The sequence below is a fragment of the Physcomitrium patens genome, chromosome 5 (genome assembly GCF_059467195.1).
Source record: "Physcomitrium patens ecotype Gransden chromosome 5, ASM5946719v1, whole genome shotgun sequence".
Lineage (NCBI taxonomy): Eukaryota > Viridiplantae > Streptophyta > Bryopsida > Funariales > Funariaceae > Physcomitrium > Physcomitrium patens.
In genome coordinates, this window is record NC_143414.1 from 14,129,639 (window position 1) to 14,188,055 (window position 58,417).

Here is a 58,417-nt window from a genome sequence, read left to right on the forward strand (position 1 = left end):
CCTTTAGAAGACATCCATACAATGTGTAATTTAAGAAACAGGATGACAATGAATCTTTTGAGGAAAAAGAATATATTTGAATAACCTTGATCGGTGAGGACAATAATATAAAATAATACCCAAATCACTTGTCACTGAATCCTGCATTGGATTGTGAAGTACCTTGCAGAAGGATTCAATCCAACTGAAGTAATTCTTATCACACCTGGTGTCATCTAAGAAAACAATTCGTAATTCACTCATCCAGTCTATGTGATAAGCAAAATTCAAGACCCGAAACTAATGTGGATAAATATTTGTCTCTATGTAAATGTTGTTTTGTTGTTTTAGCTCATCCTATCTAGCCTCTAAATGGTCAGACTGGAAGCCAAACTCCGCCTGAACTTTGACTGATTCCAGATGAACAGTTTGTCTAACTCTCCAACTGTCAATCTGTGAACAGATTGTGGATGCTACACAAGTTGAGATGGGTAACACCCAACCGGGTGGAATTTATATTAATGAAAATAGATTACAGTGAGGCAGCTAGGTGAGAATATCACCAGAGCAAAACTCCCGAGAGACTACTCCTGGTAACTACCTGCTAGGAGTGAAGAAATCACTATCATATCTAAGCAGCAGAAGCTAACTTATAATGACTTAACTGACTGGACACAATTAAGATCGAAGTATAACTACCAACAGACCCGAATGAGACAGGACTTTGGAACAAGTACGACCTGCAGAACTGCGGTCAGTGCCTGAGGATCTTCAATCCTGCAGAAGAGGTGAAGCTAATCTAAGAATTTCACTCGAAAAGACGCCTCATGATTCGGGGACAGGGAAGTTCAGCCGCTAATAAGATTTCTAAAACACATGACTTACCGCTTCCTGAACACCAACACTCGTGCCTCCCATGCACCGTCTAGATTCCCAGTTATGATTCTTCACCAGTAATGATTCTCCCATGATCGTCTAGTTGAATTTTTCCGTACACCAGGTTGACATGCAGCTATTCTACCTTGAATGGCGGAAGACAGCTGTTTCGTCTAGTATTCCAATTTCCTCAAAACTGAGTACCATATCTCCTAGTAAGATCCTCTCAGAACCTTCTTCTATATTCCCACCACTCTCCATGAATTGCGTCCCTCCGGGTTTCCTTATCTTTACAAAAAGGAGCCACGCTCCAACTGAGCGGGGACCAATGACGGTAGAGAAGACCACCAAGAACTACATTCCACGGTTGGGCTCTAATCCTGAAACTAATAAAACCTCCATCAAGCTGAGTACAGCGACAGGCCACATGCCTAATAAACAAAAAATAGCACCGTCCACAATTTCACTAACTTGCTGTAAAGTTGAGCCCCCTCCCGCAGTTCCTGAAAAACTGCAAAACAGTAACAATCAGATCACTACAAACAAAACACGCACGACCATTTCAGCCGAGGATTAGGACCAAGTTGAATATTGGTGATTCTACAAAAAGTGCGGAAATTCCTTAAGGCTAGTCAGCCACGTCATATACTCTCATCTTGACCATGCTTTTCGGATGAAAGGGAACAATAAATCAATAATACATGTTCTCGGCTTCTACAACGCCTCGTTCAACAACAATCACCAAATCGGACATATGATTATTCATTAGAATATCGCTGGTTGATTGGACCAAGTTACCTCTTTATTGATCGCAAAATGTTGAACCTCGTGAGAATGTTGACATCAATATGGAACACAACCTTCTCAAGGGTGATGTAAACTCTGCTTTGAAAGACCATCGTTTCTCTTCCACTACATATCGATCGTCAAAATATCCACCTGCGCTTAGGCTGTGGCATGGTGACTTTACATTTCTTGAAGTTACGCGCTGGCGTTTGATTCCGCTGTTTAAACAAATGCACTGGTGCCGGTCAGAAAACCTTACCATTATTTTTACATGCATACCGTTTAATCACAATCGCATACAGATATTGCCACGTTAGAATGAACTTCTTCAGTGATAACGAAATGCTTCTTGCATGGGATGAGCCATAATTAAAGTAAAAAATGTGCAAGTACCGCTTGCACACATACCGAAGTACTCTCTATTTGGTATCATCTAAAAAGACCCAGAACATGGCAGAATATTCGGAAGTAAGAAATTAATATCCAAATTGAGATTGAACAGGTCAGACAAAGCAATGAGCAGTGGTACTAGCCAGTCCCAGAAACTCATCCTTAACACAGACCTGAGAGAGTGCAGGAAGTGTGCCATTTTCTTTCTTTTCTTTCTTCTCCTGTTCAAGAGCCTTGATATCTCTTCGCACTTTGAGGTCCCTCCCATAGTTCATAACACAATTTCCATCCGCTGAAAAGCAAGCCAATCCCTGTCGATCACCGCCATCTGAAGCATTGTAAAACTTTGTTAGTAAAAATCAATAACCTAGTATGCGCCATTTAAAATAGTCCAACGGAACTCCACATGCTCATAAGTACAGAGGAGGGTGATCAAATACAACTTACAAGAACTGCACATCCACAATTAGAATTCAAAAACAAAAAAAAGGAAAATTTCCCAGGCAAGTGATACACTTGCCTACTCTGGACGTGAGCAAATAAGGATTGCCTACAGAACTCTTGACGACCAACGCCTTCAATTGACCTTGAGAATCCCCTAAACATGAAGACAAGTTAGCAACATGTGCTTCCAGCTCTGTTTTGCCCTCCTGACATAACAGCAGTTTTTGACAGGAGGCTTCCACTTCATACATTGTCTCTCTGTTCGCAACTTCCACACCTAACGGGAGCTGCTGAAAATTGTAGATATTGTCACCACCATCGTTCTCAAGAGGATCCCTCTCATTGCTTGACTTCACCAATTTATGCTTCAGAGAACTTAGCTCTTCTGCAAATCTCTCTGTTTTCTCTCTTACACTCAATATCAGTTCATCCAATTCCTGACAAAGACTTGTCAAGATATCTGCTTTCTGATTGCTCATTCCCTGTTTCCGAGACAATTTTTCTTTCTCTTCACCAACACTTCGCAACAGTTTAGCAAGCTCCTGACAAACAGCCGTGATAATCTCCACCCAACCCAAAATGGCCTGTTGAAGTTCCTCCATTGGGTCAATACTTGCAAAAGTCAAGTGCGAAATCTCCACATTCCCAAAGGGCAACACTTGACGATCGAGACCAGGCTCGAGATTTTTCACAAGGTCATCATTACGCTTAGGTAACCCAAAGGATAAACTTTGTCGATCAAGACCAGGTTCCAGGTCTTTGACAAGGTCATCATTACGCTTGGATAAGCATGCCAACTGGGTAGACATCTCCAGCTGCCTGGCCTGTTTTGTATTTGCCTCGACCAACTTAACTACCTGCAACGTTCAAGATCACAAACAAAAAATGATTACTTAAAATAAACGTCACCCTGAAATAAACCTGACCTTCACCTTGAGTACAAACGTGCACAATAAGAAGCTTCATGTCTAAGTCATTTCTTAAAATAGAACAGTATAAAGGTTTAAGTATTCCACAAACCGACTAAACATGAATTAGCAAATCATTAAAGAAATTTATTCATTTGACTCACTTTTTTTCGATAGAGCACAGCCATCTATGCAATAATCGCGCGAACTGACACTAATTGCGCTTTAAAAAGGGTGAAAGGTGTAAATGCAATGATATTGTTACTTCGCAACCACTGGCCACACATCAGGATAGGTAATCATGAATCAGCAATTATTTTTTCAAGCTTCCAAAACTTAAAAGAGTGGTATTGATTAAGATTTCACTAGCTTTGATACGATAGTAACCGCCAGATCTAGGAACTGTTCAGCGGGTAGACCAAGCGATCAACACATTAGCAAGCATCTCTGGTAAATGTAATAATGCTCATCTTAAAAAGTTTCTTAAGGCCGACAAATCCAAAATAACAGACTGGACAACTTCATTACAAAATAAGTGTCCTCGATTGCGTCAAAAATAGTATCAGCATTCAATATTATGAGGACGTAATTCAAGTATGCAATCGTGAAATAGGTCTATAATCGACGAAAGCTAACCACTAATACACTTAAGATAGTAGCGAAGACCAGTACACACATCAGTGGCAATAAGATTAGAATTCCCATAAGTCTCTTGTCATCGACCAACGAAACAACCATTCAAAGGTAACGACAAATGACCAACATTGCCACTGATGACAATCACCAAGATTGATACCGAAAACATGCTCCAACTCATGGGCATAAAAATTAAGGAAGTATCTTCATACAATAAGCCATATGCTGGATGCTTGTTTGCAATGATATGTTGAAAAAGCGCACCTGTTCTTTAAAAGCCTCTAACTGCATAGCAAGCTCCAGTGCTTCCATTTTGTACTTTTTGGCATCATTATCCGATTCCTGAAGTCTTTTCACGTACTCATGTAGTTGCTCCCTCAAATCCTGCATTTCACTCAGAAGGCGATCTCTCTCCGAAAAAATATCACCATTCTCCTCTTGCAGACGACTTAACTGATTCACCAACTCGTCCTTATCTCTTCCCATGTCATATACACAATCCTTATAAGAGTCAATTTCTGCGTGAAGATCCCCAACAACGAAGTTTGATTGTGCAAGGGCTTTGAGCAATTGAGATTTTTCGGCTTCCAAAGAGCTGAACTTAACCACAGACTCCTTTTCAAAGTTTTCTCTCTCAACCTCCAACCTCTGAACTTGCTCTCTCAAACTCTGATTCTCATGTATGATTAACTCGAGCTTGCTGAGTTTCAAATTCTCAGCTTCCAAATATTTGAAGCTAAATGCCGATTCAGCCTTCTCATCTTCCAATGACTTCACTTGGGAGAGTTTGCCATGATCCTCAAACGCTCCCCCAAAGTCCCTGTCGTCAAGATTGTGAATTGGCAAATCCCGAGATTCAATCTTGTCCCGCCGTCTATCAAGCTCTTCCTCAAGATTTCTAGCGGCACTCGCCAACTGCGAATTCTCATTATGCAACCTCTGGATTAGATCCTGGCATTCTTTGAGTTGGTTGCTCATGGTTAAATTCTGTAATTCGAACCTCTCCGCCTGAGAAAGAGACTCTTCATGGCCAATCGACACATTCCTTATCTGTACTTTGAGTTCCTGCACCTCCTCCTCCAGCTTCTTTACTGTGTCAGCATATTTTGCACTCTTAGCTTGAAACTCTTGGATACGCAAACTTGATAAATCGACAGAATTAACCAATTCAGCTTTTTCCCCCTCCAAAGTCTGGACACGACGGAGTGATTCCTGATGCCCGATTGACAAGCTCGCCATCTTCTCCTCAACTCCCTGAGCCTCTGCTTGCAATCTCTGCACTTCCCCTTCGAGTGAGGTAGCTTTGGTGATATGCTCTAGATTGTCATCTTGTAGATTTCGAAGAAGTCGATCGAAGGCATTGATAGATTCATCCCTCTTCTCAGCAAGATTTTGTAGCTGAAGGAGCGAGCCCTCATGTGCAGTACACAAACTTTCCATTTTCTCTTCAAGCTTCCGTAACTCAGCTTCCCCACAAGCCACCTCCTCTTCAAGTAACTTCACTCTATCCGACCGCTCAACGTTTTTCTCTTGAAACTCTTGAACGGACGAATTGGAGGCATCAAGAGATTCTACTAATTCAACCTTCTCGTCTTCAATGACCTGCAGCTGGTGGAGTATGTCCAGATGTACAGAGGACAGGCTTGCCAACTTATCTTCAAGTCCCTGAACCTTGGCTTGCAGTATCTTCACCTCCTCCTCTAGTGAGAGGATTTTACAAGCGTACTCTGCATTCTCTACTTCAAGCTTTTGAACTTGCATCTGGAGCAATGTTTCCCGTTGTGCGACAGAAAGAGACGGTGTCTTGTGTTCAAGTCTTTCCACCTCTGCTTGCCCTCGAGCCACCTCCTCCTGCAGGGCCTTGACTGTGTCTGCGTGCTGCGCATTCTTTGTATGCAGCTCTTGAAAAGACAAATTAAACGCATCCACGCAGGTCACCAATTCATCCTTCTTGCTTTCTACAGCCTTCAGCTGACGGAGTGTTTCCTGATTTGCAGTAAACAGGCTCTCATTCTCCTCTGAAAGTCTATGTACCTCTGCTTGCTGCCGCTCCATCTCCTCTTCCTGTAAGGCAGCTTTACTGCTATGCTCTTGATTTTCTGCTTGTAGTTTCTGCATAAGTAAGTTAAATGAATCAAGAGAATTCACCAACTCATCCTTTTCCTCTTTCAAAGCCTGCAGCTGAAGGAGCGAATCCTGCCATGCAATAGAATGGTTTTCCTGCAATGCTTCAAGTCCGTGCACCACTGCTTGCCATCGCTGGACCTCATTTTCCAGTATCTTGCCTGCATCTACATGCTCTGTATTCTTAGTTTGCAGCTCCTGAACCAAAGAATTCAAAGAATCCAGAGAATTTGTCAATTCAAACTTCTCGCCTTCCAAGTCCTGCAGTTGACGGAACGAATCTTGAAGAGCAGAAGACAGAGATCTGGCTTGCTCTTCGAGCTTCCGTAACTCAGCTTGCTCACAAGCCACCTCCTCTTCAAGTAACCTCACTCTATCCGACTGCTCGACGTTTTTCTCTTGTAGCTCTTGAACGGACGAATTAGAGGCATCAAGAGATTCCACTAATTCAACCTTCTCGTCTTCAATGACCTGCAGCTGATGGAGTACATCCCTATGTGCAGAGGACAGGCTTTCCAACTTATCTTCAACTCCCTGAAACTTGGCTTGCAGTCTATCCAGTTCCTCTTCTAATGAGACGATTTTACCGATGTGCACTGCGTTCTCTGCTTGGAGCTTCAGAACAAGTGAGTTTGAGTCGGCAAGGGCCTTGAATAGTTCGTCCCTCTTTTCTACCGAAGCATGCAGCTGAAGAAGTGCATCCTGATATACTGTGGACAGACCCTGCCTCTGCTCTTCAAGCCTCTCTACTTCCACTTGCTTAACAAGCATTTCGGCTTCCAGCGAGTTAGCTCTGTTGAGCTGCTCTAAGTTCTCTGCTTGCAACTTTTCGAGAGAAGAATTCGAAACATCAAGAGACTTCAAGACATCAATCTTCTCTTGTTCCAGCAATTTAAACCGATCGAGTAGATCTTTCCGCTCAAAGAGAAAACTGTCTTTTTCTTTTTCCAAGTCAGATAAACGGCAACTCATGATCTCAATTTTTTCATGCCGTTTCAACAACTCCTCTTCTAGTGTACGAATAGTGTCCCTCAGCTCGGAATCCTTGATCTGCAACACCTGCAACTGAGAAAGTAACAGTTCCTGCGATACTTTCATGTTGAAACTATCTCCCTCTAGGCCAAAGACACGGCTTTCCAAAAGCTCAACCTTCATCTGGCTTTGCTCCAACCCTTTTTCAAGCTTGTGAATATCATCCACATGCTCTAGATTCTTCAAACTTAACTCAGCATTCTGAACTTCAAACATTCTCTCCAAGTCAACCTTTTCATTCTCCAGGGATTGAATCCGTAGGAGTAAGTCATCGTGAACAGATTTCATCCTTAGATTTTCCTCCCGCAGAACTTCGATTTCCCCGTTCAAACTCTGGATCAATACATTGGACTTCTTCTGAGTGCTCTCAGACTGTCGTTTCTCTTCCTCAAGAGACTCCAACTGCTGGGTTAACTCATCATGCAATAACAACGACTTTGCTCTCTCTTCCTCCAGATCATTGATCACATCACGTAATTTTCGTGCATCTTCTTGCACCTCATCCTTTTCTTCTTGCAGCTGAGTTTTTTCCAATTCCAAACCCTTAAGCAACTGAGTCATCTCATCCAAATTTTTTGCTAGCTGCTTCTTCTCAGCTGCTGGCCCTTGAAGCCACTGGTTCAGCTCTTCTATCTCGGAAGCCATTTTACTCTTATCAAACTCCAGATTATTAACACGATGGACCAGAGTCTGTTTTTCCTCCAACAGAACTGTCTTCTCGGTCAATATCTTATCCTTCTCCTGCTCCAGCATTGCTATTTCGGCTGTCAAGCGCTCATTCTCATCTTGTAGTTCCTGAGTCAAATAATGAAACAGAGGACACGGAGCGGCAATTAGATGGAAAAACTGAATTCAAAATGCCCTCGTATCTAACAACACTGTGATTGGACCTGTAAATTTGTTCACAACCAAGGGAAAAAATAAAATATAAAATAAAATAAAATAAAATAAAACTACATAGCCAATGTCTGCGCGAAAAGGAATACTGCACCAACTAAATCAACCAGAAGCTAGAAACAAAATACCTGTTCCTTTCGTAACTCTTTCAGTTGTTTAGACAACTCCTCAACTTTAGTTGCTGCTTCGGACTTCTTCTCTTCAAGTTCTAGTAGTTGCCGACGAAGCTCCTGAACCAACCCATCCGTTATCAACCTCTCTTCATTCCTCTGGTCCTTCAGGTCTCTGAGCTCTGTGGTTAGAGTAGCTTCGCTATCTCGTACTGCTTGAATCTGGTCCCATGCAGCCTGCAACTCTGCTGCAAGTTCCAAACGTTCACCTTCTTGCCTTTCTTTCACTTCTTCAAGCTTGTCAATCTCACTACGCAACCGAAGTATTTCCTTCCGTAACTCTTGAATGAGTTGATTAGATTTTTCTTCCTTCTCCATCAAATTCTTGATCTCCTCCCGGAATACTTGCAAACGTTGTTCAAGGTCTTCAGACTTACTGACAGCTTCAGACTTCTCAGATTCTAACACTCCAACTTGCGCTTCCCAGGCGGATTGCTTCATAGATATCTCCTGTTCTGTTTCCTCGTTCAGTTTCTCAAGTTCGGCAACATCTTGCATAAGCTTGGCCTTTTCCTCTTGCAAATCATTGACCTTCTGTGATGTTTCTTGTCTAAACGCTTCAAGAATTTGAAAGGTTTCTACAGACTTCGAGCACAGATCAGCTTTCTCTTTCTCCAACACCTCCAACTGTTGTTCAAGGCTCCTTACCGTTTGATCGAAGATAGCTGCCTCCGCATCTCTTCTTTCACCAAGTCCCCGCAGGTCAGAGGTCAAGAGTGCTTCACGCTCATGAGCTGCATGCAGCTGCTCCCAAACTGTCTGAATACCGGCTACCAACTCCATTCTCTCAGATTCGATGGCCAGTTTATCCTGCTCCAGCTTATTATAACCCTCTATCAGCCGCGTGTGTTGTTCCCAAAGATCCCGCACGGATTGGCTAGCTTCATTGGACATGCCCATTAAATGTTTGTTGTCCTCTTCTAGCTCTAGCACTCGGGAATTTAGACCATCAACTAATGTCGTTGATGTCGATTTATCCACCTCCAAAATCTGGAGCTGTTCCTGACATGCTCTGAGCTCAGCCTTAAACTCCTCGTCTCCTCTCTCCTTCTCTCGAGAAAGTCGTTCAAGTTCACTGCTAAGCCTCAGCTTATCAGATTTTAACTCCTCCACAAGTTGATCCAGCTTGCTCGCTTTCATCACAACGTACGTGTTTTCTTCACGGAGGCCTTGTAACTGCATCTGCAGCTCGAGCAGCTGAACCTGTGTTACCTGAAGTTCAGAAGCCAAGTCCGAGATGTTGTTCTCTGCAATCTTCTTTTGCTGCTCAAGTACATTTGGTAACGCAGAATTCTGGTCTTCTAATTGACGAACCGCAGCATTTGACATATCAGCAGTGGACAACAAGTTGTGTTGTTCGACCTCCAAGTCGCGGACGTGCTCTTGACAATCTTCCAGCATATCGACAAGATCTTTCTCTCCTTTCTGTCTACCTTCTAAAACAGAATCTACTTGGCTCTTCAGTTGGATTTTTTCATCATAAACGGTTTTTGAGATCGATTCCATATTTTTAGACTTTTCCGGAACATTGGTGTGTTCTCCCTCAAGCTTATTGAGATGTTCCTCGAGATCTACTATTTGATTTAATAACCTACTCACCTCATCTTCTTTCTCCTTCCTAAGAGCTGCTGTCTCAGATTGTAACTGAGCGTAACTATCAATAGCTGTACGCAATTGCGCCTTAATCACCTCATGATCCACTGATCCGTCATCCTCATGTTCCTGGTTAGCTGACTCTAACTTGCTACCTTCACTCTCCAGGCACGTTTTATTCAGCGGCAAATTACCCACTAGTTGACTGGATTCATTGGATGCAATTCTCAGAAGATGGTTCTCCTCCTCCAGTCTTCGAAGCTCCAGCTTCAAGTTCTCAATTACAAAATTGAAATCCATGCCGGATTCCTTATTGAAGGTATCATCACAATTATGCGATTTTCCTGAACCGCCGATCATTTCATCATTCGGTCTCTTCCCGCGTATTGTCCCCTCTTGTACCTGAATTAATCGTTTAATATATACTCAGAGCTATGTAAAATGATCACTCCATCACCAATGTTTCGAGTTACAAACCTGACTACCAAAGGGCTGCAGCAGTAAAGTCATCAGGTCAGACTTCATGAAGTCCAGCCTACCATTGGTTACCGTAATTGTATAAGTGAGCTAAACATCCCCAAAGGCAGGGAAACTCAATTAACTAATCACTTAATGCGGGCACAAACTTAAAGAGATCTGCAACCTAAGTCAAAACCGAAGTTGACCGTGAGACCCATGACTTACATTCTCGCCACCAGTAATATAATTGCATAGCTGATCTGGACTACAAGACAAAGCGAGTCCCCAGACAAAGAGAATTCAGGAATACAAAGGGATATTTGCAACCTTACACGATCCAGTTCTCGTAGGAACGTTATGCCATGCACTGATATGACACCTAATTCCAACCATCTGCCATTATTGTAGAGCCTCAAAGGGCTCCTGGGGCCGCTGGTTCATACGCAGCGATCCAGAATTTCGTTAAACCCTAAACCTTAATGAGATGCGCAGCGCTTGCTACAAACTCAGACGGCAGGCTTGCATCAACTTGCGACACCATGATGCGGAGAAATTGAAGTGACACATCGTGATCCACATATCGATTCCACTTCCATCATGGTTGGCAACCCCGCAACAACGAACCGTTACACATCATCCCCACTGACAATCGAGCGAGAAGTGGATCTCACCTCAAATGACTTCATATGCAATCATAAAACGTGCCTCCCATACCCGTGCCACCATAAAATCAAACTTCCGCACTTGAAGGTTCCCGCTACTCCAACAAAATTCAAACGCCCAGTCTACACGCACCGCATCCCCAAACCTACACACAGCAGTCGTAACCTCGGGCTTTTGATTTCTCCCAAACCGCCCCACGCACCTGCTACAGTAATTTAAACTTCTTCCACGACCCTCAAGAACCTTTCAAACCTCACAAACAGGGCGGGGGTGCCTTACCGTCACATCGTTATCACCTTGCCAAAGGCCGGCGATCCGTGAAACAACAAACTCAAAAACTCAACACAAACTCCAACTCCAGCGCTGCTGTCTCACACACGAACCTCACGGCCTCCGGTGTTCAAACCAGCCCGGCTATCGAGACAACAATTTCCTCGAAATTTCTTCGCTTCTAGACCCAGAAACTGGCAAGGGGGTCAAGCATTCATCGAAGAAAAAAAGGGGCAGGCAGCCACCCGTGGCCTTGAAAAACGCCGGACAACACCACTCACCACTGCTTAAACACACGCAGTCACAACAACTACCATCTCGAAATTCAAGATTTACTCCAACACCATCTCCCCTTCTTCATCATCTCCGCGGCACATTCATCGCGTCAATGATCGTGCGCAAGGCTGGCGGGGTGGAGCCCGATTAATGACCGCCGGCTGCCTCTCCCACCCGACGAAACCCCGCTCGGCCGGGTCGTCTCCGCCCGCGAGTGAGTCCATTGTTGACGAAGCCTTCCATTCTGGGGCGGGTCTGTGGACCCGCGCGACCCCGTCAATCGGCTTCCCCGTCCGAATTGGGCCCCACAGAGCGAGCGGCCATGCAGCCCACCCTAATTACAGGATCCCGGAAAAATTAGTGTGAACCCGGGGCTGGTCCACCCATTGTTTTTTCTGAGGCTGCCCGTTCCAGCTCCGTAATAGCTTGCTCACGCATACAGCCTGTCCCACATGGCATGTATGGCTGTTCAGTTGGGCTCGAAGCCCCCCCCCCTCCTTTGAACACTTCCCCCTTTTCCTTCCTCTGTTTTTGTACTGCCACGGTGGCACCCACTATGCTCTGAGTTGGACAGATTCTTTCTTCCAAGAGGGGTCAAATATCGTGAACTTTGTGACGCGTTTTCACCTCATGTGAAAAGGGGTAATAGAGGATACTAAGTTATCTCTGAGCTTTGCAAAAATTACTGACGTGATTCATTGATGCTTCTGAACACGAAACAGTGAACCAAAGTGAAGAGCAGTGGTGCAGTGGCAGTAGTCTTGGGAAGGGGAGATTTTTGAGCCTGGACTATCTTACTGGGGACCAGTACTTGCAGCATGGAACAGAAGCCCTTGTTTGGCACTTCTGGACTGACCCAGAGAAAGAGTAAAGTAAAAATAAATTAATAAATACTAATTAGAGAAAACTATAATAATACATAATAACAATGGTTAATAGAGTCAACGAAAAAGAATACAGTCTGATTATTCATGGGTGCAGGGGAGTATTTAGATGAGGCAGCAACACATTAACACCTTTACAACCTGTTCCCAAAACTTTGTGAATTGCTCTGCTGCGTATTCATGAAACAGGTAAACATTAAAAAGGGAAAATCAATTTGCACTAAGATCCCAGTTTCAATTAAGATGGATTCTGTACCAACAATAATTGGTCCACCAATCAGCCAATGGTTGGCAAAACACCACACAGCCATTTCTCTAGTTTGAAGTCATTTCTAGATCTTTATTTGGTACTGGATTAGGAGGAACAATCTCTTTTGTAATAAAACCCCTCTTATCAAGGAATTTGAGCTGATCTGATGGGATCATACCATGAACTTGTGAAGCACCCATATGCTTTAGCTTGGACCACATTTGTCACAACTGTTATGTGCTATAATCTTTGCATTGGACAAGAACAAAGCCCACCAATTGTGATTGTCTGCTTTCATACACTGATGGATTTTAGGTTGTAGACACCAATGGTTGGGCCATTCTTCATTGGAATATACTATAGGTTATATGATTTATTTGTATATATATATATATGCACAAATGTCTATGCAGCAGGATAGGGGGGCTGGACTGAGCCTTGCTAGACAGGGAGAAGCTTATGGTGCAAGACTTGACTTGTGGCAGGGGATAGCTTTGAACCCCTATGGAGTCCCAATAATAAGGGGATGCTTCCCCATCATGAATGAATGGACTTATCATCTCATGTCTTCTATCCCCCAAAACATGCTTGTATGATTGGAACCTCACAGTTTCTATTTTGCTTTGGATTGTGACGAGTCCTTAAATCTTCATCTAGCAATCTTACTGTTGCTGCAAGTTTGACATAGTCTCAATGACTTCTCAGGGTCATGTTTGATCTTGTGTTCATGGTCCACATGACAACCAATTTGAGAGAAGATTTCCATTAGTCAAGAATATTGGAATAGTTTCTTATCTTGTAGTGGCAATTTTGGAAAATCTTTCGAAAGAAGATAAGATACAAGAAACCTTTATGGATTGGGCTAAAGCTGTGACATTCTTTGCATTTGATTATTGGGTACGTTACAGTGAGCTCAAGGTAAATTGCCACTTAGGATGTATGCAGAATAGTTTCATCCCAACGGAATTAGAACCGCATTAGGTCTTCATCCAGGGGATCTGCTAGTGTGTGCTCAAAGCTCTGAGAAAAGTCGCTTATTGCTTCTCAGACTTTGAATCCAAAGATGCACGAGAAGGGAAAACATTAAAAAGTCAGTTTGCAGGATCAAAAGCCCTTCTCGTGTTCAGCGAGTTTGTTGAGATGGTGCGCCGTGATTCACAGTGATTTGTCACGGGAGATCTGCATCAAATTAGATTCGATGAAAGTTCACGCGGGTTTGCCGTCACATTGAAGACATGACACAGATGATCACAGCACACAACGTGGAGGACCTCATCGACCAACCTGTCGGGCACTTGACAATGTCTAGGTGGGCTATCCAGTGTGGCTATCGGACTTTGTGTGGTTGATCTGCACAATAATTGGAGTGAAGGAAACACAACGATAATAATGGATAGTGCAAAAGGAGGTATCAGCATTGTGTGTTCAAGAGCAATTGGGGAAAAGCCAGAGGAAATGAATTGCTAAGATAAGAGTAATGAGCTTCCACCTGAATGAAGGTATCTTACCATGAACATGAACACACAGGTACGTATCCGCTGCTTTGGCGTTCAGGTGCTCCCTGCAACATCCAGATCGATTATAATGCAGCTACTTTAAACTCAACATATCAAGTTCTGCCCGCTTGTGATGTACAAAGGTAGGCCACGAGTAACTGCTGAAGAAAAATGTCACGACCGAGCCAAATTCACAAATTCTAGGCTATGATCCCAATCCCAAATACATTGAGATAAAATTTGTAGAAGCGATGCAGGCATTTCACCTCAGAGCGGTTCCATGAAAAGCTCCGCCGGCACCTCCAATTCACAAAAAGTCAACCAACTTGTGCGTACATAGATCTTTCAGTTAAGATGCCCCGTCGAAAGGTGGCAAGACGACGGTAGAGCCGAAATTGCAGCAGCTGACGAAACACTCTGTCTAATGGCCGACCAGAATTCAAAATCAACCGGTATTTCAGTGTCAACTAGCGATTTTTTCAAAATCATGCAGCTTGGTCGAAGAAACAATGATCGAGAAATTTGCTGCATCTTTGTCTGAGGTCATTGAAAAAACCAACACAATCAACCGTCCACCACAGCTAAGAACAAGCTCCCAAATGTCCAAACATCTCCGGCAGCTCACGGCGCAGATGCAGGTTCTCGCATCCGACGGCACGCACATTCTCCCGCCTCCGTGTTCTGCACTTAAACTCCCAGAAACACACTTCTACCAGGCTGTGTCCGCCTCCTTCGCACACGCTCTCTCCAACGACACTTCTTCACACCCAAACCCTGACGAATCTGCTCCTCCACACCGCCATGCCACCGGCATCATTAAAAATCACTCTACTCTTTTACCCTACAAGACCCAAATCTCCTCCTCACCACAATAACTTCAAACCCCCAACAAAACCTTACACCACCTCAGGAAATTGCACACAAATCGGCACGAAAAAAAAACAGGGATCCACAACACCGATCTCCATTGCCAGTAGCCACCTCCGAGGCAGACGTCGTTTTCTTCGCTAAATTCAAATGGCAGGCAAATGGTGGAGCAGGAGGAGGAGGCGCTAGAACCCTGTTCACACCTGATTATGTTGGTTCTGTGCTCGTTGATGAAGTAAGTGTGGGAGTGCTTGCATGAAATTTCACAATAATTCTCTGTTTCTATGATGAACATTCAGGTCAGACTTAAGTAAATCCTCTTGCAAGTTGACCTTGACACACTTTAAGTTGCACCACATTTTGATTCAAGTTTCACGAAGTTTTTCGTATTCTTGTGTACATGTTGCATCACTGTTGGAAGAGAGGTCCTTTAGTAAAGTATGCAACGATGAGGTTTTTTTCCAATGTCTCTTGGTGATTACAATGTTTACAATGTGTTTACCAATTATGGTGTCTCTATCATTGCAACTCAAGCCTTACTTGCAATGTGAACTCTTTGTGGCTTTGTGACATGCACTTTGTTGATTTCTAGGCAACAACCATCTCTATACAAAAACATTTAATTGAATGACTTAGTACAATTTTTGATTTCTTATGGTTAAACTTTAGGAGTAGTTCCTTGAACAAAATTAACTAATTTTTTGCATATTTTTAGTGAAAACAACATGAATTCAACTAGTATGTAGTGTTGATTATTTCATTAAATAAGAATGTATGTGTGTGTTTTATGTGGGTATTAGTTGATAATAAACAATGAAAGTAAATGAATGATCAATTATGTCAATCTTCACTCAAATCTCAAATGAGATATCACATAATATTTTAATAAACTTATATGTTATTTATTGTAGTAGAAATATTTTTATTTGTTTTCCATGGACAAAAGCATAATGATAATAATAATAATCATAATAATAAATTAACAAATGAGCTAATTATCTTTTACAAAACATGTTATTAGAGTTTTAATTGCTGACTATTAATTTCTTTTATCACTTAAACATATGTCATTGGTGTTGTTTTGCAGCCACAACTTGTGGCTCGTATTAGATGTGGATCTATTATTCACAGAATAAAAACCTTCCTTTTAAGACCAAATATCTCATTTCTTCATCAACACATTTCTATACCCTAAATACTTAACTTGTGTTTGTGCAACTTCCATCTTCTTCAAATGAGAGAACCTAAAATAAAATTGTAAGAATAAGTCAAAAACTTATAATGTTTTAATTTTTTAACAAATTATTATACACAAATGAAGAGAAATTTTATAAAGATGATAGAATTTGTAATAAGGTTAAAGATATTTTTTTTAAAAAATATACTACATGATGAATAATACATAATGTATTTTTAATTATTATAATTAGTATACAACTTAATATTAACTTAATCAATAATATACATTTTATGTAAAGAAAATGACTTTAACATGATTGACTTATTAAGAATGTTAAAAAAATATATATTTTACTAGATTCTATTGAATTATTAATTCAAACAAGAAATATTTAATTTCAAATGGATTTGTAAAAATAATGTACAAAACACCAATTTTAAGCAACTCCTCTCTAGAAATGTTAGAAAGTCTCTAGAAATTATACTACCATCCTCAATACTCTTTGCAACACTCTTTGAAATCCTCTGTGGCATCCAATAAGAGTATACAAGGAGTAGATTATATATATATATATATATATATATATTTATAAATTTTTGTAGGTCTCTACATCCCACAATACTGGAATGGTTTGTCAACATATTTTGAATGTCTAAAATTTTAAGACCTGGCATCTACACATGGGACATAATGTTTCCATGCACGTGACTTTCTTTCAATATAGTGCATACTTTGTGTACACTTACATGCTGTATAAAGATTACATAACTTCTTGCTTACCTCATTACAGTATATTTTAATATAAAAAATACTTCATTTTAAATAATGAATGGATTAAAAGGATTCATTGCTTTTTTAATTATAGTCTATTGCAGATGATCTATAATTTTTGTTCATGTTTCCAAATTAGGCGTCATTATTATTTTTGATTGTTAACAGTTTGGTTGAACAAGACTCACATAGTACTTTTTTCATAATATGTTTTGGCCATTTTGTGAAACACAATGTCTCAAAATTCAAATGAAAAAAATCACAATTAATAATAGAATACTTGACAAAGGTACTTGTGCAAAAACATAACTAAAAAGAAAATTCAAAAGAAAAACGGATAAACTTAAATAAAAATTGTACAAATAAATTAGTATTTGTAATTATATGCTGGTATTTAGAAAAGCTATGTTAACAGAGATAAATATTGATGATGTTTTAAAAATATGCCATCACAAATTAATATTGAACTCTGAAATCTGTAATGCAATTAAGTATGTTCTCTCTGAAATTGATTGAATTTCTTATCAAAAAACATTAGTGGATTATTATTCTATTCTTTTCAAGTAAAATTAAACATTCAATTTTTTAAAAAATTCAAAAACCATTTATTTTTTAGAAGTCATATTTTACTTCACACACAAAAGACTGTCTTTTACCATATTGTAGAATATCTTTGAAACCAATGATTGAATTATATTCATGAAATTAGAAACTCAAAACACCTTCAATATCTATTTTAGAAAAAATAATTAGTAGTAGAAATGGATTTTTCTAAAAATAAACTAGGTATAATTTAATGGTGGTATTAAGAGACAATATTCTTTGACTTGTATATGTTGTTAAATAATATAGAGGAATATTAAAGTGATCCAAATTTTTACTATAGTAATTCACATATTATCTCAATTATGAAAAAATAATTATCTCTAGATTCATCTCTCTATTACTATAACCAATGAAAACCAAGCACATTCATCTACAATCATGATTATCTAATCTACATTGTCACTACAATGGTAGTTGACTCCATGTGCCATATTCCTTATTGATAGAATCTTAATTATTTGTTTAAAAGAATAAAAGAGACTAATATTGAAATAAATTCTCTGTCATGTTCTAATTTTGCAGCTTAGATCTGCTTAAGTTTGTTGCTTCTTACTAGACTTATTATCTGTTACTTGTTACGATGAGTAATGTTGTCACTTTGATGGTATCATTGTTATTGGTGGAATGCTTCACATCTATAGTAACAAAGTTCAATGCTTTTGAAATAATTGATTACTTCAGCTTTGTTCTTTTGTTAAAATTTTGTTGGTATATATTAGAGGTTAATCAATTACTTATAAAAGTTATGAGTACTTAATATATTATCTTAAATTTCTATATTTAGAAAGAACTTGACATGCTCTTATATGCACTTAATAAGTATATTTTGGATTTACTTTATATTCTTTATATTTGAATCTAGTTGATCCTTAACGGATTAAGTTCTCTTATTTTAAAAGATATGTGATTCAAATGGTATCATATTTACCAAACAAACATTCTTTTTGAGATGCATTTTGTAAGAATTATGGCAAACTATTTTTTGAATGCTCTTAGACAAATTTAAGTAGCTATTTATTTCAACTTAAAGTGTTAACTATTACATGGTCAAAATTGTAGTTAAAGACATGAAAACAGAGGAAGCAACCTTAGTTAAAGACTTCTTTGCAATTGATTAGAAGTTATTAGAATACTTTAATGTAAGTAAATGATTTGAATTTTTTTAAAACTTGTTCAAGTTTTATCTTTTGACATCCATTATGGATGTTGTGTAGTAGATTCAATGTAAAAATGTCCATTATGATTAGGATCTTTTTTCAAGTAGTAGAACTAATTATCTAAAACTTACAAATATATGTGTATATACGTGTATATATATTCAAGGTGCTAGAATACATACTTTTATGGTTGGTTAAAGAATTCAAGTTTTAATATCAATATAATTATATAAATATATCTCTTTATATATATATATCTTTATTATTATCACTTTGTGAATATGAAGCATGCCTTAAAACTATATTGGAATTGATATCAAATATTATTATTATACTTACTTCAATTATTATACATAATTGGTAGAATAAAATGTAAAAGCAATAGTTGTATAAATAATGCCAAACAATGAATGCAAAACTTAGACAAATAGATGTCTTTTAATTTTATTTTTGGATTTGTCATTTTGAATATCTATGATGCATCTTAGCACATTTATAATTATATGTAGGTTTTGTAGCTATTTTGAATTATATACTATTTATTTGGAAGTTCATTATTATTTTATGTAATTTTGAAGCAAGTTATTTCTTTTGATTATTATCTTATTTTAAAATGAAAATATTTTTTGTTTTTTTGTAAAATATCAGAGCATATTTTTTTTGATTTTTTTTAAAATCCAAGAATCTATTCTTGTTTTGCATAAAATCATGTATGATATAATTTTATATAACAACATTACAACTTAAGGATAGAATAGATGTTTCAACATTTCTTCAATTTAGGTGCATGTATCACAAATATACATATTTATTTTAATAGTTATCTAAATAATAAGAAAAAAAATTCATAATATCATCTATAGAAGCTTTATAGATATAGTTTCATGTTTATATACATATATATATATATATATATATATATATATATATATATATTTGTTAGATTACAAACTTAGCCAACAATTTAGGCACGTGTTGTATGTATTGGTGGCTTCTGGTACAAGTTAATGATGTGGTGCATACATGGAAAACTTGCCTTACAAGTTAAGACATATGTCTTACAAATTAGACATGTGTTAGAGGTCCTTTAGAACATCACCACATAGTTTTTAGGTAGATAATATATATAGAAGCAAGAGTGAAGCCTTCTTCACTCTTGTCAATTCTTTTCTTACTCATAGCCTAATTTCAAGGATCTCTAATTTTTTTATATTTTAAAAATAGCTATTTTAGTTTTTTTTAATATATATATATATATATATTTCTATTATTAAGTAAGTAAAAAGTCATAAGCCTAATGTAACCAAATTTATATTTGTAAGTACAAGAGTTTTTTTGCATGGTGGTAAAAAAGGTCCATCTTATATTATTTATGCCACATCTATTTCTATTGGTAGAAAGACTTCAAGAAGCATTTCAAGTCAATATTAAGATTTTCAGAATATTTTTGAGAAGAAGAATGCAGTTATGCTTTCAAAACATCATTCCTATGATTATTCAATTGACTTTTATGATGGAGCTCAATCACTTTTTGGACCAATTTATAGTTTGTTATAAAATAAATTAACTAAATTTAAGAAATATATTGAAAAAAATTGGCTAAATTTCTAATAAGAGCTCCAATCTTATTTATGAAGAAAAAAGATGGATCATTGTAGATGTGTGTTGATTATTAAGCACTCAAGAAGATTATTATAAAAAATAAGCACTTCTTATCTTTGATATCTAGACTTCTTGATTAATTGAATTGAGCCAAGATCTATATAAAAATAGATCTATAAAGAGCATACAATCTAGTATGCATCAAACAAAAAAATAAATAGAAGATTGCATTTCAAATCAAATATGGACATTTTGAATACAATATCATGCATTTTGGACTTACAAATGCACCAATAGCTTTTTAATATCTAATTAATGATGTATTTTAAGATTTTTTTGGATGATTTTCTTATTTTTTATTTAGAAAATATCTTAATCTACACTAAAAATATAAAAGAATATAAATTTTATATTTTTTGTGTGTTACAAAAAATAAGAAATACAAGACTCTATTCCAAGATAAAAAAACATGTACTTTAGACTATTCAAGTCAACTTTTTAGAATACATCATTTCAAATGATAGACTCATGATGGATTCTAAAAAAATTCAAACTATTATAGATTGGAAGATTTTAAAAATAATAAAAAATATCTAATGATTTTTGAAATTTACTAATCAATATTGGATCTTTATTAAAAACTTCTTTTAAGTTACAATTTTTTTTATATGTTTGACTTGTAAAGACAAATTTCAATGGAATCCAAAAGTAGAGGCAATATATAAAGCTTTAAAGACAACCTTTTTTTTTCTGCACCTATATTATAGCATATCAACTTTTCAAAGCCATTATTTATGAAAAAAAATGTATTGGACTTTGTTTTTAGTACCATATTGTTATAAATGAGAATGGATGATAAACTTCATTTAGTAGCTTTTTATTCAGAAAAATTTCAGCAATTGAGATCAACTACAAGATTCACAACAACGAATTTCTTGCAATTGTGGATTTATTTCAAAAATGGCGCCATTATTTAGAAAGTACTTCTAATCTAATCACTATAAATATAGATTATAAGAATCTTAAGTATTTTATGTTAGTACATATTTTGAATCATTGTCAAATCCATTGTAGTATGTTTTTATTAAGATTCAAATTCAAGATCACTTATTGGCCAAAAAAACAACAAAATTTGTTAGATATTCTTTTTAAACAAACTTATTTTATACCAAAAGAAGAAGATGCGACTTTTAATAAATAATAGTGTTGTATTATGTGAATTCTTGCTTAAAAATGTATCAGGTACCTAGTTGTGAAAGGTAAGTAGAAATGCAACAACAATTCTACCAAGTCCAATAAAATCTTAAATAAATTTCAAGTAATCTTTAATAATTTCAATTAGACTTTAATTAATAAAAATAAATTTGAAAAGAATTACAAATATAATAAAAAGAAGTCATAATTTAACCTCAAAGAAATATAATAAAAAAATACTAAAATAATATGAAAATAAAACCTTAAAAAATAACAATAACCTTAAAGATATTTTACAAATATTTTTTTGTGAAGAAAGAATAAAAAATCCTTTAAAATACTAAAAATAGAAATTCTTAATAAATCCTATATAAATTCTAATAAATTCTAATTTAATCTTAATTTAATCCTAATCAAAATTCTAATAAAACTTAATCAAAATTAAGGTCAAATCTTAATTAAAAATTTAATTAAAATCCTAATGAATCTTAATTAAATCCTAGATCAAATCTTAATAAAATCTTAATATAATCCTAAATCCTATATCAAATTTTAAATCCTAATCAAATCCTAAATCTTAATCCTAGACCAAATTCTAATAAAATTTAAAACCCTAAACAAGTCCAAGAAAATCTCAATTAAATTTTAATCAATTATTATAGATATTTAAAACTTCGATAAATATTAATTAAATTGTAGGTCTTGAATAAAATTTCATCCAAACTTCAACCAATAAGCACTTAACAAGCACACAAAGTTTGAGAAAAATTGGACTTATCAATTGCAAAAAAAGCTCCCAAATTCTTTGAGTTGTTGGCTGCTCTCTTTTTCCAACTTGAATGCTGATTTTTCAACACCAATTTCTCCTCACTAAACCATTTAATTGCTCCAAAAATTGGATTGTGTAAATATTCAAGTCTTAAGTTAGTTCTCTAAATTTTGATTCAATCTAATTAGTAGATATTGCTAGATCTTAGAATCATTCATTGAACCTTAATCTCAAATTTTTGAGTCCATAATTTATAAAAATCCTTATATACTTTCATCTAACTACTTAATTGATCTCAAATTTTACACATATTTTCACAAAAAATACATCAATAAATTTCCAAAGTTTTATTTATATAAATACTACAAAATTCAAAAAATCCTCAAATTTATAAACATATTTTTATTTTTCAAAATCTAAATCTATTGAGAACATTATTAACTTTGAAAATTCCTCAAAATCTTAGTATTGATTCAAATAACATAAGACAAATGCCCAAATTTTTTTCTTCAAGTCTGCTCTCAAATCTCATTTTTTAATTTGTAAAAGAACTCTAGAATCGCTCTAGGTGTGTAATTTTGTGTCTTAAGGTCTGATTTTGACCTTGATTAGCAACCAATCCTTTTTTAGTATCAATCCAACCTATTTTAGAAATTTTTAAGTATAATCCTATCATCACTTTTATTTTAATATTAATCATATTTATTATTTATTTTATCTATCTTATTTTTATTAGTTTATGATATTTCTAAGATAGTACAAGAATTTCTACAATATAGGAAAAAAGTTTGTTAGGTAGCTTTTATTTATTAGCTATTAAGACAAGTATATAATCTAAGAGACTTTTATGAAGATTTTTTTTTTTATTTTTATTTTCTTGAGTTCTTATTGAATCTAGATAGTTGAATATCAATTAAAAATTAATTTTGTTTATATTTTCACCATATAATTGTGTTACAACATGACAATAGATGATTTTCTTAAAACTAGAGTAATTTCATCTTTACGCAATGAAATCAATATTAGATGTTGATTTTACTTTTTTGAAACAAATTCATTCAAATATGTTCTTAGATCCTCTCATTTGTGATATTAAAAAAAATTCTTCAAAATTTCATGACTCTTCGAAGTTTAAATTCAAAAAAAATCTATTGTATTTTAAAAGTTACTTATATATTCTAGAAGATAAAGTATAATTACATATTTTTTAAGTTCATTACGACTTTTTTATAGTAAGATATTTTAGTAATATATTTTAAAGGCTGACTTTGGAATTAATATCTAAAGATTTTTGGTGGCCTCAAATGTAGAAAGCAATCAAAAACTTTGTACAATCATGTAACTTTTGTTCAAGATCAAAAACTCCTTGTCATCAATCTTATCAATTTTTTCAGCCATTACGTATTCCAAAAAAACCATGGTCTTTTATTTTTATGGAATTTATCACAAATCTTTTAATCTCAAATTATTATGATTCTATATTTGTGATAGTAGATCATTTTATCAAGATTTTGTATAATATACAAAATCTATCACCTGTTAAGGAATAATTAAGCTTTTCATTGATAACATCTAACACTATTATAAATTATCAAAGGATATTATATTAAATAGGAGGATTTAATTTATATGAAGATTTTGGAGAATTCTTTTCAAGATTAAAAAGATGAAAATAAAGCAATCTATGGCTTTTCATCTACAAATTGGTGAATAAATATGGGCTAAAATAAACCTCCACCAATTGGAAATTTATTCTAGTTTATAACAAGTAAATTGACTATATAGAATTTTAGAAGTTGTAGTTATTAATTAAATCTCAATCAATTTATTCTTTAATTATCTTTAAACATCTAAATTATTAAAGAAAAATCTCTACAATTAATTCACACTTACAATAATAATCTATTCACAATATATATGCCTAATGAATCTATTTTTTTAATTTTTAATTAAATTTTTTAATTTATTTATTTTATTTTATATTTATTTATTATTATTTTTGAATTAATATTCATCCATCAACAAAAATTAATCTTTAAATAAAAATTCATTCTAATATAATAATATATCTAAATATAAAAATTTATCTATATAATTTTTATCTAATTTATTTTTTTATTTAATTTTAATTATTCATTCAACTAATCTAATTCAATTCTAATCCTAATCCATTTATAAAATAGGATTGGTCTATCTTGAGAATCTAAGATCCTTCTAATCCCTAGCAATATAAAATCTCATCGCAAAATAGAAAAAAATGGACCAAAATAAAATAAAATAGAACTAAATAGAATAGGATACAAAAGATAAAACTAAGAAAATAGAAACAAAATATAACAAAATTGAATAAAAAGATACAAAACCAAATTTTACTAAGAAAAAAGATCTGAAGCTATACCTGACAAGATGTCCCAAAAGGCCTTGGCAAGTCCTATTTATCCTTTGTTTTACCACCTTGGACTTTCTAGAATGCTCCTAGATGATGGACCTCACCTAGATAACCATCTTAAACTTTTTTTAGAAGGTTGTATGGTAGATCCATCTTGATAACCACCCTAAATTCTTTCTAGAATGTTCTACGATGGATCCTATATAGTCCACTAATTTAGTCCTAATTTTGAAAACTTCCATAACTTTTCAAACATGGTTTCAACTATCTATTCCTCTGTATCAACAATATAAATATCTTATCTATACCATGTTGTAGTTAATCTCTTTCTACTAATTTAAAACATCCTCATTTTACTCTTGATGGCATTTCCAAATTATCTCTTGGCAATGGATGAAGTTCTCTGTAGATTCTCATGTTGTATTGTAGATGGGATAACCTTTCTAAAGAACTTTATACTGAAGTTGTAGATATCCACTGCTACAACAAAAGTAGCAATGCTCCAAAATGTTGTCTACTTCATACTCTTGTTGATCATCAATTACAACTAGTGGTGGTGGTGGTGGTTAATGTTGATCTGAAAAGTGCTTTGGCTCAATATAAAATTCTTTCAATTGCAAAACATGGAAGATTAGATGGACCCAAATATGTGGCGGAAGCTTGAAGCGATATATAACATCAAAAATCAGTGCAAAAATGTGGAAAGGTCCAAGCTATCAATGTGTGAGTTTATGGATTTGGTTGATATAACAAGTGGCAAGTTGACATTAGAAAGTAATACCTGATGACCATCTTAGAAGGTTTTGTATTGTCAATGGTTATTCACATACTACTTTTATCAATTTTATGTGATAATGAGGCGGTGCCATGCTTCTTGTAAGGTTGTTGTAAGCCATTATATAAACTCTATTATTAAATTATTAGTATTGATGGATTGATAGAGAGTTGCTTGCATAATTAGATGTTGATCAATATTAAAGAAAAATGGTAAATGATCAATATTTACTTGAATACTATCATTGTAAACAAACTCTAGGGACATCAAATATTCATTTTAATTATTATGATGAACTATCACAAATACCTATAGCATATCTTCTAAGGCCTAATTAACATGTAGTATTTGTCTATCTATTTGGAGATAGAAGGTTGTAAAGATGGTAAGTCGTGTGTCTAATAGCTTAAATAAGGCTTACAAAAAACTTTTCGTGAAGCATGGATCTCAATCTGAAATGATGACACGAGGTAATCCATGATGACAAAAGATAGTATCAAAGAAGATTCATGTAAGTACTAGAGCATCAATATTCAAGTGTTGTCATAATACATGAAGTCTTGCTTGAAAATGCTCCGGGCACCTAGCTGTGGAAGGTAGAATGGAAATTACAACAACAAAATCCTAACTTTAATAGAAAATTAATTAAACTCTAATTAGACCATAAAAATACTAAGTAATTTTTAATCAGTTCAAAGGAACCTCAAAAGAATTACAAAGAAATAATAAAAAATCTTAAAAAAATATAAGAATGATCACAAATATATTTCAAATAAATCTCAATCCAATCTTAATTTAATCTTAGTTAAAATCCTATTGGACTTCAATCAAACTTTAGGCCAAAAACTAACTAAATCTTAAATCCTAAATAAATTTTAATTCCTAAATCAACTTCTAATCAAATCCTAATCCTAAATCAAATCCTAACCAAATCCTAAATAAATCCTTAATTCTAAATTCTAAACCAAATCCTAATCAAATCCTAACCCTAAATCAAATCCTAATCAAATCCTAAATCCTAAATCAAATCCTAATCAAATCCTAAATAAATCATAAATACTAAATCAAATCCTAAATCAAATCCTAACCAAATCCTAAATCTTAAATCAAATCTTAATCAAATCCTAAACCTAAATCAAATCTTAACCAAATCCTAAATCTTAAATCAAACCCTAATAAAATCCTAACCAATTCCAAGTAATTCCTATAATAGATTTAAACCGTAATAAATAATGAATGAATCATTGATTTTAATTCAAAATTTGCACTTTATTTAACAATTAAGTTGAAAACAAGTATAAAAAAATTTAAAAAGGATCAAAATTACGAAATAGATGATAATCTCAAAAACATGCTTGGGTATTGGCTAGCTTCCTTCTCTGACTTTGATGCCAATTTTCCAGAGCCAATATATCTCTTTTTCACCATTCGATTGATTTCAAAATTTTCATATATGTAATAAAACAAGTCTACTATCCTCACATATAAAATTTACTCTAATCTAATTAGTAAATTGTAAGAAATCTTAAAAACTCTCATTAGACTTAAAATTTTACTTTTTGAAACCTTGACCCACTTAACCTCAATAATCCTCAATTTAATCATTAGATCAACTTAAAATTCATAAAACATGTTAAATACAACTATAAATATTAACCTAAAAAATTTCACTCATAGATCTATTATAAAACTTTCAAAATCATCCAGAATGTCAATCCTATTTTATTTTACAAAAATCCAAGTCATCCAAAATAAACTTGACTTTATAAAGTTCTTATGAAGTCATTACAAATCCAAATCATACAAAAAAAATGCTTATAAAAATCTTTTTTTAGTTTGCTATCAAATTCTACTTTTTAATTTGCAAAAGAATCCTTGTATCATCCTCTGGACTTAGTTTTGTGCATTAGAGTTTTTTTTCAATCTAGGTTTATAACTGGCCCTCTTCAAGTATTAATATCTAGTTTTTTTAGGTAATTTTTGCTAAAATTTACTTTTAACTTCTTCATAAAGATGTCTATATTATTTATTTTTCTAATATATCTTATTTTGCTTTATTTTTGGCACTACAAAGTAAGTAGAAGCTATTTTTCTAAAAGGGCAGCATCACTACTAAAAGTTTTACTACCTTCCTATCTTTTATCCATATTTTTCTACTTTATCTTTTAACTTGGCTCTTCTATAATAAGATCCATATTATTATCTTTTACCATATAGTCATGTTACAACACGATAGCGTACTATGGCTAAGTGAAGTTGCTTCAAGAATCAATCTATAAAGACAACAACTATAGTATTATTATGAGGCATTTATAGCAAATATATAATGAAATCCATAGTCACCTACTCTGAATATATTGTAGGTAGTGGAATTAGTTACAATAGTCCAAAAGATGCTATGTTGCATACTTTATTACATTGACATAATTTATAGGAGCGTACAAAAGATCAAACATCATAATTCAAACTTATCTAAAATCATATCCTTAAGATCCATTCTAGAGTCTTTTTTTTGCCGTAGATATCTAGATATTGGGATGTCATGTCACTCTTCAAGTATGCTCATCCAAACTATAGTATTTTTAAATACATAATTTTTTTTCTTAAAATAAAGTAAGCTATCACTAAATTTATAATCTATATATTATATATTATCCACCTTCACTCAATTACTTATCATATTAAAATAAACATCTCGATGCATAGCTTCTTTTTATTCTACCTCTTTCATTAGATTTGAAATGATATCATTAATGGTAGTGATTTCTGTCTTGTCTCTTAATTTGGCCTTCAAGTCTGGTCTTCGTGATAAGCTATCTAGTACAATATATTGTCATCCTTACTTATACTCAAGCTGCATATCAAAGAGCTGCAATTGTTCTTCTCAACAATGATGTTGTGATTTTATATTTTCAAGATGTAAATCATATAGCAAGGATCAATAGTCAGTTTGAACAACGATTAGTTTCTCCAATAGATTGTATTACTACACCTTTGTGGTGTGTATAGTCACTATTTATTCTTGATCACATGTAGAGTAATTACACTTTGTCCTTCTAAGATTCTGTAATTCATACGCCATAGATTGAAATCTCCTACTAAAATCTTGTTTAAAGACCCATTCAATAATAAAGTTAGAAATATCAATGTCAAGTGTACATGGAAGGTTGGAATCATATGGTTGTAATATTGGAGTAGTAATGAGTGCCTCTCTCAACATGTCAAAGGTACTTTATTGTTCTAGTTTCTATTTAAGTGGGGCACCTTTCTCTAATAGACTTATTAATGAGGTAGTAATATATGCAAATTACAAAACAAAACAATAATAATATCTAATAATACCTAAAAAGATCAAACTTCAGAAGCATTCTTAAAGGTTGGCCAATCCTCTACTGCTTTCACCTTATCCTACTCCATGCGCACATCTTCAAAAGACACCACATATCTCAAATAAGTGACTTTTGACTTCCAAAGTTCACATTTTCATTGATTACATTAGAAGTGACTATTTTGTAATCAACATAATACTTCACATAGATGTTGCTTATACTCTTTTGAAATTTTACTATATACAAGGATATTATCAATGAAGACAACTACATACTTGTTTAAAAGGTTTGAAAATAATATGTTCATGTGATTCATAAAAGAAGTTAAAGCATTGGTGAGGCCAAAACGTAAAACAAGCCATTCAAAATATCCATAGTATGTAGAAAATATCATCTTTTTAATATCATCTTTTTAATATCTTCTTTTGCAATAGGTATTTGCCAATATTCACTTCAAAGATCTAATTTGCTAAAGATAATCTCATTTCAAAGTTGATCAAGAAGATCATCCACATATTTATCTTGATAATTATTTAGATAATAAGAATAGGTAGAAGTAAGTCAAAGTAGATAAATATGATAATATCTTGTAGAAAGCTTCTTAGAAGCTTCATAGACTCTACTTTGCCTTTATACATGTCTATAGGTGATTGATAGGTTGAAAACTTGGCTAACAAAGAGGCCACATGTTGACATGTTGATTACTTGTAGTACAAGTTGGAGATATGGTGCACACCTAGGAAACTTGCCTTACAAATTAGAAATGTATCCTACAAGTTGGATGCATATTAGAGATCCTATAGCATGTGGCCACATATTCTTGAATTAAGTAGTATATATAAATACAAAAATGTGGCCTTCCTCACTCTTGTCAACTCTTTTCTTACTCTTTAGTCTAGTTTCAAGAGTCTTATGTTTTCTAGTTTTTGGCAATAGCCATTCTAGTTCTTCCTTGAATATATATACTTTTTTCTATTTTGTCACTTTTTTTTTGACACAGATTCTATAACTTTATGCATCTTTTTTCTAGTTTGTGTCCTTGAAAAATTGAAAAGAGTGTACATACAATATCAAAGCTTTATCTTTTCTTGATTAAAAGTGGATTATTCCTTTCTCTTGATAAGACATAAGCAAATTAGAAGTTGCGGATTACCTTCTTCTAAACTGATATTGTTTTTCTTTTATTTTTTCTTAATTCTTGACTATTGTATTTTGTGAGATTAGACACCTTTCTTTTTATTGTGCTTGCATGGCAGAGCTTGTTGAAATGAAAAGTGCAATGGCTCAAATGCAAGAGCAAATGAGAGAATTAATGCTTGCAATGCATCAAATCACTCTACCACCACAAGAAATAATAAGATTATCAAGCAATGAAGATATAGTGATGATTGGAGTTGCTTTTTATTATTTTTTGAATGACATGATCTAAAATTGGATAATTTAGAAGCATTCTTAGTGGAGTTTTGATCTATGTATAGAAAACATGATGCAATTCGTGTTACAACCAACAAGATTTGTGACTTGCGACAAGGCAATTGATCAGTGACATTATATGTTTCACAATTTTGACAATTAGTGATAGATATCAAGTGGAATGATGCAACATTCATAAACCAATTTTTCTACGGATTACAATATGAAGTAAAGAAATTAATGTTCAATTTACTTGATCTTTAGATATTGAGTCAAGTAATTGATTTTGTTGTAAAATGTGATGGTTGGCTTTTTGAGTTTCAATTTGAGAATTGTATAAGAGAACCTCAATGTTATTATAATTCAATGATGAGACTAACTACTTCTCAATCTAAGCATTTGGAAGTAGAAGACATGCAAATTAATGCAGTACGTTTAAAATCTCTTACCAAACAAGAAAAGACTCGTCGTCATCAACGAAGACTATGTTTATATTATAGAGAAGCTAAGCACATTGCTCAATATTTTTCAAAGAAACAAAACAACTACAAAATGAGGAGTATTATTGTTAAAGATGAAAATATGTCGAAAAATAAATATGTCTAGGTAGAATAGAGACAATGCAGCTAGAATCTTGTACAATCCTAATGAAGGTCCTATTCTTTCTTTAAAATCTTCTCTTTATTTTATAATAGATATGTATTTAGGATCTAATAATCATAAAGCTTCTATCTTAATAGATTCAAGAGCCTCTTCTTGTTTTTTACATGAAAAATTTGTTAAAAATTATAATATACAGTTAGTACAAAAAAACTAAATTTATACATGTAGAAGTCATAGATGGTTGTTCGTTATCTTCTAGAGATGTTATTTATGAAATACTTCTTATAGATATAATAATAAATGGTCATAATAGTTGCATAATTTTTAATATAATTAGATCTCCCTCTAATCTAGTCATTTTAGGTTTATCGTGGCTAGAAAAGTATAAACTTGTGATAAATTGGATTTCTTGTAAACTTGACTTTTCTTTGAATATTATTAATAGTTTTTTTAATCCAATAGAAAGCCATGAGTCTAGTATAGTAAAACTTGTACTTGTAAGATTTTTTGCATGCTGCAAAAGAAGGATCGTCTTTTGTTATTTATGCCACACCTATTTTAAATGATGGAAAGATTTATAGTAAAATTCCAAGTCAATATCAAGTTTTTCAAGATATTTTTGAAAAGAAAAATACAAATATTCTCCCAGAGCATCATCTGTATGATTGCTCAATTGATCTTAGAAAAGGAACTCAATCGCCATTTGGTCCAATCTATAGTTTATCACAAAATGAGTTGGGTGAACTCAAGAAGTACATTAATGAGAACTTGGCTAAGAATTTCATATGCCATTCAAAATCTCCTATGGAAGCTCTCATCTTATTTGTGAAGAAAAATGCTGGATCATTGCAAATGTGTGTGACTTAATGAAGACTCAAGAAGATTACCATCAAGAATAGATATCCTTTGCTTTTGATATCTGGACTTGTTGATCAATTAAATCAAGCTAAGATCTATACAAAAATAGATCTATAAAGAGCATATAATCTAGTCCACATTAAAAAAAGAGATAAATAGAAGACTACATTTTGAACAAGGTATGGACACTTTGAATATAACGTCATACCTTTTGGACTCACACATGCACCAACTGCTTTTCAACATCTTATCAATGATGTTTTTTTTGAGTTTTTAGATGATTTTATTGTCTATTATTTAGATGACATTTTAATCTACTTTAAAGATGCAGAAGAACATGAAGTTCATATTTGTAGTTTGTTACAAAAACTTAGAGATGCAAGATTGTATGCCAAGATGGAAAAGTGTGTATTCTACACTACTCAAGTTGACTTCTTAAGAAACATCATTTCAAACAATGGTCTAATGATGGATCTTAAAAAAATTCACACAATCATAGACTAGAAGTCTCTAAAAATAGTAAGAGATGTATAATACTTTTTAGAATTTGCCAATTACTATCAGATCTTCATCAAAAACTTTTTTTAAGTTGCAGTGCTACTTACATGCTTAACATATAAAGACAAGCTTGAGTAGAATGAAGAAGCAAAAGCATCATTTGAAGTTTTGAAGAAAGCTTTTACTTTTGCACCAATTCTATATCGCGTGGACTTTTTTAAAGCATTTTTTATGGAAACAAATACATCTAACTTTGCTTTAGGTGCAGTCTTATCACAAATAGGAACAAAAGGTAAACTTCATCAACTAGCTTTTCATTCAAGAAAATTTTCAACAGCGGAGATTAATTATGAGATCCATGATGAGGAACTTCTTACAATCATGGATTCTTTTCAAGAATAGCATCATTATTTAGAAGGCACTTTAAGTCTAGTTATTGTGTATATAAATCATGAGAACCTCGAGTATTTCATGTCAATACATGTTTTGAATCATTGCCAAGTTTATTGAAATATGTCTTTGTGAAGATTTGAATTTAATATCATTTATTGGATAGAAAAATAACAAGGTTTGTCTAATTCACTTTTTAGACGTTCTTATCTTATACCAAAAGAAAGAAAAATAACTTTTGATAAACAAAAGATAATTTTATTGAAGCCAAAATAATTTCATCTCTAAGCAATGAAATCAACATTGATTGTTGATTTGACTTCTCTTAAGCAGATCCAAACAAGTATGTCCTTACACCTTCTTGTTCATGATATTAAAAATGATTCCTCGAAGTCTCAAGTTACTTCCAAATTTGAGTTTAAAGAGAATCTATTCTATTTTGAACGATGCTTATATGTTGCAGAAGGAGAAGTACGATTATATGCTCTTAAAGCTCATCATTATTTCCTTGCAGCAAGATATTTTAGATATAATAAGACTTTGGAGCTTATATCTAGAGATTTTTAGTGGCTTCATATGTGGAAGGCTGTTAAGGAATTTGTACAGACATGTGATGTTTGTTCAAGATTAAAAACTATTCATCATTGATCTTATAGACTCCTCCAACTATTATCTAAATCAGAACAACTATGGTCTTCTATCTCTATGGATTTTATTATGGATCTTCTAATTTCAAGTTCATATGATTCTATATTCGTGATTGTAGATTATTTCACCAAGATGGCACATTTTGTACTATGTATAAAATTTATCACAGCTGAAAGAACAGCTAAACTCATTCTTAACAACATCTATTGCTATCATAGATTACTAAGGGATATTATATTAGATAGAAGAAGACAGTTTTTATTGAGATTTTGGAGAACTCTTTTTAAGATATTGAAGGTGGATATAAGACTATACTTGAATTTCCACCCTCAAATTGATAGACAAACAAAATGAGTAAATCAAGTTTTACAGTAGTATTTGAGGTTTACCATCAACTATCAACAAGATGATTGGATAACTCTTTTGCCATTGGCAGAGTTTGTTTATAATAATTTGATACATGCTTCTACTCAATAAACACATTTCTTTACTAATTACGATTATCATCCATGATTTGACACTTTTGACTTTTCAAAAGTTGATAATCCTATGACAAAAGATGTGATTGTCAGAGCTATATGTAATAATAAAGGTACTATTAAAAGAAGCTGAAGAATGACAAAAAGTCAATGCAGATGTCTATCGTAAGGAATAACCTCAATTCTACATGGAGGATAAGATATAGTTACTTTGTCATAATATTAAAACTATTTGTTCTTATAACAAGTTGGATTATTGTAGGCTTGGTCTCACGGATATATACATTTACCTCAATAGTTACTTATATGATTAACTAGAAGTATGTAAATATAGAATAATTTCATAAAGTCTTCTAGAGAAGCTTCTTAGAAGCTTTATAGACGCCGTTTTGACTTTAGATGTCTTTGTAGGTTAGAAACTTGGCCAAAAAGCTAACCATGTATTGGTAGCTTGTGAAACAAGTTATCTTTGTGTAATAGCTTGTAGAATAAGTCAACTACGTAGCACATACATAGATAACTTGCCTTGTAAGTTAAGACATGTGGCTAGCAAAGTTAATACATATTGGAAGTCCTATAGGACATTGCCACATAGCTCTTAGTTAGATAGTATATATAGAGACAAGAGTGAAGCCTTCTTCACTCTTGTCAACGTCTTTCTAGTCTTAATCTTATTTTAAGACTTTCTAATCTTCTTGTTTTGGCAATAGCTATTCTAGTTAATATTACATCACCTTTTGAGTGACTTTCTAGTTTTCTTCAGTGATAGAAGAGTGTATTGAGGATTTTCTTTCTTCGAGATTCATATCCTTAACAGTTTGACAAGAGTGCTAACATATTGTTTCTATCTTGTTTTAGAAGTGAGTGGATTATCTCACTTCTATTGTTGTATTTTGAAGGTTGTAGACTACCCAACTTTAAACAAAAAATCTTATTTTTTAATATTGATCTTTTCTTTAAAGAGCATGGATTACCTTTTTTTGTGGGATTTGGTTTTAGAGGTTGCGGATTACCCTCCTTTAATTTAACTTTTGAATTTATTTGAATTGTCTATGGAAGGAAAGATTATGGATGCTACTTTCAACGAAAGTGAGAATACATTTGCAACTATGGCAAATCTTCATGAGCTTGTAAACACTCTAAGAGTAGAAATCTATTGTATTTCCAATGTGAATCATGGAAGTACTATGCCTACTCCCATGGAAGAATTTCAGAGTCTGTGCTAAGAAGTTGTGCACTTGAAAGAAGCAAGTAGATCAAGGTCACAATCAAATCCAGGGAGTTTTTCTTCTACAAATATGACAAGGATAAGGATTAGTATGCTTGACAAGTTTGATGGAATAAGATCAAAATTTTGAGGAGTTTTGTAATAAATCAAGCTCTATCTAAGGTTGCACTCTTTCAAATATCCTGATGGATTTATCCAAGTCGGATTCGTAAGTGCACTACTATCAATAAGTGCTCTTTCTTAGTTTGCACCTTTAATGGAAAAAGATTCATGACTCTTTTATAATTTGAATTCATTCCTAGAAGTGTTTATGGCCACATTCAAAAAAAGTGATCGAGAATAAGTAACAAAGACGAAGCTTTTAACTTTACGACAAGGATCACGATCAACTACTATATACGCTGTCAAATTCCAAAACCTCACTTGCAATGTGGACTGAAAGAATAAAACACTTATCAACCAATTTTGATATGAGTTGAAGGATAGCATCAAAGATTTTTTATTAACAATGCTGAGAGTAGAATCTTTGGAATAATTTATTACTCGAGCCATTGCATGCGACAATTGTTTATTTGAAAGGTGTCAAGAACAAAGATTTGGTTAAAGAGGATCAAATCAAGTAATGGTAGCAGCTCCCAAGTTTTTTGAAACATATTTGTCAAAGCTAGAACCAATCCAAATTGATATGATATATTTTAAACCTTTCACGAAGCAAGAAAAGACTTGACGTCACCAAGTGGGATTGTATTTATATTGTGGAGAAGCTAAGTATACTACTCAATATTGTCCAAAGAAGCAACGTAATTACAAAATGAGAAGTACAATTATCAAAGAAGATAATGTGTTGGAAAATGAGTTTTTCCAACTACAATAGGGACCATGTGGTTGGAATCATGTGCAACTCCTAGTAAAGGTCCTATCCTCTCCTTAGAATCCTCACCTTGTTTTATAATAGAAGTATATTTAAGACCTAATAATCACAAAGTCTTTGCTTTGTTAGATTCAGGAGCCTCAATATGTTTTATAGACAAAGATTTTGCTAAAAATAAAAAAATACCTTTAGTAAAGAAAGTTAAATCCATACATGTAGAAGTCATAGATGGTCGTTTGTTGTCATCTAGAAATGTTATCCATGAAACTATTTGTTTAGATGTAGCAATTAAAGATCATAACAACGTAGTAGTATTTAATTTAATAAAATCTCTCTTTAATTTGGTTATTTTAGGATTATCATGGCTAAAAAAATATAATCATGAAAAAGATTGGATTTCTCATAATCTTAATTTTTCTGATAGTATAATCCAAGATCGCGTTACTAAAGTAGAAGTACGTAATTTTAATACATCCAAACCTTTACTAATAGGTACAAAAGCTTTCATGCATGCTGGAAAAGAAAGCTCATCTTTTGCTATATATGTTACATCCATTTCTAATGGTGAAACAAAGTCGAGTGGTATTCCTAAGCAATATCAAGAATTCCTAGACATTCTTGAAAAGAAGAATACATATATTTTCTCGAGCATCGATCTTATGATTGTTCAATTAATGTGTAAGAACGAGCTCAACCACCATTTGGACCAATCTATAGCTTATCGCAGAATGAATAGGTTGCATTAAAGGGGTACATTGATGAGAATTTGGCAAAGAACTTCATACACCATTTTAACTCTCCAGTTGGGGCTCCTATCTTATTTGTGAAGAAGAAAGATGGATCTCTGTGAATATATGTGGATTATCAAGGACTCAACAAGATCACTATCAAAACTAGGTATCATTTGCCTTTGATTTCAAGACTTTTTGATCAACTCAATTAAGTAAATATCTATTCCAAAATAGATCTATAAGGAGCATACAACTTAGTTTGTATCAAAGAATGAAACGAATAGAAGACTACTTTTCAAACTAGATATGGACATTTTGAATATAATGTCATGCTTTTTGGACTCACAAATGCATCGGCTACTTTTCAACATCTTATGAATGATGTTTTTTGTGAGTTTTTAAATGATTTTGTTGTTTGCTATTTAGATGACATTCTAATCTACTTTAAGAACATAGATGAATATGAGCTTTATGATCATTGCATATTACAGAAACTTAGAGATGCATGATTATATGCAGAGTTGGAAGAGTGTATATTCCACACTACTTAAGTTGATTTTTTAGGATACATCATTTCCAACGAAGGCCTTAAGATAGATCCAAAGAAAGTTCAAACTATCATAGATTGGAAGATTCCAAGAACAGTACAAGATGTGCAATGCTTTTTGGGCTTTGCTATATATTATCAAATCTTGCTCAAGAATTTTTCTCAAGTTATAGCTGCACTTACACGTTTGACTTGTAAAGACAAACTTGAGTGGAATAAAGAAGCAAAAACATCCTTTGATGCTTTAAAAAAGGAGTTTATTTCTGCACCAATCTTATATTGTGTTGACTTTTCCAAGGCATTTTTTATGGAAACAGATGCATCAGATTTTGCTATAGGTACGATATTGTCACAAATAGGAACAGATGACAAATTCCACCTAATAGTTTTCTATTCGAGGAAATTTTTAGCAGTCAAGATTAATTATGAGATCCATGACAAAGAGCTCTTGGAAATCGTGGATTCATTTTAAGAATGGCATCATTATCTAGAAGATACTTTAAGTCCAGTTATCATGTATATAGACCATAAGAACCTTGAGTACTTTATATCAGCATGTATCTTGAATCATCGTCAAGCCCGTTTGAGCATGTTTTTATCTAGATTCAATTTCAAGTTTACTTATCTATCCAAAATATAAGAAGGTCTACTGGACGCTCTTTTTAGACGTTCTTATCTTGCACTAAAAGAAGGAGATGCATCTTTTGATCAACAAAGATCAATTCTCTTGAAGCCTGAGCATTTTCATCTTCGAGCTATAAAATCAATATTGAGTGTTGATTCAACATTTGTGAAGTAAATTCAATCAAGCATGTCCTCTAATCCTCTTATTCAGGATATCAAGGATACTTCCTCTAAGTCCCATGATACTTCTAAGTTTGAATTTAAGAATAATCTATTATATTTTGAAGGACGCCTATGTGTTCCAAAAGGTGAAGCTCGATTATGTGTTCTTCAAGCTTGTCATGTCTTTCCAACAGCAAGACATTTTGGATACAATAAAACTTTGGAACTAATATCTTGGGATTTTTGGTGGCTGTAAATATAGAAAGCAGACAAAGATTTTGTACAATCTTATGATATTTGCTCAAGATCAAAAACTCCTCGTCATCAATCTTACGGACTTCTTCAACCGTTATCCATTCCAGAACAACCATGGTCTTCTGTTTCTATGGATTTCATCACGGATCTTCTAATCTCAGGTTCTTATAACTTTATATTCATGATAGTAGATCGTTTTATCAAGATAGCACATTATGTACCACGTACAAAATCTATCACAGGTGCAAAAATAGCTAAGCTTTTCATTGACAATATCTATCGCTATCATGGATTACCAAAGGATATTATATCGGATAGGAAGATTCAATTTGTATCAACATTTTGGAGAACCCTATTGTGATTGCTCGTTTTACTTATTCCGGAAGAAATCTCCCAGAATAAACCCATATAGGGGGATTCGAACACGGAGAATGACTAGTTGCTTAAGCGTTCACGTTAGGGTCACACAATCAATTATCTCTTGAATGTATCGTCCCTATTTCTAATATCTGAACACACAAGGAAACTACAATCTCCTCCTTCACCTTATCGGTCTCTTCCTTACAGCAATTCAATCATACTAATAACTGCTATTTCCACCAATATATTCACCCTCATAATCTCCAATTGTAATACTGCACCCTCATAGCTTTCAGCACACAATTATCCTCGTTCCAACCTCTGAAATTCTTCACACAGAACTACCATTCATATTACAGTGTTTCACACAAATACAGATTCATTCTCTTTGCTGAACTACAATCAGATTTCAGTATTCAATCTTTCTTCTTCTCAAATAATATCAATCATATTTCCATTCCATAATTCACTTTACAATATTCAGAAACTTTCAATCCTCTTATTCAAAAAAAATAACAAACAAAAGAAAAGAGATAGCACCAAGCTTACCCCGGCTCACAACTCTCACAGTCTGGCATTTTCTTCTCCTCTCCCATCTTCCTTATACTATTCCGAGATACCAACTCCTATACTACAGATGATAACTACTTTTTTTGACTATTCATCCATTCTACCTACTGAACCACCTTTTCAGCAGTTATCTATCCCTGTTTACACTATACACTAGGTATCTACATTCTGAAAATAACTACTTATTCTACATAGCCCCACTCCTAACTATGCAGCGTCTTCACAAACACTCAATTGATACCTATCTAAAAATTATCTAACAAAACTCTACAAAAATTGCAATCCCTCTGGCCTATTTAATTAATCAATTGCCACAGTATCTGTTATTGGTTCTACCGATTCCGGTTCCAACTGCAAAACTTCGTCTTCCTCCAATCCTTCCATCGGTTTCTGCCTCAACTAAGCTGAAAGGTCTTCATTGTACTCACCCAGTTCACGGACTTGAGCTTCCAATTTCAGGATCTGGGCATCTCTCAATTCCAACTGGCACTGAAAGTAACTCCTCTCTTTTGGAACTTCGGGAATTGGCAACGTCGATACTTGTGCTTGACCAATATTGACTAAATCCTTTGCCAATCTTGACACCTCGGTGTTCAAGGCCTCAATTTTAGCCCTTAACCGCTCCGTTTCACATCTGTATTGGTCACTCAATACCAATTTCTCTTGCACCAATAACTCGGTCTTTTTTCGTTCCATTACCAATTGACCCTTCGCTTTTTCCAATTCCAAAATTAAATGACTGCAAGCCCGAAATAGTTCTTGCATAAGGGTCTCCACCATGCATTCTCTTTCTTGTGACTGGCTCATCACTGTTAACTCTTAACTAGAACTACTACTCTCAAAAACACAAGAAATACGATAAAATGGCACTCCAACCAATCCAAAACAACACTACAGAATGACTTTAACTGGTGCCCCACTCCTATTCTTTTATCTAGTGGTGATAATGACAACATGTTACCCATACTGTCCGTGAAAGATAATGAGAAGTAATCTTTCTTAGTGGCTGCATTAAGTTTCTGGAAATCTTGACAACTTTGGATTTTCCCATTCTTTTTCAGCACCATTACGATTGGAGAAATCCACTTACTATTTGGTACCAGGTAAATAAAACCAACCGCAAGAAGCTTGTCCAATTTCTCCTTCACTATGAGGGAATATTTAGGATTAAGGCGATGTTGCCTCTGCTGTATCGGTTTAGCGTTCTAGTCTAAAATGATACGATACTCACAGACTTCAATGGAGATACTTTTTAAATCATCATAAGTCCAAGCAAAAGCGGATTTATGATGCAAGAAAAATTCGGTCCAGCAGGTCAATTGTTGTTCCTTAATATCTTCGTAGACCTTAATTATTCGAGGTTCTCCTATGGTTGCCAAGTTGATAGTTTGACATAAAGGTGCAACGGTGATGTTCTATTTCAACCCCCGCACTGGTTTAAAGTCAGTCGGTACGTTCGACATGTACGAAGTACTAAATCTTGTGTCCAGGGTACTAACATGGTGCACATCATACTTGGTCATCCAATCAGTACTAACATAATCCAAGTTTTTCGAGTCCGTCGGGTATATCAATTATTCCCCCGGATCTCCACATTGGTACACCACTCCAGGGTGTAGTACTGCCTCCACAGGCGCCTCCGTAATTGGTGCTACTCCGTCGTCATCGGAGCTAAGCTAATCGTCCGACGTTAATTCAGATGCTGGCAATTGAGACTCTCCATGATATTGTACCGGATACATCTGTAGAACAATTTGATCCCGACCTTTTCCAATTGTCAATGTGCCTCGGTCCCAATCGTTCTTAGCTTTGGTTTCATAAAGCCAAGGTCTGCCCAATAAAATGGGATACGATAATGTAGAACTCTGTAATCGGAATACAATATAATCAATTTTGTATGTCAATCCTACGATTACAGTGGCAATATTGCATAAGATTCCCAATGGCTTTACCCGACTATGATCTGCCATTTGCAAGACCAATGTCATACGTAGCAATTGCTTTAGATCCAAGTCTTCCATTGTATCCATGTTCATTAAATTCACACTGGAGCCACCATCGACTTGTATCCCTGGAATTAAAATGCCATCGATTGATACATCAATTATTAGTGATCTCGGATCTGGGTTTAAGCTAACTTCATGAATTTCTTTAGTGCGGGATTTTTATCGTATTAACGCTGAATTCAATGTAGATTGACATTCCGGTGCTACAGCTAAAAGTTGCTTCATTGTAATTGAAGGCTGAATAACATCCAAATCCCTCAGAATGTCGTAGGGTTCCATATAGAGAGTAATTCTCAATGCTCTTTTGCGTTTCATTGGTTTCGATTTTACTCCGTTCGACAACAATTTCTTCTTGGCGATTGGGATTGCCATTGGTAACTTCGCCAACTTGTCTACCACTAAAGGTTCCTTTAATGCATAAGATCTTTTATTGGGCTGTACAGGTATTGGTACTTGGTCAGTTGGGATCGATCTTGATGGTCCCGATAAATTGGCACGTGGGGCTGAATTGGGTTCCTCAGTTTGTTGTGGTTTCAATATTGGGATACGTCCCAATACTGATATTGGTTCATTTAGTCCCATGGACGGCACTACTTGCTCTTCTGTGATTGGTTCATCCATGCTCTGAATTGGATTCTTATCTTTTTGTTGGCCTCTGGTAAGCACTGCATTCACTTCCTCGACACGATGTACTGGTTAGTCTCGTTGAACATGGCCTTTGTCTTCCACCAGTTGGCTTGTTTGTATTTGCTGGTCCCGGTTATTATAATTAAAGGGCGCATTGCACTGTTGATAAGTGTGACCAGACTGCTTACAATTTCCTCATATTAGAGCATAGTCATCACTGGCCCTTGAATTAGGACATTCACTTGCATAATGTCCGATTTGTCTGCAACGATAGCAACAAAGTGGTCTTCTACCACTTCCTTCAGGGATAATGGGTGTCTCTACTGGTATATAACGGCTAGGACTGTTCCATGTCGGATGAGTAAAGGATCCTTGTTGACCCATTGTTACTATAGAGTCTGGCATTGGCTTCGCCATGGGTAGATATTGATGGTATCCTGGTTGGTTCATTGCCAATCCGTGAGTATTGGATACACCTTCTTGGTAAAATTCAAAGTTGAAGAAATTAAAATAATTCCTGTTTTGTTTATTCGCTCGATTTCTATTCCAGCCAAACCTATTATTCGTCTGTACTTGATTGACATCCCACGAAGTTGGTTGAGTCATTATCTGGTTACTGAGTTATTGTTGCTTCCGTAAATTCCAATAGTTGGTGGTAATATACTTGCCCCCGCTAAAGGTACATTGTACTGTCATTTGGGGTAGTGAAGGACATTCTGTTACTAAATGACCTTGTCTCTTACAATTGCTGCGCCAGACATTGGGACGCATATTGGTTGGTTTATGCCTTTTTTTTTTATCCTTGGCCAGATTCACAGCCAATTCATCCATTTTTTTTATCAATATTAATAGTAATGACTCATTAGGATCCCTTGATACTAATACATTTGGCAATTTCTTTGTAGGTATTGGTTTCTGATATGCAAAATAAGGCACATACGGGTGTGATGATGATGGTGGTACAGCTTGCAATGGAACGACATCCACTATTCCCTGTGGAATTGTACCATAATCATTCCTTCCCAAATAACTTCCTGATGCGTCATTCCAATTTGTCATTTGATAACCTCCTTGAGATGGAATCATCGTGGCTCCAACTGTTAAGTTTTGGTCATAGTGACATTCTTTCCATACTTTTGCTCGCTCAAGAGATGATGCAATGGTGGCTAATTGGGCCTCCTTTACAAACATTTTCAATTCTGGTGGGTGTAGTCCATTAACCAATATGGACAACACAGATGATTCCGGCATTTGGTTATTTGGCCATTTTCAAAGTATATCCACTACACGACCATAATATGACTGTACCGCTTTTCTTGGTACCATTCTGCTGTTTATTAATTTTTCTCTAAGACGTTCTTCAAAACCAATTGGTCGAAAATGGGCTAAAAATATATTTTTCAATGCCTCCCAATTGATAAATTGTCCCACAAGTTGGTGGTTATACCACTCAAACGCTGTGTCTTTCAATGTCAGTGGCAGCCATCTCAGCCAAATGTCTTCTGTTCTTCCATTATTGGCTACACACGCCGTCAAGAATTGAGACAAATGTTGATCTAGATCTGCACCTGGCAAACCTCGAAAAGTAAGTAATGGCGTGACGCTAGTCGTTCGATCGCCCACTGCACCCATTTGAACTACAATCGGAACTCCTGGTCCTCCGGACGTCATTAAAGATGCTGATGTTCTGCTCAATTGCTTATTAAAATAAAAATTGTCTCTCGCAAATGTCTTTTTCAGACTTCCACGCCTTCCCGATTGACTATTATTATCTCCAAATAATTTTACCGGTTGAATATGAGGTGAAAATGATAGGTTTTGATATACTCTGAATTGATCTTTATTGACAAGTAATTTATGCCGATCTTCAGAACCAGTCTTGTTAGGATCGAACATATTTCCAATTAAGAAGATACCTAGTGGGATATCTAATTCCTCTATGCCTTCCTCATTTTTTGTTAACGGCTTCGAGAGGTTTGCTAGACTATTAGCAGCGCTCCCCGTGAGTGCTCTTAGTAATTTCTTTAACGGTATGTACTTCTGAAATATTAGAGGTCGATCATCTTCTGAATATGATCGAATATGCCAATAGGCATGCAACCACGGCTTAATCCAACTTTGTCAATGCTTCTTTTTTAATTTGTTATCTCGCTCATTACGCAACAAATTTCTTATTTGCGATCGCTCTGTTCTTTTCTTTGATTGCTTTATTCTCTTTGCTGTTAAATTCTCATTCTTAATAACCATACTCTTTCTTCAAATACTACTGAAATCGTCTTCCATTGCCAATTTTCTCACACGTTTGATAATTAATTCCTAACACTCAAAGCTATTATCACTCCCCAGCAGCGTCGCCAAAATGTGATTGCTTGTTTTACTTATTCTAGAAGAAACCTCCCAAAATAAACCCGTATAGGGGGATTCGAACACGGGAAATAACTAGTTGCTTAAGCGTTCACGTTAGGGTCACACAATCAATTACCTCCTGAATGTATCGTCTCTATTTCCAATATTTGAACACACAAGGAAACTACAATCTCCTCCTTCACCTTATCGGTCTCTTCTTTACAGCAATTCAGTCATACCAATAACTACTATTTCCACCAATATTTTTACCCTCATAATCTCCAATTGTAATACTGCGCCCTCATAGCTTTCAGCAGACAATTATCCTCATTCCAATCTCTAGAATTCTTCACACAGAACTGCCATTCATATTACAATGTTTCACACAAATACAGACTCATTCTCTCTGCTGAACTACAATCAGATTTCAGCATTCAATCTTTCTTCTTCTCAAATAATACCAATCATATTTCCATTCCATAATTCACTTCACAATATTCAGAAACTTTCAATCCTCTTATTCAAAGAAAATAACAAACAAAAGAAAAGAGGTAGCACGAAGCTTATCCCGGCTCACAACTCTCATAGTCTGGCATTTTCTTCCCCTCTCCCATCCTCCTTATACTACTCCGAGATACCAACGCCTATACTACAGATGATAACTACTTTTCTTGACTATTCATCCATTCTACCTACTAAACCACCTTTTCAGCAGTTATCTATCCATGTTTACACTATACACTAGGTATCTACATTCTGAAAATAACTACTTATTCTACACCTATTTAAGATTCTAAAGGTGGATATAAAGCTTTTTTCAGCTTTTCATCCTCAAACTAATGGACAAACTGAATGGGTAAATCAAATTCTACAGCAGTATTTGAGATATACCATCAACTATCATCAAGATGATTGGACAACTCTTTTACCATTGGCAGAGTTTGCATATAATAATTTGATACATTCTTCTACTCAAAAAACATCTTTTTTTTCCTATTATGGTTATCATCCATGTCTTGATACTTTTGACTTTTCAAAAGTTGATAATCCCGCGACAAAAGTTTTAGCAAATCGCTTGTCAGAGCTACATACAATAATAAAGATACAAGGAAAGGAAGCTTAAGAATAACAAAAGATCAGCACAGATGCTTATCGCAAGTAGCAACCAAAATATAATATAGGTGATAAGGTATAGTTACTTCGTTGTAATATCAAGACTACTCATTTTTGTGATAAATTAGATTTTCCTAGACTGAGACCTTTTTTTATTTGTGAACAAATCAATCTTTTTGCCTAACAATTACATCTACCGGAGTCTATGAAGATCCACCTTGTATTTCACGTGTCTCTTCTGGAGCCGTATAAGATAGTGAATATCTTGGAAAGAAGACAAATACCACCTCCTCCTATAAAAGTGGATAATAACTAAGAGTTTGAAGTGGAAGAAGTCTTAGACTCAAAGTGGCACCGAAATAGGTTGGAATATCTTATTCATTGGTACGAATATGATATTAGTGAATGCACATGAGAGCCATCAAAGAATCTTACAAATGTAGCAAAGAAAGTTGAAGTCTTTCATCAACGACATCTATCAAAACCAAGATGAAAAATAGTAAATCTTTGCTATAAAAGAAACAAAATCAAAGAAAAATAACATTCTACCTTCTATCTTTTATTGTAGCTTCTGTGTATTTGTAATAAGATGGAGCACCAAGAACCAGTAGATTCAACTCAAGACCTTTTATTTGCAGACTTATCATATGAGACATTGCGATTGTCATAATATTTAAGACGATAAAATTGAAATGAAGATTTTCAAGAATAACATGTCTTTCTTTGAATAGATGGTGAGATACAACAAGTTTGGTATCACAACCTTAGAAGAGACTCTCGATGTTTAGTGATTTTATTAGAGATAGGAACAACTTCTTAGAAGCTTCATAGATGTGGTTTTGACTTTAGATATGTTTGCAAGTTAGAAACTTGGCCAAAAAGCTAAGCATGTATTGGTAGCTTGTAAAACAAATTATCTCTATGTAGTAGCTTGTAGAATAAGCCAACTATATGGTGCATACATAAATAACTTCCCTTGTAAGATAAGATATGTAGCTAGTAAAGTCAGTACATATTGGAAGTCCTATAGGACATCGCCACATAGCTCTTAGTTAGATAATATATATAGAGGCAAGAGTGAAGCCTTCTTCACTCTTGTCAATGCCTTTCTAGTCTTAGTCTTATTTTAAGACTTTCTAGTCTTCTTGTTTTGGCAATAGCCATTCTAGTTAATATTACATCATCTTTTGAGTGACTTTCTAGTTTTCTTTAGTGATAGAAGAGTGTATTGAGGATTCTCTTTCTTCGAGATTCATATTCTTGACACTTGGACCATTTTCCATTTGTGAACAAATCAATTTAGTTGCATATCAATTACACCTATCAGAATCTATGAAAATCTATCTTGTATTCCATATGTCTTTACTTGAGTCATACAAGACAATAGATATATAAAGAAGGAGACAAATGCCACCACCTCTTATAGAAGTAGACAATAATGAAGAATTTGAAGTGAAAGAAGTCTTAGATTCAAGGTGATGCCGAAATAGGTTAGAATATCTAGTACATTGGCATAGATATGACATAAATAAATGTATATAGGAGCCATCTAGGAATCTAATAAATGCATCAGCCAAAGTTAAAGCTTTTCATCAACAACATCTATCAAAACCAAGATAAAGACTCAAGAAATTCTTTGCTATAAAGCAAAACAAGTCCAATGGAGATTTCATTTTATCTTGAATCATTGTTTCTTTAGATTTTTTAGTACTTAGGAGATGGAGAACCAATAACCAGCAGATTCAATTCAAGATCTATCATTTATTAAGCTACCAAATGAGACATTGCAACTATCACAATCTTTGAGATAACAAAATTGACATGAAGAGTCTCAAGAATGACATATTCTTCCTCAAATAGATGGCAAGATACAACGCATTTGGTACCACAACCTTGGAAGGGACTCCCAATGTTTAGTGATACTTTTGGAGACAAGAACCACTACTAATGGTATTATTGAGATTTTATTTGAAAGAAATTATGAAGGACTCAATAATGATCAAATATCAGGGTGGTCTTATTGCCCTGATATGGGACATTATCAATGATTGAAGGGACCTATCAACTACCTTTGAAGGGAACAAAGATCAAAGTACGTGACAAATATAGTTTGATGCATCTTGAACTTCATCAACATGAAATCACCACTCCTCATGGAACTCATCTGTAGAAGGGGGATTAATGTTACGGACATATATGTTTATCTTGATAATAAAAATACGTAGAAATAAGTCAAAGTAAATAAATATGATAATATCTTATAGATAGCTACTCAGAAGCTTCATAGACACCACTTTGTCTTTATATATATCTATAGGTGATTGATAGGTTAAAAACTTGGTCAACAAGGAGGCCACGTGTTGACATGTTGACCACTTATAGTATAAGTTGGACATATGACATATACCTAAGAAACTTACTTTGAAAATTAGACATGTATCCCACAAGTTGGACATGTATTAGAAGTCCTATAGCATGTCACCACATATTCCTTAGTTAAATAATATATATAGAGGCAAGAGTGAGGCCTTCTTCACTCTTGTCAACTCTTTTTTCGCTTTTTAGTCTAATTTCAAGAGTCTTATATTTTCTAGTTTTTGGCAATAGATATTCCAGTTTTTTCTTGATTATACATACTTTCTTCTATTTTGTCACTTTTCTTTTGATACAGATTCCATGACTTTATGTATTTTCTTTCAATTTGTGTCCTCGACACTAGGCAGGTCAATTGAAAAAACATCCTAATATTTTTGTATCAGTTGTTCTGCATGTTCTACTCCTTCAATTATCTTTCTTACCATTGATGCAAGATTTGGATCCACTTTATATACCAATTTCTTATGTTATATTTGCTTCTTCATAAAGGTCATTTCTATAAGTAAGTCTCTAATTGCAGATTGTTTTTTTCTCTTCCTTCAATGTAGAGGTACAAAGAATTGCCTTGCATCCACTATCTTTGAAGGAGATTGTCCTTGCTATCTAATCAACTTATTTATTTTTCATCTTTAGGTATGGCATACCAAGGATAATATCATATCTTAGTTTTGTTATCTTGAACTTCTCTCTTAGGATGTATGTATCAATCAACCTCAAGGTTTCTTTTTCACATGTTTCACTTAATATGTTCCCTTGATCATCTACAAGATATATATTTCTTCCCTTACTTACCTTAATTTTAATCTCAAGTTGATTGACGGTTTCAGTTAAGAAGTAATTTTTTGTAGAGCCATAATCCACAAACACTTGACATGGCTATTTTCTTAGTAGTTTTGTTAGATGTATCGGTTGACCTTTTTTTTATAGTTGTTTGAAGCTATGCCATTTGTCTTTGAAAGATAGTAGATTTTCCTAATACTAGCATTTGGCGCCTTTATTAGGGAACCTTGTTTTCCTACTATGTCTCATTATTGACTTGGTAAGTTTCAAGACTATAAACTTGCCTTATTTTGTTGGTGCTTGAATTTTGACGTTTTGAACAACCTCTAATCTGATGGTCTAGTGTGAGTGTAAAATTCACTTTTCAATCCATATTACAAAATGGCCTCAATTGAGAGTTTTTTTTAATTGGTGGTGTGAAGTAGAAGTAGCAAAAATAAGGACAAAAAGAGTAAAATACAAAAAAAATAAATAAAATAAGTGCAATCAAGCAATTATACACTACAAAACTAGTCACAGTTTGTTCATCAAGTTTTCACCTAGTAAAAAGTATATATATATATTGTTATTATTTTTTTAATCTTTTCAATGGTATAAAAAAATATAAATCCGAATTACTATGAATAAGTTATGAAGGTTTAAAAATAATAAGTAAATAAATAAAAAGTTAAGTAAATAATTTTATCTCAAGGATAACTTGCTTAAGATATCAAGTAGTATATATTAGTTCCTAAGAGAGGCCAGGAGGCCTTGGTCTTCTCTTCCTAATTACCTTCAAGGTGCTACAATCTATATAGGACTTGTGCACCTTTCTTCTTACAAGGACTATACTAGCTACTTATCCTTCTAATTTCTACTAATAAAATCAATAATTTTATATTTTTTACTTCACTATAGTATTTAAAAACATCCAATTAGCTTAGGAACTTGTTTTGGCCTTCAAATCTTGCTCCATTTCTTCATAATGGTTCTCGAAGTGGTAAAACTCATTTTTATCAAAGTCTTAGAAATTGCTCTAAAAATTCCTAAAAATTCTAAATAAATTCTAAATAAATTTAATTAATTCTTATAATAATTAATATTAATTGAAGGGTATAATTTCATATCTTAATGATTTTTATAGTAATAAAATTAATTTAAATCTACTATAAATCCTACTTTCTATATAACTAAGTAAAAAGATATGAGGTTCTTTTTCATGCTTATTTTAACTATTAACTAACATTTATAGTTTTTTTTATAAATAATATGTATAGATAGAAGGCCAATATAAATATTTATTTCAATAAATATCTCTCAATACTCAATAATAAGTAAAAAAAATACTAAACCAACTAAGTTAATTGCCTCCGAGACTTATTAAGTTTCCAATTCTACAACTAACACTCTAATTTTCTATTTGTCTAAAGATTTTTATAATATTTATCATATATTGTGATTTTAAGTACTCTAAATATATCTTTTTATTCTAAAATAATTAGTGAATCAATTTGATGATTCATACCTAGATCTTGATAATAGAAATATAATCCCTTTTGCACCAATATTTGTTATTTTTGTAGTGTCAATCAATTTCCATTGGCATTGATTATTGTGCCATATTATTAGATAGCAGTATAAGACTTTGTGCCATAGGTCATACTCCACGATTTCTTAAATCTATAGCATCAACCTTCTCAGCAATCTGAATTGCATCTTTGAATGTTTATAGATCCTTTAGTTTCACCTCTTACTAAGTCCCAGGTTTCAAATCTCTTAGGAATTGATCCATCATCTCTCCTTCTAAAACATTGTCAATTTGGAGATATAAAGACCTGAATTGAGAAACATAATCTTACATTAATGTAGATTGTATAAGATTTGAAAACTCATTACATGGTATCTTCTATATATTTATGGGCCAAAATTGATTCCTAAACTCAGTTTCAAATTCCTTCTAATTACAAAATCTACCTTAAGCTGTATAGCTTTGAACTCAATGTCACTACCAAATAATTGCCGCATCTCTCAAATAGTTGGTTGCATACATAATTCCTTAATGGTATTTATATTAGATAGTTGGATGTATTGTCGTATGTTTAAGAGCCATTGATATACATCTTCTTATCTTAAAGTCTTAAAATATATACTAGGCTTACTCAATTTTAGCTTAGTAAATGTCGACTTTCTTCTCTTAGAAGACTTTATTTGTCCTTGCAAAGTAACTATCTAGCCTAAAAGGTGTTGTATTTGAGCCTCTATTTGGAATTACTTTGCCATATTTTTTATGCTATAATTCTCCACTGGAATTTATTATTTTAATGCATTCTTATGTTTTAGTTGATTTTTTAAGAATAGCTCATGGTAGCCTCAACTCAATATCCAATGGGACCACAACAATTAACCTTGAAGTAGATCATGACACACTATCAAAGAACAGTCTAACACTCATTCTGATATTAATAAAAATAAGATCAATCTATTTTAAGAATCTAAGACCCTTCTAATCCACAATAATATAAAAAATCATTAAAAAATAGGAAAAAATAAATAAGAATAAAACTAAATAGAACTAAATAATATAGAATATAAAAGACCAAAATGACCAAATTTAAATAAAATTAAATAAAATTAAATAAAAAAATACAAAACCAAATTTTATTAAGAGAAAAGATTTAAAGTCATATCTAACTAGATGCTCTAGAAGGCCATGGCTAGTCCTATTCATACTTTTTTCTACTACCTTGGACTTTCTAAAATGTTCTTAGATAATAGAACATACTTAGATAACCGCCCTAAATTCTTTTTAGAAGGTTCTATGGTGAATCTCTCCTAGATAACCACCCTTAGCTCTTTTTAGAAGGTTCTATAGTAGGCCCTATCTAAATAACCACCCTAAGGTCTTTCTAAAATGTTCTATAGTAGATCCTACATAATCTACTAATTTAGTCCTAATTCTAAAAACTTCTATAACTTCTCAAACATAGTTCCAACTATCAATAAATATAAATATCTTATCTATATATTGTTATAATTTGTCTAACTAATCATCCAATCTGAGAAGATCTTACTGAGATGATGGTGATATAGTCTATAACAAGCTTTTTCACTCTACAATAGTGATTACTATAATTCTCAAGATTTTTTCTTCCATAATGACTGTTGATCTCTACTGGGATCTTTACAATTCACTCTCAAATCATTGTCATATTATAACACAACTATATAATGAAAATATAATCAAAAATAAATTTTTAATTAATATCTAATCATCTTGGTTTGATAATAATTTAAGATATTTAAACATGGTTTTTATAAAAACATCTTAATTTATTTTTTTGTCTTAATAGCTAATAGATTACAGATTGGTTAATAATTTTATCTTCTAAGTTATAAAAATTCTTTTATTGCCTTAAAAGGCCAAAAATTAATAAAAATAATGTGAAAGAGATAAATAATTAATAAGGTTGATATTAAGATTAAATTAAATATAGGATTGGACTAAAAAACTCCTAAGATAGGGTTCATAGATATCTTAGGATTGACCATTTGTAAGATCGGATCAAAATTAGATCTCTAACTATTAAAGTAGCCACATGAGGTAATATATAGAAGTATTTGGAGATTGACAATTAGAATTGGAGAGCTATATTTTAGCTTAGCCAAAAGGCATAAAGCTTGTATTCATAAGATTTGAGATAACTTTATAATTATTATTCAAAATTAAGATTTGTATTAGTGACTTTGAATTTATACAATATAATTAGGGCTAGGACTTTTAGCTAGTTTGTGCAGTTGGTATTACATCTATAATTCAAAATTTGATACTATTTGGTTGATTATATATACTAAATTTTTATAAAATTATATATTAATTTAATATTAAGATTAAAAGATATATGGTTTTTGATACAAGAGGATATTAAAAGTTAGTAGTTTGAGGTCAGATAGAGTTTTTATGATATCTAAAGATCTACTAGTTGGATAAAGATGAAATTTGGCATAATATTAGAAGACTTAAAGATCAAGCTATATACCAATTTTAAGCTAAAATTAATAGTTGGAGAAGGAAAAATTACTATTGAAACATCTACATCAACTTTCAAGTTGACTATTGAGTGACATTAGTGAGATTTTTTGGACATTTTTTTACATTTTTTAAGTTGGATTGGATTGAATTTTTTAGAACATGTAAATGACTTTTAGTGGCATTTTTATGTAAATTTTGCACTAAGTAGATGTACCAAATAGATGATCAAATTAGAAATTATAACTTATTGAAGCTCATTGATTAAGATTAGAATTTGCAAAGAAAAATCAAAATTACCTAATTATTAAAGTAATAAGGTAATTGGAGTTTGTGTATGATTGAAGTTACTAAAAAGATTATTTTTGAAAACTTTATATTAGTTTTAAGTACTTTTGAATTGAAATTCAAATTGCATTCTTCTTATATGGATAAAATCTATTAGAGTTTCTTGAGTACTTATAAAAAAAAACTTCACCTTCCACAACTAGTTGTCCATTGCATTCCTAAAGAAGACAATACATAATACAACATTACAATAAGGCCATTGCTATTTTATTTTTTTTTGTCTTTGTTAAGTTGCCTAATTACTTGGTTCTTGCTTCAATCCACAATAAACAAAAATGGTGGAAAATATAAAGATGTGCTCTTAGAATTCTACTTCTAAGTAGTAAAACTTCTCAATCAATAAGTCCTTTATACAAGCTTCTATTGATGCCAAGAAAAAATCTATATAACAATTCTACAATCGAGACTAAGAATTTGATAGTCAATGTTATATAGTCTAGATTAACTATCTTCTTAAGCATTCAATCTAATGCTATAAGATTAGATATTTTCTATTAACTTAATTGATTAACTAGAATTGAACGTCTACACCTTGTAAATTACTTTTTTTGAAATAAGTCTAGATACATATTGATTAGGTTATTTATTTGTAAATAGCAACCAACAGATGAAATTTTTTTCCAAAAACTTTGATTGAAATTGTGAATATATCATACTTACTTGGAAATAAAATTTTACTTTTAGTAAAAAAAAGAGGAAGCAAAAATGTAGACTGTTTGAGTTGTTACTATCAAGTCATTGGTTATGTAGCAAGCATAGATAGCTTTTCTAAGATTTTGATTTTGAGTCATAATCCTTACTACATATGGAAATACCAAACAATGTAAAGTAGAAGATCTATTATTGACTTGCAATGTTGTTGATCTTCTTCACAATTGACAATTGTTGTTGTTTTGGTTTGATGCTAATACCACCTACAATATAGTTTTGAGGTTCATTTCAATTGCTACAAGATAAAACAAAAATGGCACTAAAGAGCATCGCAAGAACTAGGGTCACAATTGACTTCATCAATTTTTGATGCAAAACTAAGCTACTACAATGTTGCTACTTCATTTGATAGTATTATATTCAAGAATGAATATGCAAAGAAGTAGAATCAAAAAATGGCAAAGAACAACAAGTGCCACTTTAAATTGATACTACTACAATTTAAGTATATGCAAGAAAAAAACTATGAAATTACAAAAATTTATAATACTACTATTTGTATCTAATAGAAAAGAAGATTATGTTACTTGTGGCATGTTATTGTGTGAGGTCTCAATTATGCTCCAAATTTTTTTTTTTTATTTTATTTCTTGATTTTATGATAATTGAACATATTAGATTAAGATTTATATAAGTAGAATTTAGTTTTATAGAATTTTTAGGATTACAACCTTGATGGTATAAATTATAGGCTAATTCCTTGAGTTAGGTTAATTAGGACCAAAGTAATAAGAGTTAGAAAGTTAAAATAGTACCTTGGTTAGTTTTAATAATTTAAATGTTGTTAGTCACTACTATGAAGATGGACTAAAAGCCTATAAATTCACCTATAATCATTTCATATGATTTAGAATGAGTTAGAATTATAATTTTCTAAAATATATAGTAAAGTTTAATAATAATAATTTTGAAATTTCCTCCAATTCAACAAATTTAAGTAACATAATAGTTCTTCTAATTAATAGAAGCCTTTTTAATGCAATGGTAGCACCGGATTCACCAAAATAAAACAAGATCAGCACCCTCTCCTTCAAAATAAAAGTAGAGCAATGAAATTCTCTTTTTGAAAGATTTTAGAAGAATTGCGAAGATCCTTGTATGTAAAAATTTTCATAAAAATTGCAATTGAGCCAATCACAACTTAAAAAGGTATTTTGAATATAATAGTGAAGTTAGATTTACCAAAAGGTGCTTTCTTGACCACTTATAAGAGCCATTAGCCTTAGTAATGAAATTGGCTCTTAGATGAATGACGGTTGTAGATCTACATTAAGGATCTTAGAGATCAAGGGTGGAGATGTGGCCACCCTTCCACAATCTACCACTCAATGGTATAAGAGTGGCTTGGTTCTCCAAGCCCTCTCTTTCTCCTCTTTTGGTGAAAGGCAAAGCCATGCCAAATTTTGGCCCTAAATTCTAATCTTAATTTTATTATTTTATTATTATTATTATTATTATTATTATTTAATCTCATTGTGAACTTGTGTTTGTGTATACATGGATCTAAAGTAATTAATGATGGTCATTGAGTTTTAAGACATAAATTATTGTGGGAGATAGCTCCTTTGGCCTCCCAAATATCCCAAGGATTTAAGAGCTTTAGATTTTCCCCAATCAGTCATTCAATTTTTTGAGATTGATTATTTTTTTTTTTAGTTGTAGCTTTTGTTGTTAGCTTTCCAACAAGGTAAGGATCACTTGATTTGAATTAAAGGCAGAATTTTGGTAGAATTTTGAATGTGCAGGGATCAGCTACCTTGATAGTTTAGATCAAACACTTATAAAAAGGCATTGCTTAGTGCCTCCATATTGCATTGTTGTGAAATTTTGAGAGTAAGTGCACTTATAAGTTGAAATTTTAATGGAATAAATTTGATTGAATTAAAATATAAATTAAATTTTTGATTAATTTTCAAGTGGAGGGAGGTTGCCTCCTATGGCAGTCTTGATCAGTCAACTTTGAAGAAGTATTTCTCATGGCTTAGGTACTGGATTGAATTTAAATTTATTGGAGTAAGATCGCCTTTAAGTTGAATTTTTTTACTTGTAATAGATTTTGTACAAAATGTGTCTTTTTGGTAAAACAATCTACTATCATAAATATAAAATCATACAAACCTAAGACTAAAAGATCCGTAATAAAATCCATAGAAACAAAAGACCATAGTTGTTTTAAAATAGATAATGGTTGAAGAAGTCTATAAGATCAATGATAAGGAGTTTTTGATCTTAAATAAATGTCACATGATTATACAAAGTCTTTGAGTGCCTTTCACATTTACAACCACAAAAAAAAATTAGATATTAGTTCCAAAATCTTATTGTATTCAAAATGCTTTGCTACTAAAAAGTTATGATAAGCTTGAAGAACATATATTCGTGCTTTTCTTTTTGAAATTTATAATTGTTCCTCAAAATATAGTAGATTAGTTTTGAATTTAAACTTAGAAATATCATAAGAATTAAAAGAATTATTCTTAATATAGTAGATAAGAAGATTAAAGGACATACTCAATTGAACTTGCTTGAGAAAAATTGAGTCAATAGTTAATGTTGATTTTATTGCTCAAAGACAAAAATACTCTACCTTCAAAAGTATTGTTCTTTGTTAATCAAAAGATACATCTCTTTCTTTAAGTCCAAGATAAGAATGTCTCAAAAGGGCGTCTTACAAATTTTGTTATTTTTTGAATCAGTTAATGATTTTGAAATCAAATCTTGATAAAAACATGCTTCAATAAGATTAGCAACGATTCAAAATATGTATTGAGATAAAGTATTTGAAGTTCTTATGATATATATAATTGATGACTAGATTAGAAGCATCTTCTAAATAATGATGCTACTTTTTAAATAAATCCATAATTACAAGAAATTCTTTATTGTAGATTTTGTAATTAATCTAAATTACTTAAATTTTTTTGAAATAAAAAGTTTTAGATGGAGCTTATTATTTATTCCCATTTGTGACAAAAAAATACTTTTAGCAAAGTTTGATGTATCTATTTCTATAAAAAAATGCCTTGAAAAAGTTGATACAATACAAGATTGGTGCAAAAATAAATGTTATCTTCAAAGCTTCAAAAGATTCTTCAGCTTCTTTGCTCCACTCAAGTTTGTCTTTATATGTTTCACATGTGAAAAAAATTATAACTTAAAAAAAAATTGATGAAGTTTTGATAATAATTGGCAAGTCTCAAAAAAAATTGCATATCATTTATTGTTTTTGAAATCTTCTAATTTATAATAATCTAGATTTTTTTTAGATCCATTATTATTCTTTTGTTAGAAATAATATATTCTAGAAAGTCAATTTTAATAGTATAGAATACATACTTTCTATCTTAGCATATAATCTTACATCTCTTAGTTTTTATAACACATAATGAATATAAATTAATTTCCTTCTTTGATGGCGACTAGATTGTATGTTCTTCATAGATCTATTTTTTTGTAGATCTTTGTTTGATTGAGTTGGTTGAAAAGTCTTGAAATTAAAAGTAGAGAATTTCTATTTTTGATAATAATCTTATTAACTTCTTACACATCTATAGAGATTTATCATTTTTCTTTACTAAAAAGATAAGATTTTATGCTAAAGATTTTGAATGGCATATGAAGTTTTTAGCTAAGTTCTTATCAATGTATTTCTTTTGAGCTACCAATTTGTTCTACAATAAGCTATAGATTGATCCAAATGGTGGCTGAGTTCCTTCTTGCAAATCAATTGAATAATCATAAGATTGATGCTTTGAAAGAATATCTATATTTTTTTTAAGAAAATGTCATGAAAAACTTGATATTGACTAGGAATACTACTTGAAATCTTTTTACAATAAAAAATGGACATAGCATATATAGAAAAAGATGATCTTTCTTTTATCATATGCATAAAAGCTCTTGTCCCTATCAATAAAGGTTTGGATGTAGTAGACTTATGTATTTTTATTTAACTAACAAAATTTTGAATTAAATTACAAAAAAATGTAAGATTATAAGAAATTAAATTTAATTGAGGATTATATTTTTTAAACTATCATAATTCTAAAATAATTGGATTAAAAGAAGATCTTATCACATTAAATATTATAATGCTATTATGATCTTTAATTGCTATATCTAAAAAAATAGTCTCATAGGTAATATGTCTAGAAGACAATAAGTAACCATCCATGACTTCTACATGCATTTATTTAATTTTCTTTACTAAAGATATTTCTTATTTTTTAACAAAATCTTTATTTATAAAATAAAGCTAAAGCGCTTAAATTTAATAATATAAAGACTTTGTCATTTTTAGGTTCTAAATCTATATCTATTATAAAATAAGGTGAACGATTTGAAAAGAGAATATGATCTTTATTAGGTGTTATATAAGATTCCAATCGCACGGTTCCTATTGTAGCTTGAGAAACTTAGTTTTTAATACATTATGTTCTTTGATAATTGTGATCCTCATTTTGTGATTATGTTATATTTTTGGATAATATTGAGCAATGTGCTTAGCTTTTTTATAATATAAGCACAAATCTCCTTGATAATGTCAAATTTTTCCCTACTCCATGAGGGATTTAAACATATTGTATCAATTTGCATTGATTCTAGCCTTGATGAATAGGTTTTTAAAAGCTTAGAAGCTACCATAATTACTTGACTTATTTTTTTAGCCAAATCTTTATTTTTAATGTCTTTTAAATAGTCAATTATTGCATACAATGGCTTGAGCAATAAATTGTTCCAAAAAAATTGCTTTTGGCATTGAAAATAATAAATCTTTGACATTATTCTTTAATTCATATTAAAATTGATTGATAAGAGCTTTATCTTTATAATCTATATTGCAAGTAAGATTTTGGAATTTAATAATATATATAGTAGTTAATTATGATCTTTATTATAAAATAAGAAATTAGTCTTTATTATTCTTTTTTAATTATTTTTTCTAAATATAGTCATAAATATTTTTAGAAATAAATTCAAATCATAAAAGAGTTGTGAATCTTTTTCCATCAATGGTATAACTAAAAGAGAATACTTCCAAAAAGAAGTGTACCTTTTAATTTAATTTCAATATATCCATTGAAGTATTAAATGC

The 58,417-nt window shown here is 32.9% G+C and overlaps 1 protein-coding gene and 1 long non-coding RNA gene across 4 annotated transcripts; both read right to left on the reverse strand.

The window, feature by feature from the left end:
• Nucleotides 1-461: 461 nt before the first annotated feature.
• Nucleotides 462-11,477, reverse strand: LOC112282625 (uncharacterized). 3 transcript variants are annotated; one of them, XM_024520495.3, is made up of 8 exons: nt 11,237-11,477; nt 10,966-11,102; nt 8,201-10,237; nt 4,284-7,970; nt 2,552-3,332; nt 2,205-2,359; nt 1,654-1,859; nt 462-1,366 (listed from the first exon to the last, which is right to left on the reverse strand). In XM_024520495.3, the coding sequence occupies exons 2-7, from the start codon at nt 10,978-10,980 to the stop codon at nt 1,782-1,784; spliced, it is 6,753 nt and encodes a 2,250-aa protein (XP_024376263.1). In that variant the 5' UTR covers nt 10,981-11,102; nt 11,237-11,477; the 3' UTR covers nt 462-1,366; nt 1,654-1,781. The 3 variants fall into 3 exon arrangements, with proteins under 3 accessions (XP_024376263.1, XP_024376264.1, XP_090106723.1); XM_024520496.3 differs by lacking the exon at nt 10,966-11,102 and having other exon boundaries at nt 11,237-11,375; XM_090250597.1 differs by having other exon boundaries at nt 10,966-11,322.
• A 2,017-nt stretch (nt 11,478-13,494) lies between these two features.
• Nucleotides 13,495-14,955, reverse strand: LOC112282285 (uncharacterized). The gene is made up of 3 exons (XR_016503023.1): nt 14,400-14,955; nt 14,146-14,198; nt 13,495-13,816 (listed from the first exon to the last, which is right to left on the reverse strand). It is a non-coding gene; the product is annotated as an uncharacterized LOC112282285 (long non-coding RNA).
• Between the last annotated feature and the right edge of the window lie 43,462 nt (nt 14,956-58,417).

Coding starts and splice junctions, on each gene's coding strand:
- LOC112282625 (XM_024520495.3), bottom strand. Junction 3,333..4,283: donor TAGAGGCTTTTAAAGAACAG/GTGCGCTTTTTC, acceptor TGAACGTTGCAG/GTAGTTAAGTTGGTCGAGGC. Junction 1,860..2,204: donor CACTTCCTGCACTCTCTCAG/GTCTGTGTTAAG, acceptor TTGTTTAAACAG/CGGAATCAAACGCCAGCGCG.